Here is a 71,488-nt window from a genome sequence, read left to right as displayed (position 1 = left end):
AAAGCCTGTTTTGTCTCTCGTTTTCAAATGGAGCCCCTGTTTTACATTGAAAGGAAGGGAATTATGAAATAGATAGAACTAATGTATGTGTTATTATTCGATATTATGGCTACTTCATCAAGGTCAAAAGGAAAATCAAAAGTTGGTCCTGTATCTTGGTCCACTACGAGGTTGCCTTACTAGTTCGGTTGATGGTAGATAATGTAAGGGCTGGCAACAAGAGTGGAAGAATGCAATGCAAGAAGAGTGCAAGAATGCAATACAAGAGTGGGCTGGCAATCGGAGAGACAATGCAAGAATGTGATTTGAATGAGTTTCTTTTGTATATGTTTGACCAAACTATGGCTTGTTTATGTAACTTCTGTTGGATTTTATAGAGTGATAATTGCGGATGTGAATTTTTTCAATCGATAGAAGAAGGCATGACCTCATCTTCTAGCCAACAGACTAATGTATCGTGGTTTGTCCCTCGGGCTCAACAAATGTATCCGCTCCGTCTTCTTGAAATTTCGAAGGTTATTGCAAGAGTGCAATTACATCCTCGGAAAATCATGCCAAGATGTTCAAAGACATCCTTAAAGGTCTTACCAAGTTAGACTTGAAGAAAGAAGAAAATTAAATCATGAGAGAGGTTGTCAAAGTTGTAATTTAATGACTTTAATTAACTATAAGTTGACATATTTTAATTATAGACATATTTTAAATTATGTTAAGTTTAGGAATTTATTAGATATTTTTATCTATGTTAAATAAGGAACTTATGAGACAATTTTAATTTATGTTTGTAGAGAAACATGTATTTTGAGGTAAGGATGGCATTATTGTAATTAACATCAAAACTGCTTCGAACAAATTTTACCAAACACCATTTCCGTTCCCGAGCAGCGTTCTTGAGAACGTTACCAAATGGTTATTTTTGGTCTCGAACGCGCCGTTCAGGCGAAGAACGCAAAAGAACGTTCTTAGTCAAGAACGGGCGTTCTTTGTTCAGACCGTTACCAAACGCAGCCTAAGAATAGGTAAAGCACCGACATGACCACATGGGTTCTACCAAGCCACCAACCTCACCCAAAAAACAAGGGCTTAATCTGCCAACCACAAAGATTAGGGACAATTCCTATTACTATCCTACACTTAGTCTATATTTACTAAAATTACCTTACCTCTAACTTCTTTTCTGAAACTACCTTGCTTATAAACTTTTACATCTCCTTCTACTCTCATGTTTTTAAATACCCAGATTGCCCTTTCTTTTCACCTAGTAACCTGCTAATCTATTTAACCTACTATTCTTCTTCTATTTTTTACTATTTTTCTCATTAAAATAGTAAAAAATGAAAGCACCCACCCACTTCTTATCTCTCCCATTTTTTACTCCATTGGTTTTTTTTTATTTTTGGTTTTTTCTTCAATTTTTTATTTATTTAATTTTTTATTCAACATTTCATCCTCATCGTTCTTCTTCGAATAGACGTATATCGGGCGATATGTACTGGTTTTGCTAGTCATCGATACCGTATTGATAGCACAATATGGACAAAGGGAAAAATGGTTAGAAAACTCATTTTTTTAAAAGATTCAGGGGTAGTTTTGTCTGATATAGCCGATCCAAGCCGATACCGTATCGGTATCGTATCGGTTTTGCAGGTTACAGATACACATTCCGATACTGTGCACTAAAGCCATGGAACAAATCGACTCTCTTCAAAGCACCCCACTTCTTCTCTCTCTTCATCTTTTTATTCAATTTACCTTTCCATGCTTTATATTTTTTATTAACCTACAGCACGATTCTCGAGTCGTTAGTCTTCTTCTCCCTCTTCATATTCGCAGAAGCATAAGGCAACCCTCCCTCTCCTTCACAATTGATCTCTACATGACCATCTTCATCTCTCCTCAACCTCGGAGCCATGGGATAGAATGACACAAGATCAATCATCAGATTGTCTCTCCCTTCTTGGTGATTTCAGTTGGGAATCCATGAAAGATGGATCAGTTTCAAAGAAGGGAGCGCACTTATAATGGAGACGAAGGAGAAGAACTGGCACGATGAGGATCAGGTCGATCTGTTCGAAGAAGAACAATGAGGATGAAATGTTGAATAAAAAACTAATTTGATAGAAAATTTGAAGAAAAAAAAAAACGAATGAAGTAAAAAATGGGAGAGATAAGAAACGGGTGGGTGCTTTCATTTTTTACTATTTTAATGATAAAAATAGTAAAAAATAGAAAAATGATAGATTAAGTTGAAAAGAAAGGATAATCTGGGTATTTAAAAACATGAAAGTAAAAGGAGATGTACAAATTTAAAAGCAGGGTAGTTTTAGAAAAGAAGTTTAAGATAGGATTTGTTTTAGTAAATATAGGCTAAGTGTAGGATAGTGATAGTAATTGCCCCTAAGATTACAACAGAAAAACGATATGCAAAACGTCTTCATACCCACAATTCTCACCGAATATCTCTGTAATCGTGTCCTTTAGTTGCCTAATCACATGGCATTGAAAAAGGTTTCCTTCGCCAGTTTCACTCCATGGTACTTTGTTTCCACAAGCTGATCCCAGGCTGACCGAGACAACGGTCAAGGTAAGGCTTACTTGGTGCAAAAATGGATGTCGTATAAGACTCGATCCAGGTTCATTGCTTAATCGAAATTCATCAAGTCCAGATATGAAATCGTAAGGCATCATACGGCTCATAACTTCCAAATTGGAAGGGCTGTGTATACCTGATTGGAGATCGATGACGGTGACAGAAATTTATGTGGAACGGGCTTGAGGACACCAATGCTGATTTAAAAAAAAGAGAACCATGGGAAGAAGGATTGAGGTCGAAGAACCCATTTGCTTGGATTCAAGAAGCATTGAGCTCCGCACGAGCAGATATCTTTTCTATGTCTGGCGTCGATACTGCCATTCACTTCGTCTTCTTGAGTTTCGCTCTGGGGATTTTGGTCTTCTCGTCCCTTATGCTAATACCGGTCTTTCGATAGAGAGTTGAAGATATCCGCCAAGAAAAATGGTAGTGAATGTAGCGTGTTGTATGGTATAGTTCTTTCTCTACCTGTTTCTGGTTGTAGGGCTGGTATACTTTGCAGGTCTGATGACGAGTCTTACCATGGAATTCGATCATGTCACTCAGCTTTGAAGTAGTTGTAAAGGAAAATTTTTATCACCTCAACTACAGTACACCTCAAGTGCATAAAAAAGGTACATCTGACAGTACACCTTAAAGTAATTTTATTTAAAACATTCCCCCAAGTGCATGTTCACCGTCAGATGTACCTTTTTAGTACACTTGAGGATGTACTATACTTCAGGAGATAAAGGTCCTGTAAAGGAGGCAGCCATTTAATGCGTCTGATTCTATTCTAGGAGGCCAACCTTGGTGAACTGTCCCCATTGGTTATTGGTGTTCTATTCTTCAATATGTTATTGGGTATCTAAATCGCTGATCGACCCATATCGAGATAGGTCGGTCTATTTCCTCCTTAGCACATGGGCGTCGCCTTGGAAGTAGCTGTAGACAAGATAACACATAGGAGGAAAAATAAGTGGACCACCTACCTTTGGTAAATAATGAAATTGATTTCCAAGGAAGATGGTAGGGCTGCTTTGGTTGTGCAATCACATCGGATAAGGGCATAAGGCATTGTAAAGGGAATTGATTAAAAAGAAAGAAGGATGCATTGATTAGTGGGACCACCTCAAGGTTGGTTCATTTTTATAATCTCATTGGGACCGAAGAAGGACTATTCAAGTGGGACCACCTCAAGGTTGGTTCACCCTCATCTCCATTGAGACAGATGAGGATTATTTAAGTGGGGCTGATTCACCATCATCTCCGTTGAGATTAGAGAGAACTATTCATGTGGGACCACTTCAAGACTGAAGCAATTGGGAAAGAATTAAATGTGCTTTAAGGCCGTGCATTGCACGTTGCTAAGTGTTTGGAAAGAGGAAGAAACCTCATTCCAAAGGAGAAGAAAATAAGGCCGATAAAAACCATATCCACAATCTCATTCGAACTTGTGTGACCCTATTCAAACGAGATTGTGAGGGACAATGTTTACACCCCAATGTCACGAATTTCGTTTCAGTTATGCATGCCTTAAGACTGTGTATTGCACGTTGCTATCAAAGAGATTCTTTTTTTTTAATGACAAAGTGGGAAGTTGGTGCAAGAGATTGTGGGTAGTTACCTAACCACCAACATCATGCTCTTCGATGGTCACCATGTCGTCGTATAGATTCAATAGGTCGGCTTCTTTTTGGGTGGCGGTGCTGTTGGGTTTTTGTTTGGTCTCTTCTTTCTCTTCTTCATCGGCCTTGGCTTCTTCCTCTTGGAAGCCTTCCGATGGCGGCAGCGCTTTGATCTTTTACATATCCTCTTCCTCTTCTTCAATGGTGGGCTCTGATTCTTTGTCATCTTTCTCTTCTTGGACGATGAAGTTGTTATTCCTTTGTGGACAACTGACTGCTGATGTGTCATGCTAGATCGATGATGACATGGTGCCATGCCAGCCAAGATTTTGAAGTTCTTGGTGGTTGGAATTCTCCCAACCACGACTTTTGAGTGGTGGAGACATCCAAGGAGCGAAAAAGATCCTGTGCATCCAGGTAGCCGGGTTGCATGTACAGTGCCAAACTCAAGGCGCCGCGCTTTGACCGCCTTACCCCCTGCTCGGGCAAGGTACTTGGGCAATGGTAAGGCGGTCAAAGCGCACCACCTTGAGTTTGGCGCTGCACATGCAGCCCGACTACCCGGATGCACAGGAGCCAGAACTGAAAAGGGGGGAGGAATTGTCTCACACTTATTAAATGTCCAATCCTCGATGTTAACTTTGAATTTAATCCAACTTTTTTTTTTTTTTTTTTTCCTGAAAACCCGTGAAGTGGAAGTAATGAAGTATATTAATGGCTTGAGCGTTGAGCCATGTGAGTGAAGATTTCAATTAAGGAGCTAAAGATCACAATGGAGCAGAAGATTTTGATACAAGTCCAGCCGATAAGGGCTCTAAATTAACCTGCAACTACATGAGACATTTCAATTCAGGTTTTGTTTGAAAGCAATCTTTCTATAAAAACTGAAGAAGTCGAAGTCGTACTAAATCTCTCATTCTCCAATTTTATTGGAACCATCTTTCAGTTTTGCTGCTTTTGCGAGCAAACCCTTCTTCATGACTACAACATTGAAGAGTAACAGCAGGCTTTCTATTGCCATAGAGAGAACGGGCAAGTGGTAAGTATTACTTAGAATTAAGATTTCTCAGTTTTTCATAATCTATGTTTCCAGTTTAATTTTTCATCTTTGGGTTTTTTAATTCTTGTTTTAAAATCGGTTTCAGGGTTTTCTGTCAAGAAATCCCATCAAACATAATGGTCGAGGTCGGTGAGGCAAATTTCTCGCTTCACAAGATAAGAATTAATCCTCTTCCCCTTCTCTGTTTCTACTTCCGAAAGTCTCTACTTCTCCGTGTTTGATTCTTTTATGATGAGTTGAGTTCATGGTACTATGGCAGTTCATGTTGGTTGCTAAGAGCGGTTTAATTAGAAAGAAAATAATGGAGTCGAAAGAAGCAGACCTGACGAAGATCGATCTCTCAGGCATCCCTGGAGGGCCAGAGATCTTCGAGACGGCAGCCAAGTTCTGTTACGGTGTCAACTTCGAGATCAACGTTGAAAAGTTGCTGCCCTCCGCTGTGCTTGTCAAGGATCTCGAAATGACTGAAAAATACTGCGAGGGTAATCTCGCCGGCCGAACAGACGACTTCCTCTCACGCAGCATTAAACACCTTATCAGCCACCAAGAACTTCAAAATCTTTTACAAGAATTTATGGACAGCTTTGTTTGTCGAGAACTACAGACCCATGGCCAGTGCCCATAATCGACTTGCAGCAGTTCAACGGTAAGAATAGGAAAGAAGATGAAATGAGAGTTTTCTCCTTAAATAATGGAAAAAAGATCTCTGTCTACGCCAACACTCCCGTGAGTCTATCTCTTTTATCCCCATGTGAAAAAATATCTCGGCCCCCTTATTTTAAGGAGAGAGATAGACACATGGGAATGCTGGCGTAAACCACACTCCCGGACAGAAAATTACTTCCCTTAAATAATTAATAGGGTGTTTCCCCCAAACTCTACAGTCCGGGAACTCAAGAGGAGAGCGATTGCTCACAGTGTGGGTTCTACTCTTGCCTCGGTAATCCAAGGACTTTCACAAAAATATAGACAGTAGATGAAAGCAAAGAAAACGTGTATTCACTTGGGACTCCTGTCCAGGATGAACAGTCTACAGTGCAATGCATAAAGATACAATAAATAAGCTCCTTAAGATCACACCATTGCTAAACTAGAGTTGCGAAAATAAAGATAAATAAAAAATGCAGGTTTTTGGGTATTTGATTGATGATCTTCTCTGTATTCCTCCCCTGCTATTTATATGACATGCAGAATTGCGGATTAGTTGGTTACTACATTAGCCACTATCTCCCATACTTCCTTGGTTATGCTCTAATTGTTTGCATGAAAAGTAACCACCTGACCAATCATAACCGGCGGCGCTGATCGATTGCAACTGCCACTCCCTCCTGACCGAGCACAGTGCAACGAACACACCCTTCTGCCCGAGAGAAGTAACCTTTCGGTCAGCATCTATTCTGGCTTCGTGATCGAAGGTCTCGGGCAAAATTTGGGTGTAAACATAGGGTTAAAATGGACATTTCAACTTTGAGTGCCAACTTTGCATAACGTCAGGAGGAAGGTTGATATTTTAAGGTTTGGGGTGTTCGTGATATATTGTGTGTCCATGAAATTTTTCCATTTTTTTTTTAAAATCATCCATGACATGTTTGAACCACCTTAAACCCCCACTCAAACCAGTTCAACCTCACTCAAACTAAACCCATCAACCCTTAAACCAAGAATTAGGGTTCAAACCGTTTCAACCACAAATCCCCAAATAACTTCATCGTTCTTCTCTTCTTCTTCCCAAAAACACAATGCAAAAGCTAAACGTTAAGGAGAGGGTGCCCCAGTACCTATTAATCTACTTACATCCTCTTTCATATCCAATGTGAGACTATTCTTTTTACCTTATGCGTGAATATCTCAACACATCGTTCTTCTTTTCTTCTTCCCAAAAAACGTAGAGCAAGCTCTGAGGTTCTTCTCTCCAGCTACACAACACAAAACAGAAAAGGAAAAAAAATAGTTTCAGAGCAATAGCAAAAGAACCCTAGATTCATCAAGGAACAATCAATTACAATATGGAAAACAAGCAACAAGAGAATATATAATAATTAATCGTCAGGCCTTTTCTCTATTTTAATTTGAATAATTATCGGCTTCGAGTCTGAACTCTGATGAGCAATCCACCAACATCTACTCGGAGCACGTAAGCAAGAGACCCGTTATTTTTAAAGTGGAATTAGAAAAAAACAGAGAGAGAGAGATGGAGATGGCGGTGATGGGCGCGGTTAAGTCAATTAGATTCTAAAAGTGAACCCACTGAGAGCTGTCATCCCTCCCTCGGATGCTCTGCTCGTCTGCGTCTCTGCCTATGGTGGAGACTGGAGACGGTGCATGTTGATGGTATTTGGGTACAATACTGTACTGTAGTAACTCCATATGTACAACTCGATCTTTACCTCTTACCATAAATCTATCTATCTAAATCATCAGGGTTCAAGCTACAGCAACAAATTGCTCCATTAGTAGAGTAGAATATTCAAGATTGCTTAGATAATTTGAAATTTGAAGCTACATTTGTTTGTTTCATCCTCTCAGATTTTTTTTTTAAAAAAAACCTGTTTTATTTTTTTCTTTGCTTTATTTTAGTAATCAACTTGCTAAGTAAAATATGTCACCGATGGAGCTTGCTCTGCGTTTTTTGGGAAGAAGTAGAGAAGAACGATGGAGCTTGCTCTGCATTTTTTGGGAAGAAGAAGAGATGAACGATGGAGCTATTTGGGGATTTTTGTTTGAAACGTTTTGAACCCTAATGCTTGGTTTAAAGGTTGATGGGTTTGGTTTGAGTCAAGTTGAACCGGTTAGAGTGGGGGTTTAAGGTGGTTCCAATATGTCATGGGTGATTTTCAAAAAAAATTGAATTTTGCTGATCTCAACCGTTGGTATGAGTCAGGCCAGGTGACGCTCTTAGAGGGTATGGAAGTAGGACGGAAGTACAACCGATGGAAGTAGAGGGTCCGGATTCTTATCCCTAAGGGAAGGAAATCTCATAGGAACCTCTTCCTAGTTCGGAGTAAGAGAGTGCATCCGATATGGGAGAATAGGTGAGAAGTTGGGTTTGTGCCTAGTAGATTCAATGAATATATTTTTCACATTTATGTTTTTTTGTTTTTACTAACAAGGAAACCCTTGAATCTACCCAGGTTTATGATTCAAGCCCAAGGGAAAACCGCCGTTGCATGAAGCCTCCCCCACCCCGTGTAATGCTTCATTCGTGGGGACTCGAACCTAGGACCTCGTGACCGTTTGTACCTACATTCAATGAATATGTTTTTTCACATTATTATCTCATCAGTTGTAAATAGGGAAATATCATCCCCCTCCCCTCTAAGTATCCATAATATCAAACCCCACCCCCAAGTTTTGGATAATGATAATGCCCTCCCTTACTTTTGAAAGATTCTATCAACCATATCCTAATCGTTAAAAAACGCCATTAAATGATGATATGGGTATTTCCAATTTTTCTAAAACCCCAGATTACCCTTAATATATTTTTATTCCAATTTTGCCTTCTTCCCCCAAAAACCCCTTTTGCGTTTCTTCATCTTCTTCTCCCTCGCACGCCCCACCTCTGCAACATCATCTCTCTCCTTTTTCTCTTTCACAAAAGCGAGGAACACCGGCACCCCATTTCATCTTCTTCTTCTTCTTCCGCCAGCACCACCATCATAGCCACCACTGCTGCTGCCGATCCTCTTCCACCGCCAACACCATCACCTCTGCCGAAACCCCTTTGTGAGACGTTCTTCTTCTCTTCTGCGAAACCCCTCGGCTGTAAAGGAGAAAGCCACCTCAGCAACCCATGTGGGCTAGTTAGTTAGTTGTTACTGACCAAGTGGGTCACGTGGATCTTTTGTATTCTAGATTATTCTACTCTGATTCAGTTCCAACCTTGTATTATAAATAAATTACAATTCATTAATAAAGTGTGATTTGGAAACCTCAACATCTGCTACTTTCAATCAATATGAAACTAAGGTTCTAAAAGAAAAAATACACACATAAAATCATGATCTAATGTAAAGAACATGTGATCCGGAAAATGATATAGATAGACAAGAAAATCCAAAATAAATAGTAATAGTTGTTAGAAAAATCTGAAAAAATTAAGAATGAAAGTATATGAACTATGTATGTAAAATTCCCCATCAAATTCATGCATTAAACCACTAGTATGTTTATGGAAACGGTCCCAAAAATGGAATCAAGGTGGGCGTGCAAATTGAAGCAATGAAAACAGTTGAACAATTACCAGCGCAGCAGGCTTGCAATAGTGAGCACTCCTCTCACTTTTCCCCCTGTGATCCCAATCCCTCTCTCTCTCTCTCAATTAAACATCTAACATCCAATCTCATCGTTCTCATTATTTTTGTCTCTCCAAGAAAATGAAGCTATTTAGCTTATTTTTTACAGCATATTTCCCAATTCAGGTTGAAAGGATAAGAGATATATATAAAATTGTTAGAACAGATTCAGGTAGAGTACATCCTTACCAGATCAGCTCCAGGAACTAAAGAGATGGGTCTCATGAGATCTCTCTCAGCTCTCCAAAATTAGATAAAGAGTTAGTGAGTAGATTATGTAGAGGTAGTTCGTTTGTTTTCCTTTCTCTATTTAACACCTACATTTCATTCAGTTTCTTCTCTACAGTATAATTCATCAGTTTTCGTGTGTCCACGGAAAGAGCATGGAAGACCGACCACTCTCCTGTTGCTCTGTTTTCCTTAAGCTCTTCTTTTTGGGGATTGGTTTCTTCAGCAAAACTCATTCTGCAGTTCCTTATGTGTTTTTTTTTTTTTTCCTTCTCTCTTCCGGCCCTTTTCAGAGTTCACATTTCACACATACACACAAATATTTCAGTTGATAAATGCAATTTTGTTTGTGTTTTTTATTTAATTGTTATTGCAGATGGGCCTTTCAATATTCCTCTGCTTACACAGAGGTTCAATTGAACAATATTTCTAAATTTTAATGGGACATTTGGTAATTCATATAGAATTGTTTTTAAAAAGCAACTAGATATGTGATTGGTTGGACATGTTCTGTGTGTTTGTTCCGCTTAATGTATGTATGGTGGTCTGGCAGTGCAAATCGCTGCCGGAGGAGCCGTTATACAACAGAGGGATTCTCAAAGATTTCGCCCCCAACTCCAGATATACAAAAAGTAGACTACTTGGTTCTCCTGGAACAGGACTCTATTCCTAGGCATTCTTGTTGTAGAATCTCTCTCTCTACCAACAAATACTATTTCTCCGGTTGAGTTTCCACTTCTTCTTCTTCTTCTCCGCCTTTCTTCTTCTTCTTCCTCTTGATTCCCCTATTGCAAGGGAGAAAACCTTCTGTCTTTTTTAACTCCAATTAAAAAAGGTAATATCATCTTTTAATATGCTGTTTTAATAGCGTTAGCCACTTAGGGCAAAGTTGATAGAATCTTTCAAAAGTAGGGGAGGGCATTATCATTATTCAAAATTTGGGGGAGGAGTTTGATATTATGGATACTTAGAGGGGGTGGGGGATGATATTTCCCCTTTGTAAATTTTACATTAATACGAATTCTCCATGTGTCTTTATATGTAAAAAAAAAAATTATTTTTAAAAGAGAAAAGATTGTTTGCCATTGAAAAAAAAAAACAAAATCTCATACATGAAGATATGCAGTTGAGATGAATCACTAAATTTGTTTTCAAACCTATCGAGGAGAATTTCTATTAAATGAAGGGTCAAAAACACATAGAGGGAGCTTAGGTACTATTTATTTTGTTATAAAATTTTCCATGCAAATGATACATGATAATCTTCTTCCATGTAAAACGTTCCTATTTTTTTAGATGCATTTTCTCTCATTTTACTCTAAAATAAATAGTGAAAAATCCTATTTTTACATGGATTTTTTTTCTTTTTTTATCCTTCATAGAAACAAACGGAGCCTATAATAACAAAATTTCTTACTCGGGAAAGCATAGGAACCCTTTAGTTTTGGAACCTTTAAGTCTAAAAGCATTGGTTGAGTGTGGACAGAAGAGTCCAAAAAGTTAAGTGAGCCCATCCAATGAATCCTCCATGCTTAATTGACCCTAATATCTACTACTTGATATATCATGTGGAGCCCAAAATTTGTGTCCTAGCATAGTAACACCCATTAAGTTTTGCCCAAAGAGAAAATGGCACATGGGAAAATGAAGCATTGAAGATTCAACAGAAATCAGTGACCCCTCCCCCGAAGGTGGCTAAAAATAGAAAGGAAAATCGGTAAGGAGGATAATTGGTTCAGCATGCTTTTAAAACCGATCTAGGCATTAGATTCTGATCCTGATTTTGATCAGTTTGACTCCAGGTTTGGGATTTAAATCAAATTGTAAAGGGTGCATCTTGTTCTCGTCAAGATGGTAAATTTAGAAGTTGTAATCTTCTTTTGATTACCCTTGTTTTATTCTTAAAAGTTATTTATTGTGCGGATAAAAAAATAAAGAGTTTTCAAAATAATTTGTCATTAATTCATTTGGGCAAGAGAATGCTTACCAGTCGTGTAGCCCTTGCATCAGCCCGGTAGCTAATGAAAGTGTGCACAAAGACATTAATTTGGATACAATTTTTTATTTCACTGAGGGCTGAACGCTCATTATTTCATTGGTTTGGAGGCATTGATTTTGATGCAATTTTTATAAAATATCCAAGCAAAGATGGCACCCATGACTGACTTTTTGAACCTGGGTCTGTAGAACTAATTAGAGTCTGAGCTAGATTGATTTGGCTGAACCTTGACATGTTGATTGGGGACCTTCCATCTAATCGTCTCACAAAATTTCAGTTGCATTGCATCTGGATCTTTATCCTCTGCACGGTCCAGTTCCCCTAGTACCCCTAACAAGGGGAGCGCAATGACCATTCTACCCCTGCCCGGGTGAGGTCCACGCCCCCTCTTATTACAAGCGATAGAGAATTGGACCAAGCAGGGAATTGCAGGAGATAATTTTCCATTGCATCTAACATTCGACTTGGCAGTACTTATGTCTAGATCAAAGACTATTTTCCCAAACAAAAGAACCCTCTCACAATTTAAATATGAAAATCTCACCAAGAAGATAGATTGAAAAAAATATGCATGTTGGCCTTTAACTTAGGTCTTGGCTACACCCCCCCCCCCAAAAAAAAAAAAAAACGAAAACAAAACAAAAACAAAAAAAAAGAGGCTAGCCTCCATCATAAGCATGAAAAATACTACATAATTATTCGACCAAGAAGAACAACATAAAACAAACCAAGAACCATAAAACAAATAAAGATCCCATATTTATTCCCATTTCAGATCCAGGCAGATAAAGCTAAAATCCTCAAATACAACTCAAGGCTCGAAAGTCATGTTCTCTGCCGTACGCCTTATAGACTCAAAGAGCACAGAGGACAGATAACGCTCGCCAAAGTCTGGGAACACCACCTGTACAATGGAACAAGGAAGACTGGTGAAGACACAAAGGAAAATAAAGAAAAGAAACAGATGAGTAAAAAATTTCAAGTCACTAATAGAAAATGAATTTATTATTAACAAGACCAATAAGGGAAATAAATTTCTTGGTTTAAAACTTTAAATGGTGAGATGCAACAAAAAAACTAAAGAGTGTGTGTGTGGTGGGGGGGGGGGGGGGGAGGGGGTGGAGAGGCTTTGGTGAGAAGTTCACAATATCAATAAACTTGATCACTCAGTCTCAAATTATGGGCCAGTATTTGAATGGATGATCCTAACCTATTAATTGATCCTTTGAATTTTATGGGTTACTAGAGATGTAAGTTGGATAAATGAAACTAATTTATGTGATTTCAGGGTACAATTCATCCAAGAAATGTCTCATCAAATTGGATCAGATCCAACAACTAATCAAATACAATCAGCCAAAATGATCTAGTAAAATTAACCTGATGCAATGTTCTTAACACAACATTAAACTTGAAGCCATGTTTCTTATATTTTCTTCCAGTCAGTAATTCAAAAGAATGTCAAAAATTGTATAGTCTAAAATATAATTGCGTCAAATGTGGCCTTAGGAGATCTCCCAAGCAAAATGAACTATCTATAGTGGCCTCACTTACCACAATGAGTTTTCCAGCATTTTCTGGTCTTTTTGCAATCCTAATTGCAGCAGCCGCGGCACAACCAGATGATATCCCGACCTGTATCCATTATCCAAAAAATCATTAGAAACTGAAAGACCAGAAACCATAGACATCCAACTACAGGCAGAAGAGATTTTATGTGATAGTCCAAATACCAAGTCACCATAGTTGTCTCAAAAACCTATTCATGGAGATTTGAATGAGGTCGCAAACTTACCAGCAAACCTTCTTTCAATGCAAGCTGCCTTGCAGTTTCAATAGCTTCCTCGTTTGACATCTAGATATCACAGAGACATGACAGTCAGCAAATGCTAGTTTGTGCTAGTAGATGTTTAATGGTTTAGGCATTCATTCATGTATTAAAATTAAGTGCATTTTTTTTTCTTACTAGAATAACTTCATCAATGAGATCAACTCGCAATATTTTGGGAATAAAACCAGCTCCAACACCCTGGATCTTGTGTGGGCCTAACATAGTTTAAACACAGAATTCATCAACTTTAAAGTACAGTTACAGTATAAAGTCAATGACTAAATAAAGAACCATGGCTTAGAACTCAGTAGCTAAAAATCACAATAACCTAATGGAAGTTGCCAAAGACAAATAGGGGAGTTTATAAGTGAAGAGAATTTAAATAATACTGCCCATCATAATCTCTACAGATGAAGCAATTGAAGCATTACCGAGAGTGTAAATTCATACAATTCAAGAAAGTTAAGTATTTTACATTTTCTTTTTAAAATAGTAAAATCCATATTAACAGAACTATGTTTAATTTGAAGAATGAATCTTCTAAAGCACAAGCAACACTTTAGTTCATATATCTTATCAAATGAACATATTTTATATTTGACTGGACCTCAATTTCATTAATTTCTTAGAAGTTAAAATAATTGAAACTACTCATAAAGAGCATCTCAGTGCACGAGGCTCCCGCTATTGCAGTGCCTGGGAGGGGCAAATGATGAATAAGTTATCTTCCTATCCCTTCTTATTATGCCCTTCAGCTGATTGGTATCAAGCAGTTGTGTGAACATAAAAGAAAGATCAAAAGACAAGGTGTAAGACATCCAAGATCACTCACCAGGCTTTCCCCCAGAAATAATTGCACTGTCAGTTGGTTCCACACCGTATAGCTAAAAGAACAGGAAAAAAAAATGTTAAGAGAACATCAAATGAGAAATTTGCATACAGTACATGATTTGGTAAATACCCTGAGCTTCTGTTCATATGTATGATCAGACTAACCTTGATATTAGGGTTTTGATCTTTGAAAAATTTCCCCGCACCAGTTATTGTACCACCTGTACCAATAGCAGAAACAAAGGCATCGATTTTCTGAGCTGTAGCTTTCCAGATCTCTGGTCCAGTTGTTTCATAATGAATCTAAAAGGTCAATGAAATTTGTCAGTAAGTCCTCATAGAGAGCTCACAATCTGAACAAGATACTTATTAACAACAACTACCTTGGGATTGGCAGGGTTTTCATACTGCATTAACGAAAAAGCATTGGGTGTATTTGCTAAAATCTCCTCTGCCTTCTCAAGAGCCCCCTTCATGTCCTTAGCTGGATTAGTGAGGACCAATTCAGCTCCAAAAGCTAGGAGAACCATCCTCCTCTCAAGACTCATCGAAGCAGGCATTGTAATGATAAGCCTGTAACCCTTAGCTGCTGCCAAGAAGGCCAACCCAATGCCAGTGTTACCACTAGTTGGCTCAACGAGGACAGTCTTCACCCATCATCATTATAACACAATCATAATGAAGGAAATTCATTAGGTTCCAAAAACTAATAGTAATAAATAATTAACCAACCCCCCCCCCTTCCCTCCTCCCTCCTCCCTCTCCCCTCCCCCCTCCCTTTTTTTTCTTCTTTTGGAGGGGTAGGAGGGATTACTCCTAACAAAAGGGGGAAAAAGAATCAACCAACCTTCCCTGGTGTAATGAGGCCCTTTTTCTCTGCATCAGTGATCATACTATACGCAATCCTGCAAGTTGGAAGGAAATCATGGAATGATTAGTGAATTAAATTGAATTTCCAATGAAACTACAATGAAAGATGCTTATCAGAAATCAAAATAGAAAAAGAAAAATTTCAGTAGAAGCTGAGAAGCGGAATCTAGATTAATACCTATCCTTAACACTAGAACAAGGCTCCATCATCTCTAGCTTGGCAGCAATACGGGCCACGCAGCCATCCACGACGTTGTTGAGATATACTAATGGAGTATTCCCTATCAACTGTTCAAGACGAATTCAAAATATCACATTAAAGCAAGCAGCGTGCACCCAAAGGGAAAATATCCAGTGATGGAGTCAACTTACTTCACTAACATCTTTTGCGATTCCAGACCTCTCCACCGCCATCTTCTCTTCTCAGACAACTGCAAGTAGAAAAGAAGGGTAAGAAATTCACCAGGGAGTTTCCTCTCTAGCAGGTTGCCCCAAGGGGGAGGTGGAGTTGAACTCAGGATCTTCAGCTTCCTTAGGCCTCATCCCTCGCCAACTGCGCTATCCCTTGGGGTTATTGCTCAAGTATTATAAACAAAATAAGATTAAAGGAATCCAACGTGCATTCTCTATCAGCGGCAATTTAGATTTGAAAAAAAAAACATGCAAAAGCAAAACGATATCCAAAACGTCTTCATATCGAGCAACTTACATGAAAACGACAAACTAAAAGTAACAGTCATTACTACAATTTGGATCCTCTACTGCCAAGTTGCCCGGTAGGACTGTACTGTCAAGATACGATGAGACGTGCAATGACTGCCTTACCCCTGCTCGAGCTCCTTGCCCTGAGTGGGGGTAAGGCTATTACTAATGCAAACATGCAACGTTCAACTATCTAAACGAGCAGAATTTTCGGAAGACAAAAACAAAAACAAAAATAGAAAAAACAGAGAGATAAAAAATGAGAACTCGTTCAACAGCAAAAGAAAAACGACATCCAAAACGTATTCATTCATATCCACAATTCTCACCAAATATCTATGTAATCGTGTGCCCTTTGGAGCGATTGAGGAGTTGTTGACAATATGAAATCAGAGGAGATTGGAACGAAGGTATGATAGAGACGGACTATAAATAATCGAAAACTTCAGAGGCTAGAACCACTGTGAATGAAGAATTAACAATAATTGTTTGATTATTTAATGAATGAAACTAATGAAAGATTACATCCTTAATTAATGAATGAAATTAAATGAGTCGAACATATTCTCTGAATTAAAGTTATGATTAAATACTACCTGCAGGAATCTACTTTTAGAGTGAAAAACGTTTTGGTTTTAAGAGATGGGAGAGAGTCTCAGAGGAGGGAGTTTCCTGTCCTCTCCCAGTAGTAGTACATGGGCAGCTCCAACTCCAAGTAGTGTAAGTGTTGAGAATTCAGTGATGTATTTTATTAATCAAGAGTCATGTCCTTTATATACACAGCTGAAAGAAGTAAATAACTTCTAAAAAAGAGAGGCAAGTGCAGGTTATTACTTTTAGAGCGAAATTAGAGGAGTCGAACATATTCTCTGAATAAAGCTATGATTAAATACCACCAGGAATCTACTTTTAGAGCGAAAAACGTTTTGGTTATAAAGAGTCAAGTTGATTTACTTTAGATATGCTGAAGAATATGTCATTCTTCTATAAGGGTAGGGAGTAGCTAGTGTCATCATGGAGGCTAGAATGCTAGATGGATTGCAAAGACATTAATTAAGGTCAATTTACTTTAGATATGCTGAAGAATATGTCATTCTTCTATAAGGGTAGGGAGTAGCTAGTGTCATCATGGAGGCTAGAATGCTAGATGGATTGCAAAGACATTAATTAAGATCAATTCTACAAGCTAGCTGTCTGTTATACTATTGATCATATATAGAAGGAAAAACACTTTTATATTTTCTGTAACAAGACGAGGACCATGCCTTCTATCATCAGTGATATCCAAGCGGACGTGGACAATAGATGTAGGGCGGTTATCCTTAAGTGAAGGAAATCTCGTAGGCACCTTTTCCTTGTTTGGAGTAAGAAGGTGCACATCAGATATGGTTTTAATTTGTGCTTCAACCTTTCGAATCTAACTCCTCTTAGGTTTCTTGTCTGGTCAGGTTCGTAGGTTCCTCTCATAGGGGATTGAAAAATGATGACCTCACCCCTTGCCCGAACAGACTATCCGGATAGGGTGAGGTTGTCATTTCCGCCCTCCCTATGAGAGGAACCTACGAACCTGACCAGACAGGAAACCTAAGAGGAGAAAAATTCCAAACGTTCAACCACTTAAGCATTGATAGGGGTTAACTTAGAGAAGTTAAAACTTTTAGGCTACAAAATAACAACAACTAACAAATTTTTCCTGATTCTACAGGTTTGCATAGGCAAGTCTACCTATCCCTTCTTATTATTCTCTTCGAAGAGCTTTTTTTATGCAAAGACAAAGCATTTTCTTAGAAAAGAGATTTAGGATCCAGATCTCCTACGGCCCAGCTGCCTGTAGCAACTTGTGCGATATGATAGGGCCGCGCACGTAATGACCACCTGACCCCCACTTGAGTAAAACAATGGACAGGGGTAAGACGGTCATTGCACGCACGGCCCAATCTCCACTGCATAGGCTACTATGGGCAATTGGGCGGTAGACAATCTGTATTGAGAGATTTATCGAACCAAAGTTTTGGAGAAAGAAAGTAGGGAAAAAGCGTAAGGAAATAGGGACAAATAAGGGATGGGACACATATCCAAGGTTCCCAATTATGTCAAAAACAAATCTCTTTTGTGGAAGCAAGAATCTCTCGACATGGGATTTCCTTTTTCCCATCTTTCACATTGGGGGGTGGGGAGAATTAAAAGGGTGAAATTCCTCATAAGAACACACTCACAGAATAATTCTCTTATAAAGAACGGATCTCCAAATAACAAAAGGCCAAGGAGAAAATAAAATGACAGTGATATGACCGAGGGCTACGGACCTTACATGAGTCGTCGGTCTCTGCTCGACAGCTGGAGTTCTGAAAATCTGGAATGTTTTTTTTTTTTGGTAACCTGAAAATCTAGAATGTTGAGGAGACAAGATGCTTCAAGTGGCAGCTGGAGAATTTCAAAATATGGTTTGAGTGCAATGTTATGTTTTGATGGTAAATTTCATCAATGCCCTTGAATCAAATGTAAAATGTGACAACACCATTTTTGGTGTTTTTCAAAAATTTGCCAGAATCTATTATAGCACTCGGTTCATTTCAAAAAATCACAGAAACAGACCAGACAACCCATGCATAATTTGTTCCAATTTTTTCCCAAAATAAAAAAAAAACACCAGAATCATACATAATCTGTTTCGATTCTATTGTCTCATGTGTTGCATGCTACATCAGGAATCGTTATCCCCTCCAATTCGCTGTCCCCTCCAATTCTTCACATGGGGGCAGAAATGATTACCTTACCCTCTGCTCGAAAACACTACCCAAGGTGGGATCCACTCCCCATAATAGAAGAATTGGAGGAATTGAAAATGCCCGCAAATTGGAGGTGATAATTATTCCTGCACCACTGTAAGAATGGAAGAGAGCATCTGAGGGGGTATATTAGGGAATATATAGTAATTAATTTCCGTGTGATGTGAAGTCTCACCCCCTTAAATATACTTTTTGATTTATTACCAAAAACATAAAAAAAAAAAAAGAGAATACTCTTTTGGATTGGGAGCCACAATCCCACGTTGATATATCCTGTTTGCCCCAGCCTGGCCTACTATTTGCTAATTCTGATTTGTGGGCCCGACCACATGTACTTCAGCTTAAGCCCATACTACTACATATGGGTAGGGCCCATTGCCCATGCATGCTCCTACTTACTACATCCAGACGGAATTTGAGATTGGACCGATTTTTTTTGAATGTCTTTCGACTTCGCTAGAATTGTTTTGGAAAGCGATTCCTTGCGGAAGAGCATGGTCCCTGAGTGTGCATGGGCCAATTAGAGGGTATGAGAAAGCATCAACAGGGTATCATTTTGCATTTCATAAGGATAGGGTGATCGTTACGTTTGTCCCCATGTGTATAGGTGTAGGCGCCACACTTCTCCCCCCCCCCCCCCACCCCAAATCATTTTCCCCTTTTTTTTTAATAAAAAAAAAGAAAGAAAATCATCATATTAAATCACCCATGGCCACAGGCAACCCTTGCTTGGTTCTATGAGTAAGCCAATCAATCACCACTTTGCAATCAGTCCAAATGTCTATTTCTTCCCATCATTGCCTTTGTGCCGCCTACAATTCATTTAGCATTCCTTTAATTTCCGTATTCTGTGCGCCCCATATAACCCCATGAGGCCATGATAATAAAATATGTCAATCACTCTTGACATTTACATAAAAAAAATTCCCTCCGGATGTAACTAGTTGAACCATCATGCACAAGGTTTAAAATACCGGAATTGTGATCCGAATTGGTCTCCATTGATTCTCATCTGATTCTGATCCGGTCCAAATCAGAATTGGCTTGGATAAGATCAGATCAGCCTTGGAATTGACATATTCCAAGCATCTAGGGTTTACTCGTATTAGATCATCCTAAACCGGATGAGGAAGAATCGAGACTAATTTAGATCAATTCCAATTCGGATCCGATTCTTAAAACCCTGATCAGACACTTAGAGCCACTTGATAACCTTTTCATAAACTGTTTTTGGTGTTTTTCTGTAAAGAGAAACAGAAAAACATCATAAAAACCGCTTGATAAACTTGTTTCGTTTTTTGTGTTTTTAAAAATATAAATTGAAATTTATGGGTCATGGAACACAATTGACAGAACATGTAGGACTTGGTTTTTTACGTTTCTTGGCATAAGTTCGAAAAACTGTGTCCGATATTTTCTATCAAAAGCCTTCATTTGACCTAACCCACTCTCTCGCCCTTCTCTCACGAACAAAGCTCCAAGGAACTTGAACCTAGTGTACCCAAGCTCACACTCTCTTCGTGATACTCGCCCAAGGAAAAGCTTCTCCATCGCTGTGAAAGGTCCAACCTACTTCTTCGAACGAAGCTCCACCATCGCTTCTCCAAGGAACACATTCACCCTAGTAATGGTATATCGCCCTCTCTTCCTCCCTCATACTTTCTATTGTTGTGTATATTCTATACCCCTAATATATGTTCTAATATAAGTCTGCTTGAATAAGGAATCAGACTGTTGTGGGTCTCACTTGATAAAGCACATCTAACCTAAAATCCTAGTCTTTTCTATAAATACTAGCTAGAGGCAGCAATCTGTTTATTCTAAACTTGATATGCAAGGTGTATTGTTTTAAGTTACCTTGTGTTTAAACCCAAAACCCTAACAATCTTAAAACAATTTTTTTTCCTCTTTTCGATTGAACATTACATCTTCATTCACGGTTCTGATTCAGAAGAAATCGGCTTTTGTGTTTGTCGTCCTTCACGGTTCTAATTCGGAAGCGATCGACTTTGGGGTTTGTGTAATCAGCTTGGAGAAGAACGAGCAGTTTTGATTTTATCTTCAGTCAAGGATTTGCAGAAGAACGATCAGGTTTTATTTTTATTTTTTTCATTCAAGGCTCGGGCTTTGAGAAATCAAGTTTTGATTTTGTCTTCATTCAAGGATCGGGTTTTTGAGAAATCTGCTTTTGATTTTGTCTTCAAAAGCATTTTGAATCACGGTTATGTTGAACGATTTTGGTGGTTATCTTCAAAAAGGTTTCAATTAATTGTTAAAAAAATAAAAGGTCAAAAAGCAAGTTCTATTTGTGCCAAAAAGCTTTGGGAAAGTTTGACTGCTTTTGATTAAAAAAAATAAATGGTCAAAGAATTAAAAGCATTAACTGCTTTCAAGTATTTCAAAAGCATTGATTGCTTTTGTCAGATCTCTAGTTTGGATTTTGGTTACTCATCATCGAAAAGCTACCGACGTCAGCACCCTGAGTCAACGTCAATGTCAACGCCAGCACTAGCAACCAGTGAGATCCATCGGGTCCCCACCAGCACTGCTTGATCGGCCATATCCTCCACTTCACTCATCAAGTGCGATTGTTCTGCTTTAAATTTTTTTTTTAAATAAAAAAATATAACAATCGTTGAGATAGGAAACATGTCGTTCCGTTTGAAATGATCAAATTAGAAACTTTTAGTGGATTCGAGTTCAGTGCATGAAACGGAAGACTTAGATTGGTTTAAAATATCTAATTGGTTTCTAAACCGCAATGAGTACTTTCAAAGACTGTATTGATATTAAAGAATCTCATTGGTTAGTGATGAAGACTTTTGCAAAGATTATTTGTTGAATTGCTTGTCAGATAGACTTGCAGAGACCTACAGTAAATTTAAAATTACAAAAGAGATTTCGGATAATTTAGACGTTCAATTTAAGGAGGAGAAACTATCCAAAACTCACCTAGTAGATAAGTTCATGGACTTCAAATTTCAGGAAGAAAAGACAATTCTCTCTCAAGTAACTGATCTTGAGAAATTACTGTCTAAATTAAACCTAGAAACAATACCTATTTGTGAGGCATTCCTAGTTGTTGCTATTATTTTTAAATTACCTTTGACTTGGCATTCTTTTAAAACTGAGATCTATAAAAAGAAAGTGTAAGTCGGACTGGATGATCTCAAGCGATTCATTCGAATCGAAGATGAGAACAGGGCTAGAAATAACTTGGAGATGTTTAAACAACTGTCAGCTGCTAACATGGTTACACATCTCAAAAAATTTCCTAAGAAACCCTAACCACCTAAAAGTGAACCAAAGCAGTTGAAGGTCAAAAAGACTATTTTCAAAAAGAAGGGCAAGTGCTACAACTGTGGTAAGTACGATAACTATGCATCTGAGTATAGACACTCTAAAAAGGGGGATTCTGACACACCAAAGAAGGAAGTCCACATGATGGTGGATAAGACTGAGCCTACAAATTTTATTGCCATGGTTGGAAAGGATGAGATTAGATCTTCTTCAGATTAGTGATTGAATTCTGGAGCAATCTGTCATGTATGCAACAACAGGAATTTGCTCATTGAAAACACCAAAGTAGCAAAGACGGTTATAGTTACCAATGGAGCATCAATGGAGGTGACTCAAAAAGGATTTGCAAATCTGATCTTGTCTTTAAGTAAGACTTTAATTTTGAAAGATGTTAAAGTAGTTTCTGATTTTAGAAAGAATTTAATATCACTTAGCCTATTATATGATGCTGGCATGTGTGTTTCTTTCCATGGTAGTAAAGTAACTTTGTCTGTTAACTCTCATTGTTTTGGTTGTCCTTATTTAGCTAATGACATCTATATATTAAGTTTAGCAAATGAGACAATTAATCAAGTTAGTTCAAAATTGTTTGATCCTAAAACATTATATTATAGATTAGGACATGTGAATTATAGAAAATTGCTCAAACTAGTTAAAATTCATAATTTGTCATTAGACATTTTGATTAAATTTGACACATGTGAAGTGTATGCTTAAACCAAAATTACTAGAAAACTTTTCCATTTGATTTCTAAGAATACACAACTTCTTGAATTAATACATTCTGACCTTTGTGATTTTAAAAGTTTCACTACTAGAGGTGGTCAAAAGGTTATGTTGAACAACTTTAGTGGTTATCTTAAAAAATGTTCAAATTGATTGTTTTTATAAAAAATAAATAAATAAATAAAAGGTCATAAAGCAAGTTCTGTTTTTGTCAAAAAGCTTTGGGAAAGTTTGATTGCTTTTGATTTAAAAAAAACATGGATAAAGCATTAATTGCTTTCAAATATTTCAAAAGCATTGATTGCTTTTGTCAGATCTCAATTTTAGATTTTGGTTACTCATCATCGAAAAGCTACCAGTACCAGCACCCTGAGTCAACGCTAAGGCCAGCGCCAATGCTAGCGACCAACGAGATCCTTCGGGTCCCCACCAGAACTGCTTGATCGGCCATATCCTCCACTTCACTCACCAGGTGCGATTGTTCTGCTTAAAATTTTTTTTTAAATAAAAAAATATAGCAATCATTGAGATGGAGAAACATGTCGTTCCGTTTAAGATGATCAAATTAGAAACTTTTAGTGGATCCGAGTTCAGTGCATAAAAACGAAAGACTTAGTTTGGTTTAAAATATCTAAACATTTTCTATACCGTAACGAGTACTTTCAAAGACTGTATTGATATTGAAGAATCTCATTGGTTAGTAATGAAGACTTTTGCAAAGATTATTTGTTGAATTGCTTGTCAAATAGATTTGCAGAGACCTACAGTAAATTTAAAATTACAAAAGATATCTCGGATAATTTAGATGCTCAATTTAAGAAGGAGGAACTATCCAAAACTCACCTAGTGGATAAGTTCATGGACTTCAAATTTTAGGAAGAAAAGACAATCCTCTCTCAAGTAACTGATCCTGAGAAATTACGATCTAAATTAAACCTTGAAACAATACCTATTTGTGAGTATTCCTAGTTGGTGCTATTATTTTTAAATTACCTTCGACTTAGCATTCTTTTAAAATCGAGATCTATAGAAAGAAAGTGCAAGTGAGACTAAATGATCTCAAGCGATTCATTCGAACCGAAGATGAGAACAGGACTAGGAATAACTTGGAGATGGTTAAATAACAACTGTTAGTTGCTAACATGGTTACACATCCCAAGAAATTTCCTAAGAAATCCTAGCCACCTAAAAGTGAACCAAAGCAGTTGAAGGCCAAAAAGACTAGTTTCAAAAAGAAGGACAAGTGCCACAACTGTGGTAAGTGTAGTAACTATGCATCTGAGTATAGACACCCTAAAAAGGGGGATTCTGACACACCAAAAAAGGAAGTCCACATGATGGTGGATAAGACTGAGCCTACAAATTTTGTTACCATGGTTGGAAAGGATGAGGCTAGATCTTCTTCAGATTGGTGATTGAATTCTGGAGCAACCTGTCATGCATACAACAACAGGAATTTGCTAATTGAGAACGCCAAAGTAGCAAAGACGGTTACAGTTGCCAATGGAGCATCAGTGGAGGTGACTCAAAAAGGATTTGCAAATCTGATCTTGTCTTTAAGTAAGACTTTAATTTTGAAAGATGTTAAAGTAATTTCTAATTTTGAAAAGAATTTAATTTCATTTAACCTATTATATGATGCTGGCATGTGTGTTTCTTTTCATGGTGGTAGAGTAACTTTGTCTGTTAACTCTCATTATTTTGGTTATCTTTATTTAGCTAATGACATCTATAGATTAAGTTTAGTAAATGAGACAATTAATCAAGTTAATTCAAAATTATTTGATCCTAAAACATTACATTATAGAGTAAGACATGTAAATTATAGAAAATTGCTCAAACTAGCTAAAACTCATAATTTGTCATTAGACACTTCGATTAAATTTGACATATGTGAAGTGTGTGCTCAAACCAAAATTACTAGAAAACTTTTCCGTTCGATTTTTAAGAATATACTTCTTGAATTCATATATTCTGACCTTTGTGATTTTAAAAATTTCACTACTAGAGGTGGTCAGAAGGTTATGTTGAACGAATTTGGTGGTTATCTTCAAAAAGGTTCCAATTGATTATTTAAAAAATAAAAAAAAAAAAGTCAAAAAGCAAGATCTGTTTGTGTTAAAAAGCTTTAGGAAAGTTTGATTGCTTCGATTGCTTTTGATTAAAAAAAAAATGGATAAAGCATTAAAAGCATTAATTGCTTTCAATTATTTCAAAAGCATTGATTGCTTTTGTCAGATCTCTATTTTGGATTTTGGTTACTCATCATCGAAAAGCTACCAGCGCCAGCACCCTGAGTCAACGTCAATGCCAGCGTCAGCGCTAGCGACTAGCGAGATCCATCGGGTCCCCACCAGCACTGCTTGATCGGCCATATCCTTCACTTCACTCACCAGGTGATATTGTTCTACTTTAAATTTTTTTTTTTTTTAATAAAAAAATATAGCAATCGTTGAGATGTCATTCCGTTTGAGATGATTAAATTAGAAACTTTTAGTGGATCCGAGTTCAGTGCATGAAATGGAAGACTTAGTTTGGTTTAAAATATCTGAATGTTTTCTATACCGTAACGAATACTTTCAAAGACTGTATTGATATCGAAGAATCTCATTGGTTAGTGATGAAGACTTTTGTAAAGATTATTTGTTGAATTGCTTATCAAATAGACTTGCAGAGACCTACAGTAAGTTTAAAATTGCAAAAGAGATCTCGGATAATTTAGACGTTCAATTTAAGGAGGTGGAACTATCCGAAACTCACCTAGTGGATAAGTTCATGGACTTCAAATTTTAGGAAGAAAAGACAATCCTCTCTCAAGTAACTGATCCTGAGAAATTACGGTCTAAATTAAATCTAGAAACAATACCTATTTGTGAGCATTCCTAGTTGGTGCTATTATTTTTAAATGACCTTCGACTTAGCATTCTTTTAAAACTGAGATCCATAGAAAGAAAGTGCAAGTGAGACTAAATGATCTTAAGCGATTCATTCGAATCGAAGATGAGAACCGGGTTAGGAATAACTTGGAGATGGTTAAACAACAACTGTTAGCTGCTAACATGGTTACACATCCTAAGAAATCCTAGCCACCTAAAAGTGAACCAAAGCAGTTGAAGGCCAAAAAGACTACTTTCAAAAAGAAGGACAAGTGCCACAACTGTGGTAAATGCGGTAACTATGCATCTGAGTATAGACACCCTAAAAAGGGGGATTCTGACACACCAAAGAAGGAAGTCCACATAATGGTGGATAAGACTGAGCCTACAAATTTTGTTACCATGGTTGAAAAGGATGAGACTAGATCTTCTTCAGATTGGTGATTGAATTTTGGAGCAACCTGTCATGTATGCAACAATAGGAATTTGCTCATTGAGAACGCCAAAGTAGCAAAGACTGTTACAGTTGCCAATGGAGCATCAGTGGAGGTGACTCAAATAGGATTTGCAAATCTGATCTTGTCTTTAAGTAAGACTTTAATTTTGAAAGATTTTAAAGTAATTTTTGATTTTGGAAAGAATTTAATTTCAGTTAGCCTATTATATGATGCTGGCATGTGTGTTTCTTTTCATGATGGTAGAGTAACTTTGTCTGTTAACTCTCATTATTTTGGTTGTCCTTATTTAGCTAATGACATTTATAGATTGAGTTTACCAAATGAGACAATTAATCAAGTTAGTTCAAAATTGTTTGATCCTAAAACATTATATTATAGATTAGGACATATGAATTATAGAAAATTACTCAAACTAGCTAAAACTCATAATTTGTCATTAGACATTTCGATTAAATTTGACACATGTGAAGTATATGCTTAAACCAAAATTACTAGAAAACTTTTTCATTCGATTTCTAAGAATACACAACTTCTTGAATTAATACATTCTGACCTTTGTGATTTTAAAAGTTTCACTACTAGAGGTGGTCAGAAGTATTTAATTAATTTTATAGATAATTTTTCTAGGGATTGTCATATTTATCTGTTCAAATCAAAAGATGAAGATTTTGAAAATTTTAAAATTTTTAAGAACCGTGTAGAAAATCAGTTGAACTTAAAATTAAAAGACTTAAAAGTGATAGAAGAGGAGAATATAAATTATTACAGTTCAAGGATTTTTGTGCCTCTCAGGGCATAATACTTGAAACTATTGCTCCTTACTCGCTTCAATCAAATGGCATAGTTGAACATAAGAACAAGATGTTGACAGAAATGTTAAACTACATGTTATTGATAGCTTGTTATTAGGGAGAAGTAGTGTTAACTGCCAATCATATTCTAAATAGGTTACCACACTCTAAGTTGACTTCTACTCCTTATGAAATTTGGCATAACCATCCATGTAGATTTTACACTCTTAAAACTAGGGGTTGTATAGCTTATGTAAGGATACAAGATCCTAAAAGACCTAAGATGGGAACTAGAACCAACACGTGTGTGTATCTAGGATGTACAGAAGACAGTGTTGCAGACCAATTTTTGGATCTCTCAACCAATGTGGTGATAGAATCTAGGGATGCTGTATTTTTTGAGAATAAATTTCTCGAAGACAAAAGCATGACCTTACCTGGTCTGACAGGAATGGTTATAGAATCACCTTTGGAATCTGAACTAATTATTTCTGACACTACTCCCACAATGCTCTCTGAATCAAAGCCTAGACGTATTTCTACTAAGGATCGAGTACCCAAGAATTTTGGTGAGGACTTTGTGACTTACCATTTAGTGACTGATCCATCTAACTTTAAGGAAGAGATGAGATCTAGGGACTCACTTTTATGAAAAAAAGTCATTGATGAAGAAATGAGTTCTTTAATGCAGAATAAGACCTGGCAGTTCGTTGATTTGCCTACAGGGGCTAAAACAATAGGTTGTAAATGGATTTTGAAGAAGAAACTTAATCCTGACGGATCCATAGCCAGGTATAAAGCACGTTTAATAGCTAAAGGCTATACTCAAGTTAGTGGGATAGATTATTTTGATATCTACTCACCGGTCTGTCACTTGGCTACGATAAGGATTCTTCTTGCTTTGGCATCTATTGAGCACTATGTTGTGCATCAAATAAATGTGAAAAAGGCCTTCTTTAATGGAGACTTAATGGAAGATATCTACATGAACCAACCTGAAGGGATTGTCATGGAAGGTTTTGAAAAGAGAGTTTGTAAGTTGAATAAATCTTTATATGGACTTACACAATCACCTAATTTGTAGCATGAAAAGTTTGACAGAATAGTAAAGAACTTTGGTTTTCATACCAGTAATTCAAAAAAATATCTTTACTTACGATTTGTGTCAAATAAGGTTACGATTATATGCTTGTATGTAGACGACATGTTGATTCTTGGTTCTGATCATTCTGTAGTGAGTGACATTAAAGCAACCTTATCCAAAGAATTCGACATGAAAGATCTTGGTATAGTAGACACCATTATTGGTATGAAAGAAAATTTTAATAGGCAATGATCACTCTTAGTCAAACTCATTACATTGAGAAACTACTTTCTAAATGGGGATACAGTGATTGCAAACCAATTAAAATACCTTATGACTATAACCAACGGCTAAAACCTACTACAGGTGAAACTGTGAATCAATTGAATTATTCTAAACTGATTGGTAATCTCATGTATGCAATGAGTTGTACTAAACCAAACATAGCCTTTACGGTAGGCATGCTGAGTCGATTAACTAGTAATCCTGACAAAGAGCATTGGGATGCTCTGACGAGGCTCATGAGATACCTTAAGGGTATTCTAAGGTATGCCCTACACTATACTGGACATCCTCTAATTTTGGAAAGATATTCTGATGCATCGTGGTGCTCAGATTTGGGAGATAGTAAATCTACTAGTGGATATGTATTAACACTGGGTGGGACAGCTGTTGCATGGAAATCTAAGAGACAGAATTGTATTGCTCTGTCATCTATGGAATCGAAACTTGTTGCTCTAGCTTCTGTAGGAGATGATGCAGAGTGGATCAAAGATCTGATTATGGATATTCCATTGAGAAGTTTGAAGTTAAACTCTCTATCTATATTCTGTGATAATCAAGCTACAAAAACGATAGTTAATAATTCACTCTTTAATGGTAAGAGGAGACATATCAGGCTGAAATAGGCCATGTTGAATTATCTGACAGAACATGGAATCATTATTTTGATTAATATGTGATCGAAGGATAATATGACAGATGCCCTTACAAAGGAACTGAACAAAGATCGAACATTCAAAACTATGATGGAAATGGGATTAAAGACCTTTTATAAAAGGTCTTAATCTAATCCTATGTTATTTTGAATTATTAGAATCTTATCTAGCAGTAATAAGCATTTGTAACAATTTATATATCTCAGATAATTTGGTAAGATTACTAAGTATGGAGGTTTGTGAAACCATTTCAAATGTGATGGTGTAGCAAATTTCTGTATGTCGTTTCCTTACTTTGTTATTCCACAAATAAATATGAAAATTATTTTGATATGTTTCGTTGATATTATGTTTGTCTTCCAGTCCTCCATAGAATGATGTATCATTCCAAACTTGATGATAGAACATCTGTGATTCCTATGACGATTATAATATTCCAAAAGAAAACATGATATGGTCCTTATAAAAGAGACTATATAGGGTCTTGTTCTTATAAAGAAACTTGACGATAATACTTATTGTTGAATTTTGATTCATTTTCAACCATTATATGAATTGTACTAAGTTCTTCTTGTTGAACTAGATACTCTTATATCTTTATGCAAATGATTGAATTCATTTTCTTATGAAATTCATATTTGATAAATTAGCAGGCCAAAGCCATTACTGTTTCATGGATGGCTATTCAGTTTATAATCAGGGGTTTGTGTGTCCAAAGGACCAAGAGAAAATCACTTTCACATGCCTCTATAGTACACTCGCTTTTAGGCGGAAGCCCTATGTGGATGGTATCATAGATAGGCAGGCCATTGAGTATGTTGACTTGATTGACCCAATTTATGAGTTTTCTTGAGTTCTCACTCTTTGTCTGGTTGAAGACAGTAAACTTAGCCCTTGTGGGAGACAATCCACCATTTTACTTCAGTTTTGGTTTTTCGTAGTTTTTCAGGTAGACAGTAGATAACCATGGCAGTTGCGGGTTGATGGTCGTAGCACTCCACTTCACAAGGTTGTATTGCTCCTTTCTTTTGTTTTTATTTGTTCTCCCTTGTTTTCTATTGCTCTATTCTTTTGCATGCCATTGGGGACAATGTCATTTAAGTTGGGGAGGGCACAACTTTGAACTTTGATCTTTATTGCGAATTCATGTTGAAAATTTTCCAATCTAGAGCATTCAATGTCATTATCAGGAGTTATAGCAGGTGATTCTAGAGTTTGTTGATGTTTTTACCAGTTATTTAAACTTAGAACATTATTTCTCTTTCATTGTTGGTTAAATTTTTGCTAGAGATATTGATTTTCATCTTTAATAAATGTTTATGATCATTCATATGTAACTATGTAAGCCTTTGTGGTTGAAATTTTTCCAAAATCATGCATTTATGACTTCCTTCTTAGTAACCGGGCCTTTTTATCACAAGCATTGAGTTTCACGTCAAACAGTTGGAATGTCTATAAAAAAATTTTAAAAAAATAAAAAACTTTCTACTCAGTAACCGGGTCTCTTTGTCACAAACATTAAGCTTCGCGTAAAACGGTTGGAAAGTTGAAAAAAAAAAAGTTTCCAGTCTTGACTTGTAGCCTATTTGGGTTGAGTAAGTAAGTCTGAGGGGTGTTTTTACACCTAATTCCTTAAAGCCCTCTGGCTTGAGAGTGATTGATCCAAAGCTCGCTACATGATCCATCTAGAAAGCTTAAGTGGTCAAGACATTGCACTGATTGAAGAAGTTTAAAAAAAAAAGAAAAAAAATATAATAAAAAATAAAGCATGATAATGAATAGTGAGCTTGTGTAACACTTGGACATTATGAGTAAGCTTAAGATGAGTGATTTTGAATGCATGAATAGGAGTTGGCTAACTTGAAAGAGTTTCTTGTTCTTTGTTTAGATTTCTGTTGGATTTTATTGACATGCTTAAGGGTCCTTGCTATTGATTCATTGATGATGATTTTACTTGCTTCTGAATGGTTAATTAAGCTGAATGAGTGATAAGCAGAGTAGTTTTTCCTTTCTTTCACTCGAGGACAAGCAAAAGTGCAAGTTGGGGAGTGTGATCGGACTGTAATTATGCATTGAATTTTTATTTAATTGTTAATTCCAATTTAATATCTTTGGTTTAATTAATTCCATTTTGCTACGTAATTGTGATTGCAGGGTGTTACAGGGTCATGCGCATAAAAGATGTTGAATGGAAGGATTTGATGCAATCTAGGCATCGATCTACCCATGGATCGACTCACATGTGGTCAAAGGTGAAATTGGAAGAAGTTTCACTGAAGACCCACGGGCATTGTAGAGATTTCACCTCAAATTAGAAGTACGACCAAGAAATTGGGCAACAACGGAAAATCAAGCACAAGGGCATAAATATAATTTTAAAAAATTATGAAATTTTCAGAAGATATCTGATATTGGCTCATATCATCTGAAACATTAATTAGAGCAACTTTAATTCTCGGATTGGGTCCATCCAGGGTCAGGATGGAGAGATATTTTCAAAAAGACGATTTTGACCAAATTTAAACTTTAGGTTGATTTTTAGATTTAAATAAATAGGTTAAATCCTCTCTCCTTCTCTAATTCTATCTCTCTCTTCCGTATCACTCTCTCACACGGTTCTCTCTCTCCTACCTCTCTCACATTTTCTCTCTCCCCAATCCTTTTCAGTCCCTATTATACCTTTTCTCTCACTCACTTTCTCTCTTAAAATCTCTCTCACAAAATCCTTCCACCTCACGTCCCTTTTAACCCCAAAAATCTCACCCACGATCTCTTATCTCTAAGGGAATCACTCATTTTCCTTTTATTTTTGGAGGATCTGGAACCAGGAGTCATCCACGATCCAGCATAGCCCCTTCCATCATCCCACCATTATCCTTCTTTCTCAATCATTTTCTTCTCCATGTTTTATCTTGGGAACTAGTGCGCAGATCAACCTTGCTCTCATAATTTCAGTAGCCTCGTCGTCACCATTGTCGTTGCATCGCCATCCACTTGCATATTGTGTTCCATGGAAAATCATCGTCTTCATTGCTACCCCATGTCAATTAGCACCATGAGCGGCTAAGTCTCCTATCTATCCTTAGGTTTAGATAAAATTTTGGTTTATTATTATTTGATTTTTGGTTGGAAAGCATACTTGATTGTTTGATGTTAAAGACCCCTTCCCTTGTGAATGATTTTTAATAGTTAAATCAATTTAAAATATTTGTCTCTATGATTTATTTATTCTATTCAAACAACGGTTTCTCTGTATGTGATTTTTGGCAAACACTGAAGATAGCCTTTAACCAATCAAACTAAGCGTGCTAAGCGAAAACGATAGACGATTGTGCTTGACAGGATAGGTTATACTTAGGGTAGCCTGGAATCATATTTTTTTATATGGTTGCATTGGAACTTGTAGTTTTAGTGAACCGAAGTATGCGTCAAAGATTAGGTAATAGTACCAAAACATATTCAAAACCTAAGGATTGTTTCTTCTCATTAATTCACCTCTTTGTTAATTAGCTTTTACTTAATTTTAATTTAATTTTGAATTTTGCAAATTTGATTTTCAAAACAACATTCACATCAATTTTAGTAAATCTAGCCTTTCAGTTCCCTGTGGATTCGATCCCTATTTATCACTATTCTAATTAGTTTAATTAGGGTTTATTTTTTATTTCTTAACGACACGATCAAATTTTGGCATCATTGCTGGGGAACCTAACCATGGTTTGCTAAGATTGATTTAGTTGTTTGTTTTAATTTCATATTAAAAAAAAACAAACAAACAAAACACAACCAAAATTGTTCTTTTTAATTTCTTCTTTAGTTTAATTTTAGTTCAGTGTAAGTTGCTTTTATTCCGTTTTGCAAGCAGTCCAGTTTGCAGATCAAGGACGAGTACACCATTTTCAGCCCAACTTGTTAAACTTGCATTCACCCCCCTTGCACACTTTTTTTTCTTTCCCATTCTTTTATTTTGTTCTCATCATTGTTAAAGCATAATTTTATTCTCCCTTCCCCTTAAGATCATGTGTAATTTTTTTTTATTGGTTATTCATTCTTGGATGCGGCAAAGTTCAAGTGAGGATCGATCTTCATTGGAGCTAGGCGTTTCAGGTATATACCCTATCTCTTCTATTTGATTTGTGTAGTTTAATTTTATGACGTCTTCCCATCTTGGTTGTGAGTCTTTTTGTCATCAATTTTTTTTTAATAGTCTTTAGTTTAGATGATGCTTGATCGTCATTCTTGTCATCCTACATTGACCGATTTAGACCTTGAAATTGAGAGAACTTAGCGTTTAACTCGGAAAAATAAAAGAATGGGAGAGAACGAACCGAACCAATGCCTATTGAGTGAGCACTTCACTCCCTCGACCTATACATCGACTTCATGCATTAGGGTTCCTGCTATTCAGGCAGCCCAATATGAGATTAATTCCAGTGTTATTCAGATGCTCCCATCTTTTTATGGACTTAACAATAAGGAACCCTACAAACATCTGGATGAATTTTTAGAGATATGCTCAACTGTTAAAATCCAGAATTTTTCTGAAGATGCTCTGAGGTTGATCTTGTTCCCATTTTCCCTCAAGGATAAAACCAAACAATGGCTCAATTCCTTGGATGTTATAGTGATCACCACTTGGGCACAGATGCAACAAGAGTTTCTGAAAAAGTATTTCCCCATAGGTCGGACCAATCAGATTAGGCGAGCCATCTCTAGCTTTTTGCAAATTGATGGTGAGCAATTTCATGAGACCTGGGAAAGACTTAAGGACCTGATTAGAAAGTGTCCCCCCATCATACTGTACCTAAGTGGCAGTCAGTTCAATGCTTTTATGATAGACTGACTGATAGACATAGACAGATGGTAGATGTCTCTTGTGGAGGTACATTCATGCATAAGAGTGAGAATGAGGCTTGGCAATTGTTTGAGACCCTTAGTGAGAATTCATTGCATCATGTGTCGGCCTCTAGGACTGAAATTCTCATGACTAGATCCCAAAGAAAAGGTGGCATCTATAAGGTAGGTCAATATGTGGCCATAAACACCAAAGTGGACATGCTCTCTCAGAAGTTAGATCGTTTGTTATCTATAGGGCAGATTCCTTGGCCAACAAATTCTCCTCAAATCTTTCAGGATGTGTGCACTCTTTGCGCCAATCCTTCTCATTATATGAGTGAGTTTTCCTTAGCTGGGCAATTCCCTGAATATGTTTAAGAACAAGCCCAGGTTGCACAGAGTTTCTCTAAACCGGGTAATGATCCATTCTCTAATACCTATAACCTTGGTTGGAGGAACCACCCAAACTTTGGTTGGAAACAACCAATGGATTCTAGGCTCCACCCTATAGGCAGAATTTTTCCAATCAACAGAATGCCTATAGAGAGCCGCAACAACCACTTCCTCCATCGCCTATGAGTTCATCATTAGAGGAAAAGGTGATGCGTGCCTTGAATGGATTGGACCCGAACACTCAATTCTTACACTTTCATACTCAATCTCTCACTAAATTAGAAACTCAGTTGGGTCAGTTAGCTGATGTCATAAGTAGGAAAGAAGAAGGTCAACTACCAAGTCAAGTGGTAGGAAATCCTAATAGTCAGTCTAGTAATCGAGTTTTCCATGAACAAGCTAAGGCAGTCATGACTTTAAGGAGTGGTCAAGCATTGGGAACCCCTGAACAGAGTTCCCCTGCAGAGAATTCTAAGAAAGAGGTGAGTCCAGAACTCAGTCCTAAAGCTTCCCAAGCTTCCAAGGACCATGAGATTGAACAAGTTGGGGAGGGTAACAACCCTGATGTTTACATGCCTAGAGCCCCTTTTCCCTCTTGCTTAGAATCTCCATCTTCTTCGGCATTTGGCAAGAAGGGTGCAAGAATAGAAGAGAAGATGGAATTGTTCAAACAAGTCCAGATCAACCTCCTCCTCCTAGATGTAATCAAGCAAGTTCTAACTTATGCTAAGTTCTTGAAAGACCTATGCACTCAAAAGCGTAAGCTGAAGACCCACATTCCCAAGACTATCCATCTTACTGAGCAAGTGAGTGCAGTACTTTCCAATATTCTTCCCCCTAAGCTTAAGGATCCAGGAGCCCAACTTATATCTTGCAACATTGGCAACCTTCCCATGAGCGAGCACTCCTTGATCTAGGGGCGAGTGTTAATATTTTGCCTAGCTCAGTTTATGATCATTTTGGGTTTGGAGAATTGAAGCTTACAGAGGTTATTCTCCAACTTGCTGATCGTTCCATTAAAGTGCCTAGAGGTTTCATTGAGGATGTGCTGGTTAAAGTAGATGAGCTCTATTTTCCTATGTATTTCCTAGTCCTTGACATGGAAACGCAAAATAATGGAAAACCACAGTCGAGTATCTTAGGACGTCCATTCTTGGCTACTGCCAATGCTTGCATCAACTGTAAATCAGGTGCAATGGATATTTCCTTTGATAATAAGAAGCTCCGATTGAACATCTTCAATGCTTCTTTAAGGCCCCAATATGAGGCAGAGTGCTTCTCCGTTGCTGTTATAGTAGTAGAGTGCACACCAGTGATGTTAGCAGATGACCCATTGCAGCAGTGTCTGACCTTCTTTGGAGGTGATGATTTTGATATTGATGCGTATACTGCTGAGGTCAATGCGTTATTAGATGCCCCTACTCCTCCAGACAGTCCTTCATGGACCGTCAAGTATGAGTCACTTCCTCCCCTGGCTGAGAAGTCACCATTCAATTCTATTGAGTCTCCACCAGTGTTAGAGCTTAAAACATTGTCAGACTCTTTGAAGTATGCTTTCTTGGGATCAAATGAGCCATTACCTGTCATCATTGCCTCTAGCTTAACATCTGATAAAAAAAAAAGCAAACTGTTGGGAGTTCTCAAAGAACATAAACCTGCCATCGGGTGGTCCGTGGCTAATTTGAAGGGTATCAGTCCATCGATTTGTATGCATCGTATCTACTGTGATGATGGGGCTAAACCTTGATACTCTTGAGTCGATTTTGGGAAATTTAGAGGTAATTGTTTATCTCTCGCTCTCTGTCTCTCTCTCTCTCTCTCACTCTGTCTCTCATTCGTTGTATTATGTTCTTTCTATGATTTAAGGGTACCCAAATAGTTATTCAGGATGATTCAAGTCACAGAATCAAGGTAACCAAACAGTTAATTTGGCACGGTAACGAATCCACTAATAGTCTTTCCATGGAACCACCACCATAATTGACACATGCACCTTACGTAACCAAACACAATCTTAAGATATCTCCCCATACTTAAGTGTGTCAATGTTATACCGGGACCAAAAACTGAAATTGAAACCGACTCAATAAACCCGAAACCAATCAACCATTTAATAAGTGGGTTGGTTTTGATCTTGGCTTTTTAGTAAAAAGTGCAGATTATCGATTTAGACCGATGTCTAGCATTATTGGCAAACCAAGTTTTGACCAGGAAAACTCACCCCAAGTTGAGTCAAAAAATGGGAAACCTGGTCATGAGTCTTGAAGATTCATTCTGTGTAAAAAAATAAATAAAAACAAGACTCGGGCCGAGTCCACATTGATTCGGTTTTTTTGTTGAGTTTGGTTAAAAAACAAAACAAAAACCAAAAGACTCTAATAAATAACACAACCATCCCTATTCCCTACTTTGCAAAAAACCCTTCTCTAATCCCTAGACCCTAACAACCTAACCATCTCAAACAAAGTGCATCTTAATCTATTATTATTAGAACACGTCCAACACATCCAGCTCTTATCCCTTATCTCCTCCTCAATCTTTTCCCTAGAATCGGTAATTGTAATAGTGTAATCCTAATCCTATGTTTATTCTTTCTTCTTATCCTTTCCCTATTATAGGAAGTTATTTATCTTGGAAAAAATTCTTAAATCACTGGTAAGTAATTTTACTATTTTTTCTATATTTCTATTATATATTTACTATTTTATTGCATTTAAATATATATATATATATATATATAAATGATGTCTAGACCATTTTTTTTTTTTTTTTGCTAAATGGTCTAGACCAAGTTTACTAATAAAAGAGGTTAGACCTATCGTCTTGATTAGAAGACCTACCTAAAACAGCTAATCGTATGGATCTTCCTCAGTTTCTCACCATGTTCCATTTTTATTTTTTTTTTGGGTAGAAAATCACGTTCCATCATTGCGCTAGTACTCTCCCTTTTTCCCATGTTTTATTTTTTAAAAGGGAAATTTACATACCAGCCCGTGATTTTAAATAATTATGCCTACTACCTATAAATTTCATCTATTTCATAAATCTCTCTGTATTTTGAAAGATTCTTACAAATGTACCTTTACCATTAGATGAGAACAGTTAATTGATGATGTCATCACCCAGATATTAACTAAATGCTCATAATACCCCTTAATGAAGGTGCTTTTACATAAGGGAAATTTCCGTCTTCCACCCCTATATTTTCAAATAATTATGTCTACCACCTCTAAAATTTTAAAAATTATGTTTGTACCCCTGAGTGCTAACTCCATTAGGTTTATTTTTACCCTTTCTTATTTGTTATTAATAAACTCACCCCACCCACCCTTGTTACCATTGCATACCTTGTTATCTGGTGTGACAAGGCTTGGGAGCCGACGATCTTCCATTTTGCGACCACCTCCTGCTCCAGTGACCACCTGTTGTTCCGGCGAAAGTGCTAAGCTTGATTTCTGAGTTCTTAAGTCTTCGAATTTCAGCTGTATTGAGCCGACTGAGTGCCTACGCCACAAGGTTGCAGTGAACAGAGCTCCAATTAAGCTATACGATCTTGACCTGCAAAAAGATCAGAAGTCAGGTTTTTCTCATTACCTGTTGTTGAAATCGAAGTCTTTCTACCTAAAATCTTAGTAACTGTATTCATAATCACTACCGTGTTATTCTCTAATGTTTCAATATCTAATTCTAGTCTTTCTAAGCTTTTCCCAGATGTGTCTCCAATCCTACCTATTGCATCACCGATCAAAGCAACAACTATGTGGTCACATCTCTAAAACCATGATAGTACAATAATACCAAGCAAGAAGAGTACCTGATCTACCCCAACACCTCTGGTGGCAGAGCCTACCCCTATATGCAACTCCACCGCCAGTCCCAGGCTCATATATACTACAACCCATACGCAACTCCACCTCCAGTCCCAAAAGCTCATACTACAACCCATACCCAGGTCCGTCCTCAAACGACCAGCGGTGGCAGCGGCGCAACACCTTCCTCCGCATTCTAATAATCACAATCATCGCGATAATCATCATCATGAGTGCTATCTCCTTAATCATCTAGCTCATCATCCGCCCTCGTGTCACCAAGTTTCAACTTGATTCGACCTCTAAACCAATGTTGGTCCACCAAAGGACTCCTACATTGTTGAGGTCTAAATGTCTAATTCCTTCTTCCCTGATGACCACCACTAGCCCCAGGTTTTGTGGGCTCTAAAAATGGTTATCATCTTTGTTTTCTTCTTCTGTGAAATGTTGATAACATGGGGGGCTGGGTTGCAAGGGTGGAAGTGGGGCGGTGGATTGGGATGAAGGGAATTTTGTAGAGGATGTGTGGGCGACTATTTTCTCTTTTGAGACGATAGTATTACAAACAAATGGGGGTAAATATGTAAAAGTACCTTCATTAAGGGTATTACGGGTATTTAATTAATATTTGGGCAATGACATCATCACTTAACTGTTCTCATATAATGGTAGAGGTACGTTTATAAGAATCTTTCAAAATACAAGGTAGGTTTATGAAATAGATAAAATTCTAGAGATGGTAAACATAATTGTTTGAAACCACAAGGGTGGTAAACATAAATTTACCTAACAACAAATTTAAAAAAGGGGAAAATTGTCTTTTCAAAAACTAACGGACTAAATCCAGAGGTGATTGATATAATTATTTGAAAACACAGGGGTGGTAGATGTAAATTTCCCTTTTTTAAAATTATTTCTAATTGTTGGATTTGATTTTCCTTTGTCATTTGCTTCATTAAGTAATGCATTTCGCTAGTCTCCAAGGCACTAATTTAAGCTCTATTTTTCATATCGGTAAAAAATTTCAAAACGAAGCTTCTTTAAAAGCTTATCAAGGTGGCCAAAAAATAGGTCATATGACATATTCTTTAGGGCTTAAATTTGAAAATTCATGACTATCAAAGAATGCTCAATAATGATCGGAATATTGTAGGGAATAATAAAATATGGAGAAAGAATGCCACCCGGCCCTGGGCGTGTATCTACGCCAAGACATAGCCAAGTGAGAAATGACCGCCTCACCCCATGGAAAGACATGGATGTGGGGGTCATTTCTAAGATACAAAAATAAAAATGAGTGAAAAAATGGATTGATAGAACTGTCATAGAAGATAGATCTATGTTTGAATGACTACCAACAAATATGGCATATATAAGAACCAGAAGATGGATGTTCCAAGAGTTTTTTTTTGTTTGGTTGATATTGATTCATGAATGGTTGGTAAATGGATTAAAACAACAGATGGGTTTTCTTCAATGGTATGATGGAAATAAAAAATAAGATCCCATGGGATGAATCATATTAAAAAAGAAATGTTTAACTTTCCAAACTTTATGGTTGGGTTAACTGACCATTGAGAATGATTGAAAAAAGCCTAGTGGTCGGGCTAGGTCAAGCTTAGAATCAGTTGGACTGGTCGGGCGATGGGCTAGGACCCCACACCGGTTCCCCCCGATAACTAAACGCCGAGCTGGGACGGGCTTTGGCTGGATGGGCTCAGTCAAGTCTGCTTGGCCGGGCCGGGCCGGGCATAGAATTGACAACCCTAATACTAATTGTAAATGCCACATTAAAATACTAATTTTGTGTACTCATGGACAAAAACCCATAACCATATTCTAACAGAACATGCTCAAACTAAAAGACCAAAACACGTCCAATTGCGGTGATCATGCTCCTGTATTTACCGTCCACAATAGAAAAAGAGGTGAAGCAACATTGAAAGTACCCATTTCAAATAATCTCAAAATTCGACATCAAAACTTGGTGAGCCACCGAAAGATTGTTATGCATCAGACGAATTTGTCAGACAACCAAGATGGTGTAATTGATATCCTCAAATTAGCAGAATCAAAATGGGCTTAAATTTGAAATGGTTGCATCATACTTTGGCATATTTGATGAGGTACAAAATTCGGATGTTGCAGATACATTACCATCAGGAAGAACAAAGATGGGTATGCAGGATTCAAGAAAATTGCAGTGGAAGAAGCATAGATTTCTCTACAATGGAGGCACACTATACACCACTTGTTATGTTTCTCTAATACCCCCAAACAATCAGAACATGAAGAAACCGGACGGAATGGCAAAAAACAAAAAGCCAGAAATAGATTGTTTGAAATAGTTTGCCAGACTAATAAAATATCTGGCACTGATAGAATGAGCAAAAAAGGCCAGAAACTGAGGATGCCAGCACCAGATCTATATACAAGTTGGTTACTGAGATTGGAGAGTTTTGCCCCAACATATTAGCAAAGATGAGATGACAAACAGAAGGGCACCAAGAAAAAAAAGGATTAGGGCATTCAGAAATTACTGTACTACCACAAACAGAATATTTGATCAATCCAACCGGAAAAAATGCAGCTGCCTGCATACTAGCATTTAGAACTTTAAATGACTTGCTTTTAGCAGCTATAGTTGATAGTTTACATCACCAAAATGGGGAACATTAGTCTCATAAAAACAAGGGAAAAAGAAAGCTGCGTGGTTCTGTGGCTCCTGTGCCTAGACACAGGAGCGAACAAAATTTGCACACCCCCTCCTGAAATCAAAAAGCCCATCCGTGTTGATAACCCTACACATGGTCTCATTGGCCCCACGCTGGTGCAAGGGCTACACGACCAAACAGCGATCTCTGGCCCAATAAATAAATAAAATGGGGAACAAAATTAGCATTGTTAGACTCTGCAGTAACAACCATAATTGCAAGGCATTGAAAAAATATAATGCTATTCTCAAATCAACACCCACAGAAATGGCAGTGCAAGGAAAAAAATAATTCGGACAAAGACAATGGGCCAAAGAGGAGGCAAAAACCAAGTTCCTGTTACTTAAAGTCAAACAATTGACCTTCACAATCTAAGGCCAAAATCCTTTCCCAGTCAAGCTTCTCATCAGCAACAAGGATTAACAAAACTTTCAAAATCAGGTTAAAAGAAAAGAAAAATAAAATATGCTGAACCTCCATTTAAGCTCCAACTACTTCAGTTTCCTCGGCCATTGGTTCCTCTGCCGGCCTGTCCACCTTCACGCCAACATCCTCTGAATAATCCCCATGAACCTGCAAACACAGTCCAGAATAACTAAATATTGAAGACATTTTTCAAATAATAAAGTTTAACACACAACATATAAACACTGATACATAGCAGAGAACATAGTGGATCTTTAATCAGATTCTCATGCTCTTAGTTATTTGATGATTAGGAACTCAAATATAGCAAGCAAACAATTAAGAGGCAGGAAATGCATACTTCAGGCAAACTGGAACTGTTTATGGTTAAGGTGATAACACAAAAGGAGGACCATTCCTGGAGGTAATGCTTTGTATATCTTCCTTTTTTGTTTGGGGGAGGAGGGAGGGGGAAGACCTTTTGTGTGTGTACTTAAAACAAGATAAAACTACAGGTTACAAAGGGAAATACTGTACTAGAAACTAGAGCGAAAAAATAAAAGGAGGTTAAAAAGACCATGAGAGACTTGCCTCCATCAACTTGCCAAGATCAAACTTGGGAGCTTTCAAAATCTTAACCTTTCGAATAAAGACATTCTGTAAAGGGTAAATGCCGCAGGTGGCCTTCTCAATTTCCTTCCCTATCATCTCAGGGATGAACTTCTGTACTAACTCCTTCAAGTCACATGAGGTTGCCTGATTTACCATAATTTCACTCATCTTACGGCGAATCTGTTAACACCCAGAAAAATTAAAAAAAATAAAATAAAAGTCCATATTATGAATTTTCAACCAAAACTCACATGATCTAACATAATAAAATGCACCTTGCATCGCATATGTATATGACAGAAGCTAAAAAGCAGGAAAAACATCAAACCATATGCAAACATACAATGTATGGAATAATAGAAGTATAAAGAAAAAGGGAACTCTTAAAAAAATTCACCTGCCGGATCTGGCTCGTTTGTGCATAACAGGTTCGCTTAACCTGGTTTGGTCGCCTCTTTGTGAATCCAATGCAGAACATCCTCAAAGTGTAGTTGTCTGTAGTCTTCACATCAACATGTGCCTCAATCAAGGTCTGCCACTTACGCACCAAAGACCTCAACTTGTCTGTCGTGAAACTCATTCCCTGAGCAAAACTAATTGTATCAGTACATTTTTTTCCTCTGATCTTTTGAACAATAAGTGGGCAGCTGTTGAAAAGGGAAAAAATTACAAAATATAATATGATTACCCAAAAGTTAGTGAGGACATTCTTTCCTTGAACATCCTCAGCTCTGAGTCTGATCTTCCTGTAGGACTGATCCTCATCAGTCTGAAGGTCAGCAAGGGAAACCTCAAACACTCGGTGCTTAAGTCCTTCGGAAGCAATCTAAGAGAGAAAATAAACAATTCAAGACACAAATAATTCTAAGAGCATGCATATCAAACAGTCTATTACACCAAAATAAACAGCAAATTATATGCTATTCCATACTGCATGATATAGCACAAAACAGATAACCTCGATCATGGGGAAGGATGTAGAATTGGGTACCCAGAACACGAGGCTGCAGCAATTGTGGGGTCTGGGGAGGGTCATAATGTACGCAGCCTCACCCTAGTTTTCGCAGAGAGGCTGTTTCCAGACTCGAACCCGTGACCACTCGGTCACAATGGAGCAACCTTTACCGTTGCACCAAGGCCCACCCTCTAAAGCATGTTTTTAAAATTAAAACCAAAGAAAACAAACAAAAAACAAAGACAAATCATTTGGTTCCAGTTCTTCATATTTTCAAAATGCAGGTTTTTTCCATTTACAAGACAAAGAGTAGGACCTTAATCAGATTACAAAACCGATACTTCAAAATAAAGATATTGGGCCCCCCTTAGGAAGCACCAACAAAGACAACTAGAACACACTACAGGGAGGAGTGGATACAAATGTGGAATAACAATAAAGCACTGGACAGAATGATGAAACTATCACAGTTTAAATTCAACCCCAAATATAATCAGGAAGCTGGTCTAAATTCCTGATCTCCACTAGTGTACTTCAGATCTAAGTCAGGGCTCACCTACTACTAGTTCACTTTGTTGCAACAAATACTAATGTTCACTAGAATCAATAGCCCAACAGTAGATGTGCCTGAGCACTACAAAAACTACTGGAAATTTACAGATCCATATATTTCAGCAGAAATCATCAACTAATAATATATGGAAAATAACATTCCCATCAGAAATAATTGATATAAAAAATAGAAATTGTATTTGATCCACTACCGCACCATTTTATTTCTGAGATATGATTATAGTGATTGAAAAACTACTAGTTGTCATGTCATTAACTATTCGTTCAGAAGAAGTCCATAGAATGTAGTCGTCAAGCAACTGCCACATATTTCCCATTTACATAAATCACATTATTCTAATAAAACCACTCTCAATCACCTTCATCCAGTAAGGGGTAAAAAGCCTCTAGCTAACTTCAATGCAAACGATACCATCCTTTTCGATTATCACAAGCTCATAGTTGGCGCTAGTAATGACAAATAAAGATTATGTTCTAACATAATGGATCCCTAATTTCTGGTTCCAGTACGCCACTAATACAAATTTTATGGACTGGTGAATAAATCGACAATTAACGAAAAGGTCGAAGCAAAGGAGAAAGTCATCACCTTGGTCCCCTGCGTTCTTGAAACTAGGGTTTTCCCAACATTTCTAGTGCTGAAGATCGATGGAGCCTTGATATCATACCAGTCCTTCTTAGAGAAAGGATCAACCCTGTGAGGTAAGAATCAGAATCAGAACCAGAACAGATCAGCATATAAAAATAACATACGAAACAAGTTAGCGTCGCTAAGGTCTCATTTCAACTCACGCTTTCTTCTTTCCTCCTTTCTTCCCCTTCGATATCCTCTTGTTCTTCCTGTAAAACTCAAGTACGAACAATCAGTGAACATTGAAGAAAGAATGCAAATAAGAGATTAGCAGCAGATCGATATCGACGTACCCGACCGCCATTGCAGACGATGTACTTGGAGCAGCTTCAGAAGCAAACAATCAAGACGCCTCCGAAAGCAAAAGAGAATTCTATTTGCTCAAACCCTAGAGTTTTAAAATGTATCGGATGTCGTAGGGTATGAAAGCAACGAAGGTGGAAAAGGATAAATTACACAGAGCCCCCAAATATTTTAATAATTCCGAATATTTCCTTCCATGTTTTCTATATGTTCCTGACCACCCTTATGGAGTCATGGTTATGATCTTACGTTGGATAAATTCGGTACTCAGGTTACAGTTCCTTAGGCTGCGTTTGGTATGTATTTTCAAAATGCATTTTAGCTTGAGAATATATTCTAGAACGCCAAAAATGTCATTTGGTATAGATTCTCATTCTTAAAATCTGGAACGGCCCCAAGATGAGGCCAGTTTTGGAATGGGACTTCTAATCCATCGTGGAATTCACGTTTTGTAGCACGAGCGCTCTCGATGTCATGAGCAACATCAAGGATGGAACTCTAGATCTCACTTCATGGCAGTTATGAACAAACTTCCGTGACTCAATAGGGCTTGATCGAAGCCAAGTCTCTCTCTCTCTCTCATCAATGGCAACCACCAACAATGGTCCATCATCGCCATGTAATGCCTCGGCGTTGACCACAAGAAGGGAGCTCTTACCGTAGAAGACATCTCTAAAGAGGTATTTGATGTAGAGGAAGAATCGGTCTAGTTCTTGGATTCTCTAGACCAACAGAAAGTGACCCGATCTGGCAAAAAAATACTCAAACTCCTAGGGCCAACTTCCAAATGGCGTAACTTTGTCATTTCTTGTCCGATTCGCCATTAAAATATCTTTTCAGTAATAGCGTGTAGAGATCTACAAGTAAACCAAGCCAAGGCATCCACCCGAAAAACCCTTCGTTTTCAAGGCCATCTAGGGCTTAAAAGTTTTGGCACTAAATTTGAATTTTGAATTTTAGCACAATCTTTTAATTTTGACGCACTTTTATTAGTTCAAATGTATCTTGACCTATTATACAAGGTCTCTTTAGGATTTGTAATGGATCATTTTGAAATTTATTGAAATATGTCATTTTCATCCTTATTTTCTACCTTGTTGATTCGAGGTTCATTTGTGCTAGAACAATATCTAAGCCATCCATCTTTCTACTACGTTAGAATTTGTGGTCTTCGTTGAAAATCTAGAGGTCTGGTTCCTTATCAAAGTAGGTTACCTCGAAACCTAGGAGGTTAAAGTAGAGTCTGTGCATGGATGAGTGGAATCTAGAACAGGTAGCTTATATTCGGTCCATCACCGCAACTTCAAGGCTTGCATACTTTGAATTTCACTATTGTCTCCAATTTTCTTTTTTTCTATTTTTTTGCAAATCAAAAAGATGCATCCATGTTATTGTCTTAGGCCGAAGAAATTTTACAGATGAAAATTTTACTTTAATATATACTTCATCTTCTCTATGATTGTGATTGCAAAAGTATTTTTAATTTATGTTTGCTTCGACAATTTTAAAAAACAAAAATATCATTTTGGGAAGAAGGGATCGAGGAATCCAAAAGAGGAGAGGGTGAGAACCGAGGAATTAATAGAAGGAATTCTTGGGAAATGATGGAGCAAACAGAGAAAAGGAATTGTTATCGATGGATGGTGATGTTCTTTTTTGGTTGCCTATTAGTTATTCGATGACAAGCTGAAACGCATTCTGAAATCAAGATAGTAATTTAGCCAACATCTGTCCAAACAGTGTTCTCATTCTTAGTCAATAATGCATTCTGCAATCCAAGAATGGGATTGTGCACTTTTAGATTGGGAATGCATACCAAACACAGCCTTAATGTTTGCTAAAATTGCATTAGTATCTTACATTTCCTAAAGTAGTGCCTAATCCTAAATAATACCAAAAAAAAAAAAAAAAAAAAAAAAAAAAAAAAAAAACCTTTGTTCTCAGATAATTTGATATAGGGTGTCATTTTTCAGAAGGCGGTTGCACAAGTACTCAAGGTTATAATAATCGGGTTTAAGCCTCGATTAAGCCCGCCGGCCCCCCGTATTGTTTATAAGCATGTTTATATTTTTTTATATATACAATATATACTTATATAGAAAATATTTTATATTATATTTTCTTTAAAAGTTAAAAATTTTATTAAAATGTCCTGTTCCTTCATGCTCTCGCAATCTTCTCCAAATCTTCTTCAAACGAAACAGCCTAAATGCCAATGTTCTCTTTCCCTTTTTCTCTTCTCTTTCCCCCTTCTCTTCGCTTTTCTTTCTTTCTCTTTCCCCTTCTCTTTCCTTCTTCCATCTTCCCATTGTGCGAAAATTATCCCCTTCGAAAAATAATAGGGAAGAATCTTTGGAACTCAAGGAGTTGAACATCTGGCAGACTTGGTGACGCTCGAAGGGAAGTTGTAATAACCCTTTGTGATGTCCGGATCCAATCCGGATTAGCTTCATCACTTTGGAGGAGAAGGCCGAGGAGAGAACTGACAAGTTTGGACCAATTAGGTATGTCCGATTGTTCTTCTTCTTGTGTATTTTCTCTTGGTTTTGTCCTCGCTTCTTCTCTTTGCTATTTCTCCTTTTTTTCTTTTTCATGGGTTGAACCTAGAAGGGTTTAATCGAAGTTTTAGAGGAAAAAAAGGGGTGGTGCTGTGGTGGGCGTGCACGGAATCGACAAGGGTTTTTTTTTTTTAAAGTCAAATGGGTGTGGTGATTTTCAGTGAAAATTTAAGAGGTTATCCTGGTTTGGGGTCAAGTAATTAGATGGGAATGAGAGTCGAAGGGAGGAGTGTTTTGCTATGGAAGTCCAGGGTTTTTGTTTGCTTGTTTGTTTGTTATTGTTATAGGCTTACGCGAGGGTAATAAAAGGAGAATAGGTTGTTACCGTTGGAATCGAAGGGGGTTGGGGAGATGGGGCTGTTGTAGATAAATTTTTTTGACTCTGTGCGGCAAGGCCAAAGGCATGGAGGTGTAGAATGTAAAACAGAGATCTCTTGAACTTTTGAATTAATGGATGGAAACGGATACATACCAAATCCAGGTCTTTTCTTAGATAATTTTCTTTCTTAAATTTATTTTGGATTATTGAATATTTTTTGTGTGGTTTTTAGGAACCCGACTTTCGGTTAGTGTGATGGTATGAACATGTTTGATTTTATTAGAGGACTTGTAGCACGCTTCTTTATTTTTCTTCTTGTAATCCATCTTCTATCTTTTGATTTTCACGGTTTTTCTTTCCTCGTTGCATTTGTACATAATTAAGCTTAGAAAGGAGCAGAATGGAGAGAAATTTCAGATCTCAAGCTAACGAAATACGGATTCATTCAAAGGCACTCTGTTTATAATCTTTTCATTTTTACTCGCTTAAATTAAGTTAAAATATTTTACTTGCAAGAGGTGGAATATGACAATCGCAGCGGCGTATAAATTTTAAAATCTTACAATGACTGATCAACTTTGGCATAGTAAAAATTACGGCATAACAACCATTTAAAAAATAAAATAAATTAAAGTCAAGTCTATAGAAAATAAGATTTAAGTGATTATTATATAATTTGTTCATGATGTAAGGTAAAGAAATGTTTAATTATGGTGTTCAATTTCATTACAACCACTCACAATCATCGCGATAATCGTCATCATGCGTGCTATCTCCTTAATCATCTAGCTCATCATCCGCCCTCGTGTCACCAAGTTTCAACTTGATTCGACCTCTAAAACAATATTGCTCCACCAAAGGACTCCTACGCTGCTGAGATCTAATTCCCTGTTCCTTGACGACCACCACTAGCCCCAGGTTTTGTGGGCTCTAAAAATGGTTATCATCTTTGTTTTCTTCTTTTGTGAAATGGTGATAACATGGGGTGGGGATGGGTTGCAAGGGTGGAGGTGGGGCGGTGGATTGGGATGAAGGGAATTTGCAGAGGATGTGTGGGCGACTACTTTCTCTTTTGAGATGGTGTTTCAAACAAATGGGGGTAAATATATAAAAGCACCTTCATAAGGGTATTACAGGTATTTAGTTAATATTTGGGCAATGACATTATCACTTAATTGTTCTCATGTAACGGTAGATGTATGTCTGTAAGAATCTTTCAAAATACAGGGCAGGTTTATGAAACAGATGAAATTCCAGGGATAATAAACATAATTGTTTGAAACCACAGGGCTGGTAAACGTAAATTTACCTAATAACAAAGTAAAATGGTCTTTTCAATCTAAAACTAACAGATTAAATCCAGAGGTGGTTGATATAATTATCTGAAAATATAGGGGTGATAAATGTAAATTTCCCTTTTTTAAAATTACTTCTAATTGTTGGATTTGATTTTCCTTTGTCATTTGCTTCGTTAGGTAATGCATCTCTCTAGTCACCAAGGCACTAATTTAAGCTCTATTTTTCATATGGGTGAAAATTTTCAAAACGAAGCTTCATTAAAAGCTTATCAAGGTGGTCAAAAAACATGTAGGGCTTAAATTTGAAAATTCATGACTATCAAAGAATGCTCAATAATGATCGGAATATTGTAGGGAATAATAAAGTAGGGAGAAAGAATGCCACCCGGCCTGGGCATGTATCTGCACCAAGACATAGCCAAGTGAGAAATGACCGCCTAACCCCTTGGAAAGACACGGATGTGGGGGTCATTTCTAAGATACAAAAAAAAAAGGGAAAATTTTACAAACACCCCCTAAAAGTATCCAATATCTCAAAAACTTACCATACTTGATCAAAATGTCACAAACACCCCCTATTTTTATGAATTTATTTCAATTTAATCCACTCCGTTAGCCTCTACAGTTAAGTTTCTGTCAACTCTTTTTAAATGGTGAAATTACCCTCACCACAGTGAAATCCCTATAATACCCTTAATGACGAATTAATGATGTTAAAAGTTAGCTTTTAGAAAAAGACAATTTTGCCCTCATTTTTATTCAATATATTTTTTTTATTCCTTTTTTCTCCCCTTCTCCTTCTTCTCCTTCTACTGTTTCTTCCACAGCCGCCACCCCCTCCAGCCCTCCTTCTCTTGCTCCTCTGCAACCCCGCCACCACCCTCTCCAGTCTCCCTCGCCCGACCATGCTCTCAGCAATCCAACCCCATAAAAACCCTAACTCTACAAATTAAAACCTTAACCCACCAGCGTATGTCGTAGTCCAAAAAAGTCTTATGCTATATGAAACACAAAAAAGGAAACAAACACAGAATACTCTACCCATCTGCCATTGCCATCTGTCAGATGAAAACGAAAGCAAAGGTTGCAGATTGGCGATAGACGGAGAGGAACACAAACAGAATTTACCAATTTCATCACAACAAAAAGAAAACACAGAAAGAGTGGAGACTAGACTGTAGAATACATATAGAGCAAATACTTTTTTCGGCCATTTCCTAATTTTTCTTGCTCCACCCACCAGAAACTTTGTTCTGTTCTTCCCATCGGCAAGAATTCAAAATTTAAAAATAAAAAATGAATAAGTGGAGAGAGACAGAGAGAGAATCCTTTCATCATATTTTGATTTTTAGTATCGTCAGACTCTGCAGTAACAACCATAATCGCAAGGCATTGAAAATGGATAATGCTATTCTCAAATCAACACCCACAGAAATGGCAGTGCAAGGAAAAAAATAATTAGGACTAAAAGACAATGGGCCAAAGAGGAGGCAAAAACCATTGACCTTCATAATCTAAGGCCAAAATCCTTTCCTAGTTAAGTTTCTCATCAGCAACAAGGATAAACAAAACTTTCAAAATCTGGTTAAAAGAAAAGAAAAATAAAATATGCTGAAACTCCATTTAAGCTCCAACTACTTCAGTTTCCTCGGCCATTGGTTCCTCTGCCGGCCTGTCCACCTTCACACCAACATCCTCTGAATAATCCCCATGAACCTGCAAACACAGTCCAGAATAACTAAATATTGAAGATATTTTCAAATAATAAAGTTTAACACAACATATAAACACTGATACATAGCAGAGAACATAGTGGATCTTTAATCAGATTCTCATGCTCTTAGTTACTTGATGATTAGGAACTCAAATATAGCAAGCAAACAATTAAGAGGCAGGACATGCATACTTCAGTCAAGCTGGAACTGTTTATGGTTAAGGTGATGACAGAAAAGGAGGACCATTCCTGGAGGTAATGCTTTGTATATCTTCATTTTTTGTTTGGGGGAGGAGGGAGGGGGAAGACATTGGGTGTGTGTGTACTTAAAACAAGATAAAACTACAGGTTACAAAGGGAAATACTATACTAGAAACTAGAGCGAAAAAATAAAATCAGGTTAAAAGACCATGAGAGACTTGCCTCCATCAACTTGCCAAGATCAAACTTGGGAGCTTTCAAAATCTTAACCTTTCGAATAAAGACATTCTGTAAAGGGTAAATGCCGCAGGTGACCTTCTCAATTTCCTTCCCTATCATCTCAGGGATGAACTTCTGTACTAACTCCTTCAAGTCACATGAGGTTGCCTGATTTACCATAATTTCACTCATCTTACGGCGAATCTGTTAACATCCAGAAAAATTAAAAAAAATAAAATAAAAGTCCATATAATGAATTTTGAACCAAAACTCACATGATCTAACAAAATAAAATGCACCTTGGATCGCATATGTATATGACAGAAGCTAACAAGCAGGAAAAACATCAAACCATATGCAAACATACAATGTATGGAATAATAGAAAGTATAAAGAAAAAGGGAACTCTTAAAAAAATTCACCTGCCGGATCTGGCTCGTTTGTGCATAACAGGTTCGCTTAACCTGGTTTGGTCGCCTCTTTGTGAATCCAATGCAGAACATCCTCAAAGTGTAGTTGTCTGTAGTCTTCACATCAACATGTGCCTCAATCAAGGTCTGCCACTTACGCACCAAAGACCTCAACTTGTCTGTCGTGAAACTCATTCCCTGACCAAAACTAATTGTATCAGTACATTTTTTTCCTCTGATCTTTTGAACAATAAGTGGGCAGCTGTTGAAAAGGGAAAAAATTACAAAATATAATATGCTTACCCAAAAGTTAGTGAGAACATTCTTTCCTTGAACATCCTCAGCTCTGAGTCTGATCTTCCTGTAGGACTGATCCTCATCAGTCTGAAGGTCAGCAAGGGAAACCTCAAACACTCGGTGCTTAAGTCCTTCGGAAGCAATCTGAGAGAGAAAATAAACAATTTAAGACACATAAATAATTCTAAGAGCATGTATATCAAACATTCAATTACACCAAAATAAACAGCAAATTATATGCTATTCCATACTGCATGATATAGCACAAAACAGATTACCTCGATCATGGAGAAGGATGCAGAATTGGGTAAAACATGTTTTTAAAAAAAAATAAAAAAAAATCATGTACCCAGAACACGAGGCTGCAGCAATTGCGGGGTCTGAGGAGGGTCATAATGTACACAGCCTTAAGTTTTCACAGAGAGGCTGTTTCCAGACTCGAACCCAATGGAGCAACGTTTACCGTTGCACCAAGGCCCACCCTCTAAAGCATGCTTTTAATATTAAAACTGAAGAAAACAAACAAAAAACAAAGACCATAACAGGAATAAATTAAAGGCAAGACAAATGGCAAGACAAATCATTTGGTTCCAATTCTTCATATTTTCAAAATTCAGGTTTTTCCATTTACAAGCCAAAGAGTAGGACCATTAATGAGCAGATTACAAAACCGATACTTCACAATAAAGATATTGGACCCCCCTTAGGAAGCACCAACAAAGACAACTAGAACACACTACAGGGAGGTGGGGATACAAAATAAAGCACTGGACAGAATGATGAAACTATCACAGTTTAAATTCAACCCCAAATATAATCAGGAAGCTGGTCTAAATTCCTGATCTCCACTAGTGTACTTCAGATCTAAGTCAGGGCTCACCTACTACTAGTTCACTTTGTTGCAACAAATACTAATGTTCACTAGAATCAATAGCCCAAAAGTAGATGTGCCTGAGCACTACAAAAACTACAGGAAATTTACAGATCCATATATTTCAGTAGAAATCATCAATTAATAATATATGGAAAATAACATTTCCATCAGAAGTAATTGATATAAAAAATAGAAATTGTATTTGATCCACTATCGCACCATTTTATTTCTGAGATATGACGTTATAGTGATTGCAAAACTACTAGTAGTCATGTGAATAACTATTCGTTCAGAAGAAGTCCATAGAATGTAGTCGTCAAGCAATTGCCACATATTTCCCATTTACAAAAATCACATTATTCAAATAAAACCACTCTCAATCACCTTCATCCAGTAAGGGGTAAAAAGCCTCTAGCAAACTTGAATGGAAACGATACCATCCTTTTCGATTATCACAAGCTCATAATTGGCGCTAATAATGACAAATAAAGATTACGTTCTAACATAATGGATCCCTAATTTCTGGTTCCAGTACGCCACTAATACAAATTTTATGGACGGGTGAATAAATCGACAATTAATGAAAAGGTCGAAGCAAAGGAGAAAGCCACCACCTTGGTCCCCTGCGTTCTTGAAACTAGGGTTTTCCCGACATTTCTAGTGCTGAAGATCGATGGAGCCTTGATATCATACCAGTCCTTCTTAGAGAAAGGATCAACCCTGGGAGGTGAGAATCAGAATCAGAACCAGAACAGATCAGCATATAAAAATAACATATGAAACAAGTTACGTCGCTAAGGTCTCATTTCAACTCACGCTTTCTTCTTTCCTCCTTTCTTCCCCTTCGATATCCTCTTGTTCTTCCTGTAAAACTCAAATACGAACAATCAGTGAACATTGAAAAAAGGATGCAAATAAGTGATTAGCAGCAGATCGAAATCGGCGTACCCGACCGCCATTGTAGACGATGTACTTGGAACAGCTTCAGAAGCAAACACTCAAGACGCCTCCGAAAGCAAAAGAAAATCCTATTTCCTGAAACCCTAGAGTTTTAATGTGTATCAGATGTCGTAGGGCATGAAAGAAACGAACGGAAGGGGGAAAAGGATAAATTACACAGAGGCCCCACAAATTTTAGTAATTTTGAATATTTCTTTTCATGTTTTCTATATGTTCCTGACCACCCTTATGGTTATGACTTGTGATCTTTCGGTGGATAAATTGGTTATTCAGGTTACAGTTTCTTAGGCTGCGTTTGGTATGCATTCTAAAAATGCATTTTAGTTTGAAAATATATTCTAAAACACCAAAAATGTCATTTGGTATAGGTTCTCATTCTTAAAATCTTGAACAGCCCCAAGATGAGGCCCATTCTAGAACGGGACTTCTAATCCATTGTGGTGCCAACTCTCTCTCTCTCTCTCTGTGTAATGCCTCGACGTTGACCACAAGAAGGGAGTTCTTAGCGTAAAAGACGTCTCTAAAGAGGTATTTGATGTAAAGGAAGTATCGACCCAGTTCTTGGATTCTCTAGATCAACAGAAAGTGACCCAATCTAGCAGAAAATACTTAAACTCCCAGGGCCAACTTCTGGATGGCATAACTTTGCCATTTCTCGTCCGATTTGCCATTAAAATATCTTTTCAGTAATAAGGTGAGAGATCTATAAGTAAACCAAGCCAAGGCATCCACCCAAAAACCCTTCATTTTGAAGGCCATCTGGGGCTTCAAAGTTTTGGCGCAAAATTTGAACTTTGAATTTTGTGACGCATTTTTATTAGTTCGAAATGTATCTTGATCTATTATATAAGGTCTCTTTGGGATTTGTAATCGATCATTTTGAAATCTATTGAAATATGTCATTTTCGTCCTTATCTTTTACCTTGTAGATTTGAGTTCGATTGTGCTAGAACGATATCTAGGCCATCCATCTTTCTACTACGTTAGTATTTGTGGTCTTCGTTGAAAATCTAGAGGTCTGGTTCCTTATTGAAGTAGGTTACCTCGAAACCTAGGAGGTCACAGTAGAGTCTGTGCATGGATGAGTGGAATCTAGAACAGGTAGCTTATATTCGGTCCATCACCGCAGCTTTGAGGCTTGCAAACCTAGAATTTCACTGTTGTCTCCAATTTTCGGATATATATATATTTTTGAAATCAAAATGATGCATCCATGTTATTGTCTTAGGCTGTAAAAATTTTATAGATGAAAATTTTACTTTAATAAATACTTCATCTCTCTTTGATTGTGATTGCTAAAATGTTTTTAATTTATGTTTGCATTCGACAATTTAAAAAAAAATATATCATTTTGGAAAGAAGGGATCGAGGAATCCAAAAGAGGAGACGGTAAGAACAAAGGAATTAATAGAAGGAATTCTTGGGAAATGATGGAGCAGAAAATGAGAAAGGGAATTGTTATCAATGGATGGTGATGTTCTATTTTGGTTGAGTTATTCGATGAAATGCTAAAATGCATTCTGAAATCAGGATAGTATTTTAGCCAACATTTGTCTAATTAGTGTTCTCTTTCTTAGTCAATAATGCATTCTGCAATCTAAGAATGGGAATGTGCGTTTTTCAGATTGGGAATGCAAACCAAACACAGCCTTAATGTTTGCTAAAATTGCATTAGTATCTTACATTTCCTAAAGTACTGCGTAATCCCAAATAATACCAAAAAAAACCCATGTTATGTATAATTTGATATGGTTGCACAAGTAATCAAGGTTATAATAATCAGGCATTGTACCAGTTGATGTATCGGCCAAGAAAATTTTGAAAATTTTCAAAAATTTAAAATTTTATAAAAATGGCTGATATATACGATGTATCGACATGTCAATACCAGTAGTTTTAACAATGTAACAGTCGATCTAACCGATGCATAGATATCATGACTGATACATCGACCACTGCAACATCAGTTTGGTATTGGTATTGACTGTATCAGGCAATACAATACTGATACCTAAATCCATAACGTAACAACCTATTGTCATTTCTCAATTTGGATCCTCTGCGGTCAGGCAGCCGACAGACCATTGTGCGGCCTCACACAGGCAGGGTGCTCAGGCAGTGGGTAGGGCGGTAATTTTGCCTCTGCCTGTGTGTGGGACGCACAATGGACGCTCAACTACCCAACCGTAGAGGATCCAAATCCCTCGTATCTACTAGCAAATAAGATTTAAGTTATTATTATATATTTTGATCACGATGTAAGGTAAAGAAATGTTTAATTATGGTGTTCAATGTCATTACAACCACTCTTAACTTCGGAAAAAGAGCAAATTTGTTATGTGTCTCAGTGTAACCAACCGTGGTTACACATAGCAAGATCCATCTATAAAATATTTGAACAAAGGATTCTTGGTCATCCTCATCCCCCATACCATCGTAATTGGAAAGAAAAACCATCACCTTTTTTTTATGATAAAAAACCTTTATGAATTAAACGTAATAGGTACAGTAACAAATAATTCTAAAGATGATAAACTCCCAAGTCTAGTATAATAAGAGAGATTATGGGCTGGCTGGATATAGAGCCTCAGTTGTTTAAGAATAGTCACAAAAGAAAACAGAGTTAAATTAGATTTTACATCAAACAACAAGTGAAAAAGTGTCCATGACCACATCCAAATCCGATAACCATTGTGAAATCTCCAACGAATCAGTCCAAATTTTTAATTTCCGACATCCCAGAAAGAGTGCTTCTTTGATTCCTTGTAAGAGTCCCCAGAGTTCTATTTCCTATGTTGTTCTTGCAGGGCCAAAGTTCATTGAGGCTGCAATAAACGTATTATTAGAAATTATAACTGAACCCCAACCTCCACTCTTTGTTCCTGGATCACAACTACCATCAGAAATGAGTATTGCAACTTCCTTTGAGTCTAAGTCCAAGAGAAAAGAAGAGGGTAAGGGTTGGATTTGTGTAGAGTGCGAGGGGTGAATGGCAGGGAGAAATCGGATCATGGATTCAAAGATCCTTTTCCCATTGAAAGATAATTTGCAGAATTGCAAAAGGTTTCAAACTGTCTTTTTGGAAAACAGCTTTATTCCTGTTCAACCAGATGAAGTACAGGGTTATAGTCATGGAACAAAGGATTCTATTCCCATCAGATTTAGAAAGACTAGGATCTGAAATTAGTTTGACTATAGCATCAATCAAATCATCCCCTTGAAGGAATTCAGTTCGCAGACCAAGACCAAGAGACCCTGCTGCCCAAATCCTTTAAGAGAATGGGCAAGAAAAGAAAAGATGCCAAATTGTTTCTAAAGTATCCTTACAAAAAGGACAAAAACCGAGAGAAGGGTTTAATCTTTGCAATTTTTCACCTGTAGAAAGTCCATTGTTTAAAACTTTCTAGATGAAGAGCTTAAATTTAGGGTGAGGTTTCAACTTCCAGATTCTGTTCCAAATGTTGAGACTGAGAAGAGAGGGGGATGGTGAGCTACAACGCATTTAGTTGAAAGGATACCAAATTTGTTCAAAGTGGTAAAGACTGAGCCTAGGGAAGGTGTTTGTAAAAGAGGGATTCCAAGTTCTTTCACATAAGAGTTCATCAACAGATTTGAAAAAAAAGGATAAGGAGGAATAGTTTGGGAAATGGTGAGACTTGGTAAGTTAGGAACCCAAGGATTAGACCAGATATTAATACTTCTGCCAGTCCCAACTCGCCAATAAACAACTTTCCTGAACTCAGGGAGGATGGTTCCAATACTGTTCTAGATCCAAGACCCAAAACGAGGGACAAAAGATGGATTAAAGAGTGATTGATTTGGAAAATACTTCCCACGAAGAAGCCTTGCCCAAGGTGCATCCGGTTGAGTAATCAATCTCCAAGCCAGTTTAAAAATGATGGCTTTGCTATGATTTGAGATGTAGCCGAATACCCAGTCCGCCCACACTTTTAGGCCTACATATTTTACGCCAAGAAATTGGTGTAAATCCTTTAGAATGGTTTTGACCCCTCTAGAAAGAAGCACTGATTCCATCAAGAGAGCTAGAAATGGACTTCGGGAAAAGGAAGCATGACATTTAATAACTGGGTATTGAGTTTAAAACAGATTTAGAAAAACCATCACTTTATTTGTCACATGTTTGCAAAACTTGAAATGGGCTTAACATTTTTTTGCTATCATCAATTTTGATAAGCTTCTCTAATTTGATCTGCAATTTGTCTACGATATGCTTCCCATTGTTGGTGTGTGCCACCTAACACATTTGCAAAATTCATAACATCCTCTTCGTCACTATCACTGTCTTCTCATTCATCATCGAACATTCCCCTCTCTGCTTTTCAAAAGTTAATCCAATGCCACTTACTTTTTAATAAAGTTGTGTATGACTACACAAGCAATCACAATCAAAAGTTGTGTTTGAAATCATATGAAGACATCATCTTCAAAATAGGGTAACGCTTCTTCAAGACTCCAAATGGCCGCTCAATTACGGTTCTTAAAGATGAGTGTCTGAAATTGAATACTCCTCTGCTCCTTATGGTCTTCTATGCTTAAAATCATGTTGATGATATAAAAAATTCTTGAAAGGAACCATATACCCAGACATATGTCTATCTAGAATCAATAAGATAGTATTCTCCTACAACATTAAGAATAACAATTAAAATTTCAACAAATTCAGTCACAATTTAATAACGATTACAATAATTAGAATATGAAACACCTGATGGTGGATGGGGGCAGTTCAAATAAGGAGTGTTGATGGTTTTCCATGATATTCGATTGTCATGTGGAGTACCCTCCCAAAAAAGAGATGTTTACTTCAAAGCAATAAAATATAGGCAACTCAAACACACAAGAATTAAGTGAGTGACATGGAACAATGGTTGAAAAGAGTGACTGCAATCATAGAAACTATCCTAGAAAGAAGGAATGATGGATGAAAGCAAAACCATTATGGTGCCAGGCTCAAGTAATCAATTGTGGTTACACCATGCAAATCCTTCTTTTAAGGGAGAATTTAGTGTCCAATGATAATTTAGCCCCAATTAACGAAATAGGGACTTATACTACATCGCCCCATAATTTGAGTATTGAAGAAACAAAGCTTGTAGCTTGTTTCTGTATGACAACACTCATAGTGAGAGAGACCATTGGTTAGTGATTGACTGACCAAGGCCATAGGTGAGAGGCCTTGGTCATATCCCCTTTGCTGGTTTGTGTAGCCCTCCGATTCTTGTTAACGGGATCCCTGTTTCTATGGCTGTGTTGGATTGAATCCATCAGGTGAGACCATCAATTTTTATCTCTCTTTTCCTTTTCCTAGTTTTAGGCTATGGATAAAATAGTAAATTTGCATCAGAATAACACTAGCCAATGAGTACATAAGGACCAAAAGATTCAACCTAAGGAAGAATGGAAGATTCAGAAAAGAGAAAAATACAAATACTAGCAATGGTTGGTTCACCAATTCATGCTTCACACCCAAATAAGCTCAGCCTTCAGGATGGATTAGTGAATCCTTCAAGTCCTTCAAGGGTCAGAAAAGGAATTGGGGATCTAATGATTTCCTTGTACGAACTATGAACAAGACAAGCTACCTCCCTTCAAACCAAATGCTTGTACCTTTTTACCCCCTTTTTTTTTAAAGAAAAACTTTCTAGACATTTTAGGAGGAGGTAAATTTATCAATGGACACTAAATTAGGCACCAAGTGTAAATGTAAGTGTTACAACAGAATTAAAAAGGAACCTATCCGCAATACCAGAACATTGAAACTTCAAGTTACTAAGCAAAACAATGGAGAACATTCAGTTTACTCAGTGAAACACCTGCAAGGACCAACCTACTAATGTGAGATGTAAAGAAAAGGGATGGGAACAAACAGTAACACAGGATTGGGCTAAAAAAATTATCCAAATATCTCTATCGTTGTATTCTTTTGAGCTGTCGATGAAACCAAGCAGATGGTTAAACTAAAAATCAGAGTGTGTGATTGTAAGCACAAGCATATCAATTGGAACTTGTGGCCCAAAATATTAAACGTGATAAGGATATTTAGTATTGGGCCATATCCTTCTGCGTACATACAATCTATACTTCTAAGCACAACATTCACAAATGAGGGTAATTTCACTATAACTAAAAATCAAGGTCAAATTTGTACTATTAGGACATGGGGCCATAAATAATTATCTGATATATATATTTGATCTTTATGACTATATTTTCATCAAGATCACCTGACCTAAAATTCTGTAATAACAAATAAGACCAAATTTCTATATAGAAGTGTATCAGGAGCACATTTCACCTGGTTTGTTTGGGAGAATAGTAAATGAAACGGCAGGAATAAATAGAAAAAGTCTCGACACATCTTTCCCGCTTAGGGAAGGTTATCAAAAGATCATTCAACTGTTCTTTTACTAGGTAATACACTAGGAAAGCAGAAGAAACACAAGCCCATAAAAGAAGACTGTACAAGGAGCAGGAGATATATTACTTTGTTGGCAATCAATGTCTCGAAAACAAAAACACCAAAGTGGATGTGTCTTGTTGAGATTCAATGCTGCAATAATCAAAGAGTAAATAGATGTGAAGAGTGACAAGCAATCGTATAAACTATGCTAGAAAGAAGGAATGATAGATGAAAGCAAAACCATTATGGTGCCAGGCTCAGGTAATCAATTGTGGTTACACCAAGCAAATCCTTCTTTCTAAGAGATAATTGTGCATAGGACAGGTAGCCATTAGCATATGTTGAGAATAATCACTCACTTCGTACATGAAGAGAATCTGGATTCAATCAATGGTCCACCCCAAAGAGGAGGGGGGGGGGAGACCAAGTACTAGTACTTAATAGGCACACATGTGTCATGCGGCTCATGCCTCATGCCCAAGGTAGTCCCTCCATTGATATTTAAAGGGAGAATGGTGCAACAGTAATAAACTATGAGAAGCTGAGATCACACTTACAGGTTTACTATTACCCCAAAATTTTGTTCAGAAAAACTGTATTTACAAAGGCAAACTACCCAGCCATCACCTTGTTTAAAATGTTTATGGAGTGAGCTTTTTGTAAAGCTTATCAATTCAAAGGTCAATTACATATTTACATGTAGGTTTGGATGTTCTCAACCTTCTCAATGCATCTTTATTTAGTAAAAAAATAGATGATTATATAAGTATTGAGAATTTTAAAGACAGGCAAGTGTGAAACTTATGGCCCTTTATTAGTATTTGTAGTCTAATATGGGCTTATGGCTGCTATTCATTGGTGCACTGGACAACAGGGTTTAAAAAAAAAGGAATTGGGTCTAGCTGATTTAGATCAGATTATGTTCCGGATCAACAGAAATCTGCTGGTAATCAGCTGGAATCGACCATAAACAACATTGCCATGCATCACAGATCCAATACGATTTAATCATTCAAATGCGTCATTACAACTGCAAACAAAACCTGCAGAGATTACAACCTTCAGTTGTAACGACAAAGAGTAATAATAAGCCTCAGTGACGGCATAAAGCATCAGTCGTCTTAACCACAAAAATAGAGAACATGCAAAACACCTATGAGCCCACTTGATAACCTTATGAGAAACAGTTTCTGATGTTTTTCCGTTCTGAGAAACGGAAGAACACCTAAAAATTGCTTGATAATGAAGTGTTTTCTGTGACTGTTTTTGGAAACATAAATCAAAATTTATGCTCCCTGGAAGACTTTTGACAGAACATGTTGGATATGTTCTGTCATTTCTTGGCTGAAAATTGGAAAAGTGTGCCTGATAAAAACTCCTATATTCGCAAACAAAGCTCCAAGGAACCTCTGGTGTCCTCCAACCTCCATCACTGTGAAAAAAAAAACAAAGCTTCAATGAACCTGGTGTCCTCCAACCTCCATCGCTGCTCTCACACGAGCTCTCAAGTGAGAAAAACCAGCAAGCTTTACAAGGGGAAAACGGCATGCTCTGATCTGCGAAGAGAGAGCAGAGTCGGTTGGAGTCAAGAATGTGAAGGAGCTTCCCGGGATGACAAAGGAGATTGCTGCTAGGAGGTTGAACAATTGAAGGAGAATCAGTGTCATTGATGGTACTGAGCTCTTGGATTGCTGAAAATTGCCTTCACCTCTAGGTAAGAGTTTGGTTCGATTCACTTGTTTTTTTTTTTCTCATGTTTGTCTCTATTCTATCCTTGGTTCGATTTCCGATCGAAGCCTGATGAGCATGATCATCTCGACCTAGTCCAGTTCTTTTGATCTCATCTTCAATGCCTCTGTTCTCGACCAGAGGGAACGATTGTAAAGGCCAAGCCTCAAGCATTGAAATCTCATCTCTTATTATTTTTAGAGGGCCAAACGGAACAAACCCCTCCGTGCCATAAAACTGTCGAAACCTGAAACCAGAGTTGGAGGTGGGTTTTTTTTTTGTTTTGAAACCCTAACAGTTTCCTTCTGTTTTGCGATTTGGGGAAGAAGCTCTCCAATTCCTTTTGTTAATTTTTTTTTTTAAAAAAAAAAAGGGTTTTTCTTGTTTCCAAGAACAGGTTTACCAAGCGGGTCAAAAACGGTTTCTCAACACAACAAATGAAAAAATTGTTTTGTTGTTTCTCAGCACATAACCAGAATAGAAACACCCGTAAGGTTATCAAGCGGGCACTATATTATACCAGAACTTGTCCCAAATAGCTTCAAATACTTGAGGGGGATGTGGGCAAGAACCCACAAAACCAAACAAACACCTATATTATACCAGAACTTGTCCCAACTCCTAACTACAAAAACAACCATCGAGCACGACCACCACATGTGAAATGCCAAATGTAAACCGTTATCGAGAGCTAAGGAATTCTGTAACAACCCTGGAGAGAAAAATGAAGGATTCCAAGAAAAAACACCAACAACTAAGAAAATGGAACTAACATGGACTGAAACCCAAGGAAAAGCAGGCAACACAAACCCTAAAATCACACAAACGCTGCTTCCCATTAATGACAGGAAATCTGCAAAATTAGGCACACGGAGAGCAAGCAAGCTCACCATCAACATCACCAACTGTTATGTCTGCGCTTGGAAGATGCAGATGTGCTTCGGAGTGAGTTAGTTATGTGAAATTAAGGGTCTAACTAGTTATGTGGTTTTAGGAGTCTATGAGTCTATGGTAGTTAGAATTGCATGTACATGAGAATAATTATAGTCGTGGGAATTGTGGTTGTTGTGTAGTTATCTAACTGTTATACTCCTTATAAATAGCATTAAACATAATAGAGTGATAAGAATGCATATCCCTAAATTGTCGCTTGATTTATCTTGAGAAGAGGATCGACAACCTCCCAATTGTGCCAGGACATCCGGTGGCTTCGTCCGTAAAGCCCCAAATTTATCTCTCTTACTCTCTCTATTATTTTTATTTTATTTTATTTTATTTTCAGATTATCTTGCACGTATCAAATGGCATCAGAGTCAGGCATGGAGGAGGAAATCGACCGTCCCGGGTCTATACAGGAATATCCCCCTCTGTTTAATGGCAAAAACAAGGTGATCTTCCAATCGTGCAAGATGAAGAGGAAGTTCTCCATCCAAAATTGCAAGTTGTGTTGGATCGTTTTTGGAAATTACTCTACCAAGATTTGGGATCTGGGTGGAGATTATTTAATTTTTATTGGTCCACACTTTCGTTTCCTACCATTGATCTTGAGGACAAGATCTTTTTTTAAGGAGGGTGGAATGTTATGTCCGCGCTTGGAACATGCAGATGTGCTTTGGAGTGTGAGTTAGTTATGTGAAATTAGGGGTCTAAGTAGTTATGTGGTTTTAGGAATCTAAATTTCTGTAGTAGTTATAATTACATGTACGTGAGAATAGTTATAGTCATCAGAATTGTGATTGTTCTGTAGTTATCTAACTGTAATACTCCTTATAAATAGCACTAAATATAATAGATTGAGAAGAATGAAAATCCCTAAATTGTCTCTTAATTTATCTTGAGAAGAGGATCGGCAACCTCCCAATTGTGCCAGAAAGTCCGGTGGCTTCGTCCGTAAAGCCCCAAATTTATCTCTCTTCCTCTCTTTCTCTCTCTATTATTTTTTTTCTTTTATTTTATTTTCAGATTATCTTGCACATATCAAACCATCTCTGCCACACACAATACCGACTTCTAAAGAACCTTCTCTTGAGCACTTAGTAGACAGGATTCATCATCAATGGAAAGGTAAAGAATAAATTCACACACACAAAAGAATAAGAAGAATATAATGGGTTAACCAACCTTCATATTCTACATCTTCAACTACTTCTCTGAAAGTGAAAGAAAGGATGGAAGCAATCGTCAGTGTCTCTTGAATAATTCTTGAAGTTATTGGCAGGTTCCTGGCATCTGCCCAATTAAGAATCTGCTTTTGACAACTCTCGTCTTTAGACTTAATTATTGACTCTTATTCCTCCTGTAAAGTCAACACACACCCATTAGCTATTTATCTGAGGAACTAACCAAGGTTTTGAAAAGGACTTGATGAAATTGGTGATGGGGTTGGGACTAAATTAAAATCCTTATAGTGACATTTGTAGAACGCTTGGGTTTTCTCCGAGGTGCTTAACGATCCACGCCAGATGTCGTTGTGGTGTCTCGAGCAACAAGATAACACCGATGACATTGACAAGAATCTTCGCGATGAGACTGCTTTCTCACCCATGAAGGAACCCAACAAGTCATTGCTATCTTCCTTCCTCTATCTTCTGGAGAAGAGGATCTGAGCAAGCTCTTTCCTTGGCTTTATTGATTTGTGGAAGAGAATCCCTGGGAGGTTTATGGGCATTGAATTATATCCTTTTTCAGCCAGGTTCAAGAGCAAGCGAAAGCGAGATCGAGAAGGCTTTCACCTTTAGTCAAGTTCACAAGCAAGCGAGAGGGAGACACCTTCAGGTTCGCGAGCTAGTGAGAGGGAGAATGCCACAGAGAGAGAGAGAGACTAGGGTTTGACAGTGAAATATCAAAAAAGTATAAAAAGAGTGAAGTTACCTAATTTTCCCTTGATTTGGAGCAGTTACAGCACGTGCCAGTTAAAACTTTCAAAAATTACGAATAACTAACAGTAAATGATCTATGGCCACAAATCACAAATAGCTTTTGAGCTATTTGTGATTTTTAATTTATTCTAATTTGTAATAAATAGAAATAAACATTATAAATCATACCAAACACCTGCATAAATAGAAATTAGAAAGATAAATACAAATACAAATCATATCAAAGAGACCCTAAACTAAAAAAGCTAAACCCCCCACCTCAATAAAAAGAAGAAGAGACCAATGAAGAAAATTAAACAAGTGACAAACTATTCTGTTGTTGCTTAGTTACACAGAGGAAACATGAAATGTGATAGCAAGTTGCTTGTGGCAAATCAAAATGTGGACTATTAGATGACTCAGCTCTTAAACAACTACCCTGCCATTTGGTTCCCAACTTTCTTTGCTCCTTTTGGCTTAATCTTCACCTTGACATTGATTCCATTATCAATAACAGACTGAAGCACTAAATGAAGCTTCCCTTCTAATTTCTCCCCTTTCCTTGGTGTGTAAATCACATCATGGATGTCATCAGCTAATGCCCTTTGAACCAGAATTTGACCCACAGCAGCACAAGCAGTAGCATTCTTCGTCGAGGTCAAGTCAAATTTCATGTCCTTAGAAATCGAATGAGCCACAACAACAACCTTACTAGTTGCCCGATGAACAATGCAAGCACGAATAGAACCTTTCGATATGTAAATGTCCAAGCAAAATGGCTCATGATAAGGTCCCGTTAGTTGATTAAAGGTCGGGGTTCTCAGCTTCTTACCTGCTGAAGAGGCAGAAAAGCCATCCTTTTCCACAAAAGGAAATGTATTCGGTTTGTTGTTCAAAAGCTTTGGAAGTTTTCCATTTCCAGAGGCTGATTTACTGTTTGATTTCTCTTTGTTTCGACTGTCTTTCTTCCTCTCCCTGGTGGTGTCCCTAGAAGTCTTCTTCCGGCGGAAGCTTAAATTGTACTCTTCAAACTCTCGGGAATCCCTATCAAGTTTATAAAAGAGATTGCCGCGAATTCTCATGTCCTCAATCTCATCAAAGTCAGCTTCATCAGCAAGCGAGGAGTAACTCACCGGCTCGTCAACTGTTTCTGTTAAAGAAGAAATTTTTTCTTTTGCTCCATCTGCTTCATTCCATGCCTGAGCTAAACCTGATGAAACCCGCCAAGTATCAAGATCTACGAGCTCAATTTCAAGATCTTCCAGATGAGTTATACCAGGGGAAAGCAACGGAGAAAGATTAACTCGGCTGAAATGATTTGCAGGGGCATCAGAGTTAGCTCCCCTGTCATAATCCGTCTTCGGATTCTTCACCCCATTCTCCTTACCGATAATTGTTGACGAAGCCCGATAATAGAAATTATACAGCATGGAGCGAATTGGAGAGTTCACCATTGAGGTGAACGTGATGCTTCTTCCCAACAATGCCCGTGCCATTACACTTGAAAGATTCCAAATAGAACATGGAAGAGCTTAAGATTGCACCGCGTCTATGTGGGTGTGACTGCAATTCTTCCCTTTCCTTATATTACCATCCTCAAAGTGTAGTTGTCTTCAGTCTTCACATCAACATGTGCCTCAATCAAGGTCTGCCACTTACGCACCAAAGACCTCAACTTGTCTGTTGGGAAATTCATTCCCTGAACAAATCTAATTGTATCAGTGCATTTTTCCTCTGATCTTTTGAACAATAAGTGGGAAGCTGTTGAAAAGGGAAAAAATTACAAAATATAAAATGCTTACCCAAAAGTTAGTGAGGACATTCTTTCCTTGAACATCCTCAGCTCTGAGTCGGATCTTCCTGTAGGACTGATCCTCATCATTCTGAAGGTCAGCAAGGGAAATCTCAAACACTTGGTGCTTAAGTTGTTTGGTAGCAATCTGGGAGAGAAATAAAAAACTTTAAGACTTACGTAATTCTAAGAGCATGTATATCAAACATTTTATTACACCAAAATAAACAAAAATTATATGCCATTCTATACTTGAAATGCATGCTAAAGCACAAAACAGATAACCTCAATCATGGGGAAGGATGGAGGATTGGGTAAACATGTTTTTAAAATTAAAACCGAAGAAAACATACACAAAACAAAGACCATTACAAGGAATAAATTGAAGGCAAGACAAATCACTTGGTTAAAAAATCCTCATTATTTCAAAAGTTCATGGTTTTTCCATTTCATGCCAAAGAGTAGGACCTTTAATAAGCAGATTACAAAAACGTTACTTCAAAATAAAGATATTGCCACCCCCCCCCCCCCCTCTCTCAGGAAGCACCAACACTGACAACTAGAACATACTACAGGGAGCAGGGGAGATAAATGTGGAATAACAATAAAGCACTGGACAAAATGATGAAACTGTTACAATTTAAATTCAACCCCAAACATAATCAGGAAGTTGATCTAAATTACTGAACTCCCCCTTTGTATTTCAGATCTAAGTCAGGGCTTACCAAACTCCTACTTCACTTTGTTGAAACAAATACTAATGTTGGCTAGAATCAATAGCCCAACAGCAGATGTACCTGAGTACTAAAAAAGAACTACAAGAAATTTGCAGATCCTAGATTTCAGCAGTAATCAACAAATAATACAGGGTAAATAACATTCCCATCAGAAGTAATTGATATAAAAATAGCAATTGTGTTTGATCCACCATTGTACCATTTATTTCTGAGATATAAAGCCATAGTGACTAAAAAACTATTAGTAGTCAAGTCATTAATTATACGTTCAGAAGATGTTAATAGAACGTAATCTGCATCAAGTAGCAGGAGTGAATAAAGCAATTGCCACATATTTCCCATTTACACAAATATCATTTTCCAAATAAGGCCACTCTCAATAAAAGCCTCTAGCAAACTTGAATGAAAACGATTCCATCGGTATCGATTATCGCAAGCTCATGGCGCTAGTAATGACAAAGATTTCTAATAGATGAAGGTTCCACTACCAGAATAAATACGTTCTAACATCAGTTCATTGTTAATGGATCCCTACGTTCTGGTTTTGGTACGCCATTAATACAAATCTTACGGACTGGTGAATAAATCGACAATTAACGAAAAGGTCGAAGCAAAGGAGAAAGTCATGACCTTAGTTCTCTGAGTTCTTGAAACTAGGGTCTTCCTGACATTTCAACTGCTGAGGATCGAAGGAGCCTTGATATCATACCAGTTCTTGGAAAAAGTATCAACCCTGTGAGGTGAAAATCAGTACCATAACAGATCAGCATATAAAATTAACATACGAAACCAGTTACCGTCGCTGATATCTCATTTCAACTTACGCTTTCTTCTTTCCTCCCTTCTTGGCCTTTGAAATCCTCTTGTTCTTCCAGTAAAACTCAAATACGAACAATCAGTGGCTTTGAAGAAAGACTGCAAATAAGAGAGTAGCAGATCGAAATTGACGTACCCGAACGCCATTGGAGACTACTTAGAGCAGATTCAGAAGCAAACACTCGAGACGCCTCTGATAGCAAAACAAACCCTATTTTAGGGAAATTATCAGCGGCACCCCCTTGTTGTTTGCCTATATTTTAAACCACGCCCACTAATTACCATAATATCAACTGCCTCCTCTACTCTACCAAACTAGTTACACACAGACCACCGTTAGTTAAGAGCTGTTAAGCGGTGATGTCAGCAGCTTAATATTTTTTAAAAGACAATTCTACCCTTCTTAGCGGACGAAGTACCTAATCCACCCTTTCAATTAAAACACCCACAAACTTTTCTTCCTTGTGGTTGTGCATTTGTCCCCAACAAGAAACTTAACCTGATGTCCCTTACCATTTTTGAATGTGGATTAAATATAACGGTGTTGAGTTTTGTTTCGGATCAACACTAGGGAGGTCAAGCTCACCCAAATTCAATACTTTTCACCCCTATATGTAATCGGAAGTTGATTTTTCGATTTTAGCCACTTATATTCTGATTTTGACTGTGAGAATTTAATATATTGTGTAAATCACAACGATTTGTAACTTTCATGTAGAAGCCAACTTCAAATTTGTGATATTTTGAGAAATTATGAAGAATGAAATACTTATTTAGTTCTTTCCTACCTTTAGTCGTCTAAATTGGATAGGATTCTAATTTCTAGGAGATCTAATTTTCTATTTTGGAACCAAGGGAAAAGATTGGGTTGGGGATACAGCCACATTTTGGTTGTTTTTCTCTTTTGTTTTGATTTTATTTTATTTCTTTCCTTTTCTTAAGGAAGCTGAAACCGTGTAACAGGAAGGGGGAGGAACAAACACGGCCACTCTCAATAAAAGCCTCTAGCAAACTTGAATGAAAACGATTCCATCGATATCGATTATCGCAAGCTCATGGCGCTAGTAATGACAAAGATTTCTAATAGATGAAGGTTCCACTAGCAGAATAAATACGTTCTAACATCAGTTCATTGCTAATGGAACCCTACGTTCTGGTTTTGTAACGCCATTAATACAAATCTTACGGACTGGTGAATAAATCGACAATTAACGAAAAGGTCGAAGCAAAGGAGAAAGTCATGACCTTAGTTCTCTGAGTTCTTGAAACTAGGGTCTTCCCGACATTTCAACTGCTGAGGATCGAAGGAGCCTTGATATCATACCAGTTCTTGGAAAAAGTATCAACCCTGTGAGGTGAAAATCAGTACCATAACAGATCAGCATATAAAATTAACATATGAAACCAGTTACCGTCGCTGATGTCTCGTTTCAACTTACGCTTTCTTCTTTCCTCCCTTCTTGGCCTTTGAAATCCTCTTGTTCTTCCAGTAAAACTCAAATACGAACAATCAGTGGCTTTGAAGAAAGATTGCAAATAAGAGAGTAGCAGATCGAAATTGACGTACCCGAACGCCATTGTAGACTACTTAGAGCAGATTCAGAAGCAAACACTCGAGACGCCTCTGATAGCAAAACAAACCCCATCTTAGGGAAATTATCAGCGGCACCCCCTTGTTGTTTGCCTATATTTTAAACCACGCCCACTAATTACCATAATATCAAGTTATCAACTGCCTCCTCTACTCTATCAAACTAGTTACACACAGACCACTAGTTAAGAGCTGTTAAGCGGTGATGTCAGCAGCTTAATATTTTTTAAAAGACAATTCTACCCTTCTTAGCGGACGAAGTACCTAATCCACCCTTTCAATTAAAACACCCACAAACCCTTCTTAGTTACTCCTCACTTGCTGATGAAGCTGACTTTGATGAGATTGAGGACATGAGAATTCGCGGCATTCTCTTTTATAAACTTGATAGGGATTCCCGAGAGTTTGAAGAGTACAATTTAAGCTTCCGCCGGAAGAAGACTTCTAGGGACACCACCAGGGAGAGGAAGAAAGACAGTCGAAACAAAGAGAAATCAAACAGTAAATCAGCCTCTGGAAATGGAAAACTTCCAAAGCTTTTGAAGAACAAACCGAATACATTTCCTTTTGTGGAAAAGGATGGCTTTTCTACCTCTTTAGCAAGTAAGAAGCTGAGGACCCCGACCTTTAATCAACTAACGGGACCTTATCATGAGCCATTTTGCTTAGACATTTACATATCGAAAGGTTCTATCCGTGCTTGCTTTGTTCATCGGGCAACTAGTAAGGTTGTTGCTGTGGCTCATTCGATTTCTAAGGACATGAAATTTGACTTGACCTCGACGAAGAATGCTACTGCATGTGCTTCTGTGGGTCAAATTCTGGCTCAAAGGGCATTAGCTGATGACATCCATGATGTGATTTACACACCAAGGAAAGGGGAGAAATTAGAAGGGAAGCTTCATTTAGTGCTTCAGTCTGTTATTGATAATGGAATCAATGTCAAGGTGAAGATTAAGCAAAAAGGAGCAAAGAAAGTTGGGAACCAAATGGCAGGGTAGTTGTTTAAGAGCTGAGTCATCTAATAGTCCACATTTTGATTTGCCACAAGCAACTTGCTATCATATTTCATGTTTCCTCTGTGTAACTAAGCAACAACAGAATAGTTTGTCACTTGTTTAATTTTCTTCATTGGTCTCTTCTTCTTTTTATTGAGGTGGGGGGTTTAGCTTTTTTAGTTTAGGGTTTCTTTGATATGATTTGTATTTGTATTTATCTACCTAATTTCTATTTATGCAGGTGTTTGGTATGATTTATAATGTTTATTTCTATTTATTACAAATTAGAATAAATTAAAAATCACAAATAGCTCAAAAGCTATTTGTGATTTGTGGCCACAGATCATTTACTGTTATTTATTCGCAATTTTTGAAAGTTTTAACTGGCACGTGCTGTATTGCTCCAAATCAAGGGAAAATTAGGTACCTTCACTCTTTTTATACTTTTTTGATATTTCACTGTCAAACCCTAGTCTCTCTCTCTCTCTCTGGCGTTCTCCCTCTCACTTGCTCGCGAACCTGAAGGTGTCTCCCTCTCGCTTGCTCGCGAACTTGACTGAAGGTGAAAGCCTTCTCGATCTCGCTTTCGCTTGCTCTTGAACCTGACTGAAAAAGGATATAATTCAATGCCCATAAACCTCCCAGGGATTCTCTTCCACAAATCAATAAAGCCAAGGAAAGAGCTTGCTCAGATCCTCTTCTCCAGAAGATAGAGGAAGGAAGATAGCAATGACTTGTTGGGTTCCTTCATGGGTGAGAAAGCAGGTCTCACCGACGAACAGATTGCTGTCAATGTCATCGGTGTTATCTTCGCTGCTCGAGACACCACAACCAGCATACTGACGTGGATCGTTAAGCACCTCGGAGAGAACCCAAGCGTTCTACAAGCTGTCACTGTAAGGATTTTAATTTAGTCCCAACCCCATCACCAATTTCATCAAGTCCTTTTCAAAACCTTGGTTAGTTCCTCGGATAAATAGCTAATGGGTGTGTGTTGACTTTACAGGAGGAGCAAGAGTCGATAATTAAGTCGAACGACGAAAGTTGTCAAGAGCAGATCCTTAATTGGGTAGATGCCAGGAACCTGCCAATAACTTCAAGAATTATTCAAGAGACACTGACAATTGCTTCCATTCTTTCTTTCACTTTTAGAGAAGCAGTTGAAGATGTAGAATATGAAGGTTGGTTAACCCATTATATTCTTCGTATTCTTCTGTGTGTGTGAATTTATTCTTTACCTTTCCATTGATGATGAATCCTGTCTACTAAGTGTTCAAGAGAAGGTTCTTTAGAGGTCGGTATTGTGTGTGGCAGAGATGGTTTGATACGTGCAAGATAATCTGAAAATAAAATAAAAGAAAAAAAATAATAGAGAGAGAAAGAGAGGAAGAGAGATAAATTTGGGGCTTTACGGACGAAGCCACCGGACTTTCTGGCACAATTGGGAGGTTGCCGATCCTCTTCTCAAGATAAATTAAGAGACAATTT

General features: G+C 37.5%; 5 protein-coding genes and 2 long non-coding RNA genes across 7 annotated transcripts; 2 read left to right on the top strand and 5 right to left on the bottom strand.

The window, feature by feature from the left end:
• Positions 1 to 13,350: 13,350 nt before the first annotated feature.
• On the bottom strand, positions 13,351 to 13,640 carry LOC122648575. The gene is made up of 2 exons (XR_006331099.1): positions 13,578 to 13,640; positions 13,351 to 13,417 (listed from the first exon to the last, which is right to left on the bottom strand). It is a non-coding gene; the product is annotated as an uncharacterized LOC122648575 (long non-coding RNA).
• Positions 13,641 to 14,437: 797 nt separating this feature from the next.
• On the bottom strand, positions 14,438 to 15,726 carry LOC122648573 (cysteine synthase-like). The gene is made up of 6 exons (XM_043841790.1): positions 15,687 to 15,726; positions 15,493 to 15,602; positions 15,292 to 15,349; positions 14,828 to 15,091; positions 14,610 to 14,747; positions 14,438 to 14,497 (listed from the first exon to the last, which is right to left on the bottom strand). Exons 2-6 carry the CDS (start codon positions 15,522 to 15,524, stop codon positions 14,438 to 14,440), a joined length of 552 nt encoding a protein of 183 aa, XP_043697725.1. The 5' UTR covers positions 15,525 to 15,602; positions 15,687 to 15,726.
• Positions 15,727 to 41,043: 25,317 nt separating this feature from the next.
• Positions 41,044 to 44,303, bottom strand: LOC122665745 (40S ribosomal protein S3a-like). The gene is made up of 7 exons (XM_043861889.1): positions 44,200 to 44,303; positions 44,068 to 44,115; positions 43,865 to 43,970; positions 42,436 to 42,573; positions 42,145 to 42,330; positions 41,727 to 41,927; positions 41,044 to 41,303 (listed from the first exon to the last, which is right to left on the bottom strand). The coding sequence occupies exons 1-7, from the start codon at positions 44,208 to 44,210 to the stop codon at positions 41,211 to 41,213; spliced, it is 783 nt and encodes a 260-aa protein (XP_043717824.1). The 5' UTR covers positions 44,211 to 44,303; the 3' UTR covers positions 41,044 to 41,210.
• LOC122665752 lies at positions 43,366 to 66,978 on the top strand. Its single transcript, XR_006333488.1, has 3 exons — positions 43,366 to 43,515; positions 61,474 to 61,477; positions 66,917 to 66,978. It is a non-coding gene; the product is annotated as an uncharacterized LOC122665752 (long non-coding RNA).
• On the bottom strand, positions 49,896 to 53,198 carry LOC122665740 (40S ribosomal protein S3a-like). Its single transcript, XM_043861884.1, has 7 exons — positions 53,048 to 53,198; positions 52,916 to 52,963; positions 52,714 to 52,819; positions 51,232 to 51,369; positions 50,941 to 51,126; positions 50,522 to 50,722; positions 49,896 to 50,100 (listed from the first exon to the last, which is right to left on the bottom strand). Exons 1-7 carry the CDS (start codon positions 53,056 to 53,058, stop codon positions 50,008 to 50,010), a joined length of 783 nt encoding a protein of 260 aa, XP_043717819.1. The 5' UTR covers positions 53,059 to 53,198; the 3' UTR covers positions 49,896 to 50,007.
• On the bottom strand, positions 64,400 to 65,672 carry LOC122665733. The gene has a single exon (XM_043861879.1). It carries the CDS (start codon positions 65,560 to 65,562, stop codon positions 64,501 to 64,503), a length of 1,062 nt encoding a protein of 353 aa, XP_043717814.1. The 5' UTR covers positions 65,563 to 65,672; the 3' UTR covers positions 64,400 to 64,500.
• A 140-nt stretch (positions 66,979 to 67,118) lies between the features above and the next one.
• Positions 67,119 to 70,074, top strand: LOC122648846. The gene is made up of 3 exons (XM_043842116.1): positions 67,119 to 67,142; positions 67,253 to 67,335; positions 69,310 to 70,074. The coding sequence occupies exons 1-3, from the start codon at positions 67,119 to 67,121 to the stop codon at positions 70,001 to 70,003; spliced, it is 801 nt and encodes a 266-aa protein (XP_043698051.1). The 3' UTR covers positions 70,004 to 70,074.
• Positions 70,075 to 71,488: the final 1,414 nt, after the last annotated feature.

Source organism: Telopea speciosissima, chromosome 1 (assembly GCF_018873765.1).
Source record: "Telopea speciosissima isolate NSW1024214 ecotype Mountain lineage chromosome 1, Tspe_v1, whole genome shotgun sequence".
Classification (NCBI taxonomy): Eukaryota; Viridiplantae; Streptophyta; class Magnoliopsida; order Proteales; family Proteaceae; genus Telopea; species Telopea speciosissima.
Note: the sequence above shows the minus strand (reverse complement) of the source record. Positions and strands in the feature narration are given on the sequence as shown.

What these genes read in the sequence shown, in the direction of transcription:
- LOC122648573 (XM_043841790.1), bottom strand. Translation starts at nt 15,524, where the DNA reads ATGATGGAGCCTTGTTCTAGTGTTAAGGATAG. An exon ending in TGTTCTAGTGTTAAGGATAG is followed by an intron (nt 15,350 to 15,492) that starts GTATTAATCTAG and finishes TCCAACTTGCAG; the next exon opens with GATTGCGTATAGTATGATCA. An exon ending in GCCTCATTACACCAGGGAAG is followed by an intron (nt 15,092 to 15,291) that starts GTTGGTTGATTC and finishes TGATGGGTGAAG; the next exon opens with ACTGTCCTCGTTGAGCCAAC.
- LOC122665745 (XM_043861889.1), bottom strand. An exon ending in ATGTCCTCACTAACTTTTGG is followed by an intron (nt 42,331 to 42,435) that starts GTAATCATATTA and finishes AGTTTTGCTCAG; the next exon opens with GGAATGAGTTTCACGACAGA. An exon ending in AAACGAGCCAGATCCGGCAG is followed by an intron (nt 41,928 to 42,144) that starts GTGAATTTTTTT and finishes GGGTGTTAACAG; the next exon opens with ATTCGCCGTAAGATGAGTGA.
- LOC122665740 (XM_043861884.1), bottom strand. An exon ending in AAACGAGCCAGATCCGGCAG is followed by an intron (nt 50,723 to 50,940) that starts GTGAATTTTTTT and finishes GGATGTTAACAG; the next exon opens with ATTCGCCGTAAGATGAGTGA. An exon ending in ATCTTGGCAAGTTGATGGAG is followed by an intron (nt 50,101 to 50,521) that starts GCAAGTCTCTCA and finishes CTGTGTTTGCAG; the next exon opens with GTTCATGGGGATTATTCAGA.
- LOC122665733 (XM_043861879.1), bottom strand. Translation starts at nt 65,562, where the DNA reads ATGGCACGGGCATTGTTGGGAAGAAGCATCACGTTCACCTCAATGGTG.
- LOC122648846 (XM_043842116.1), top strand. Translation starts at nt 67,119, where the DNA reads ATGGATCCCTACGTTCTGGTTTTG. An exon ending in ATCCCTACGTTCTGGTTTTG is followed by an intron (nt 67,143 to 67,252) that starts GTACGCCATTAA and finishes TCTTGAAACTAG; the next exon opens with GGTCTTCCTGACATTTCAAC. An exon ending in AAAAGTATCAACCCTGTGAG is followed by an intron (nt 67,336 to 69,309) that starts GTGAAAATCAGT and finishes AACCCTTCTTAG; the next exon opens with TTACTCCTCACTTGCTGATG.